A 65626-nucleotide genomic window follows, 5' to 3' on the forward strand; every position below is an offset into this window, starting at 1 on the left:
ATGCCAGCATAGTGTCTAGTGTTTGCTCTCTATGATATTTCATCAAATGTAGAGCGACATCTGGGAAGTTTTAGCACACTGTTTTATGCAGCTATGGTTTCGGACATAGTCATATTATTTTGACATACTAAATTGTAAGATCGTATTCGATTTCTGATGCAGCCCGTGTCTGCATGCTTTTTCGGCTGATGAGATATTTGCATCAACAAGCTGGTGTATAGGTTTACCTAAGAAAGTGGTCACTGAGTGTATAGTACCCTTAGCAAAGTAATGACACAATGCTTCTCAGTGTGTACAATTAGCAATATAGGAATACCCATCTTAGTAGGATGTTTCCAGTTCTTGTTTATTTGTATACATCCTTCAATTAATCATTCTTGATCCTGCCAACTACAGTCTTTATTATAAAATCATCTGCATACCTGCACAGGATAGTGCTAAAACATCAGTGTTAATTGCATGTGTATACAAAAGCCATATTTACCACTACGTGTCAGAATCCAGTTCAGTTTGACACCACTCAGACATGCAGTCTGAAATATTCATCGTTTTTTATGAAACTTCTGTCTGAATTATACCGTTTTTATTTGTTATTCTGCAGGTGTTGAGGGTAAAGATCAGAGCTCTGACTGTGTGAGGATTGTGCTCGTGGGGAAGACAGGAAGTGGGAAAAGTGCCACAGGAAACACCATACTGCAGAGGGAGGAGTTCCTGTCTGAGACCAGTACGACATCAGTGACTACCTGCTGTCAGAAAGGAGTAGGGGAAATAGCTGGCAGGCGTGTTGCTGTAGTTGACACACCGGGTCTCTTTGACACATCAGTATCTAATGAGGAGGTCCAGCAGGAAATAGCCAAATGCATCTCCTATTTGGCCCCAGGACCTCATGTATTTCTCCTGGTGCTACAGCTCGGGAGAATCACAAAGGAGGAGAAGGACACATTGCAGCTCATTAAGAGTACCTTTGGAAAAAAGGCTGAAATGTTCACCATTGTCATGTTCACAAGAGGAGATGATCTTAAAAATAAATCCATTGAAAGTTACCTTCAAAAAGGTGACCCTACAATCCAGAATCTGATTGAAGTCTGTGGAAAGAGGTTTCATGTCTTCAATAATAATGACATGCCCAACATCACCCAAGTGTCTGAGCTGTTGGATAAGATAGACACGATGGTGCAGAAGAACGGAGGAGGCTGCTACACCAATGAGATGTTCCAGGAGGCAGAAATGACCATAAAGAAAGAATGTGAGAGAATACTGAGAGAGAGAGAGGGAGAGATGCAGAGAGAGAAAGAGGAGCTGCAGGCAAAACATGAAGATGAGATGAAAGAGATGAAGAGAAGGATGGAGGAACAGAGACTTAAAGAAGAGGAAGAAAGAGCCCATCGGGAAAAAGAGCTGAAAGAAAAAGAAGAACATTTAAGGAAAGAGCGTGAGGAGTGGCAGAAAAAAGAGGAGGAGGAAAAAGAAAGAAGAGATGAGGAAGAGAAAAAGAGGAAGGAAATACAAGAATTGGAGTGGAAGAAAAAAATAGATCAGATAGAGGGAGAGAAAAGCAGAATGAAAGAGTGGAAAAGAAAGGAAGAGGAAGAGAAGAGGGTACGAATAGAGGAGGAGAAACAGCTGATGGAAACACAAAGAAGAGAAAAGGAAGAATTTCATAAAAAGCAGGCAGAACAACAGAAAAAGAGGGATAGAGAGGAGCAGGAGAGGAGAAACCGCGAGGAGAGAGAAAGAAGGGAGTGGGAACAGAGAATTAAAGAGGCAGAGAAAGAGAAGAAAGAGATACAGGAAGACATGAAGAAAAGGGCTAAGGAATGGGAACTGGAAAGGAAAAGGGAACAAAAAAGAAAATACAAGGAGGAAAAGAAAAGGAGTGAGAAAGAAGAGCAAGAGAGAAAAGAGTGGGATGAGAAACAAAAGAAAATGAGGGATGAGTTTAACAAAGAAAGGACAAGAGAAAGACAAAAGAGAGAAAAGCAACAGAGAGATATAGAGGAAATGATGCAGAAGGCTCTTGAAGAAAAGAAAAGGCAGTTGAAAAAACAAAAAGAGGAATGGGACAAGGAACGAAAAGAGGAGAGAGACCGACAAGATAAAGAGGAGGAGAGAAGAGAGGAGGAGAGAAAAAGGCTGGCAAAGCTGCAGGAGGAATTTGACAAAGAACGAGAAGAAGAGAGACAGAAGAGAAAGAAGGAAGATCAGGTCAGGAGAGAAAGAGAAGAGAAAGAACATGAAGAAAAGGAGAGAGATTTTGAAAGAAAAATTCTAGAAATGAAGAAGAAGTATGAAGAAGATACGAGAAAAGAAGCAGAAGAAATGAATGCCTTTACAGAGCAGTTCAGAAAATTAGGATTAACATTAAAGGTGAAGGATTTAGACATCCTAAGAAGCATGCGAGATGCACTAAAAGGTGAAAAGAATACAAATCTTGTGAGTTTCCTGGATGATATAATCGATGAGTTGGAGAAAAAGGAAAGTTTCTGTGTCATACTGTAATGCTGTATTTCCTGTGTTAGGCACCAGAACAGACCATTACTCAAGTGTAGATCAAGTAGCAGGATCTTGATGTGGAATGCTCCATTTGGACAGAAAGCTGAATATCAGGTCATTTTTTATTAATGCATATACTAAATTCAACAGTGATTGGCTAATGACTAACACATGAATAAGCGCACAAAGATCTCTGTCCAACGTTCTCTCGGGCTGTGTCTGAAGCAGCCTCCTAACTACTCCTTAAAATATGTACTGTCTGCTGAACTTACCTCCTACTGCCCTCCTGAATACAGACTCCCTAAAATATGTACTGTCTGCTAAACTTACTTATTGCCAGTCACTGCCAATCACAGTGAGGGTGACCAGATTACTGCATCTTCTGCCCCTGGACGCTGGGTGTAGATGGTAGTTTGTTAGCCAACTGATGTTTTATGTTTACAGCAGAGCACTCTGTGTCAGTGTTGTTTGAGATCAGTGTCAATTCCAGAAATGTCCAGTATGAAGGCCTGCTTCTGCCATGTAGTGAACAGCAGGCTGAGATATCTTTGGCTTTAAAGGTATTGCAGGATTTTCACATTGAAAATATTATAAAACAAACATGCCCAGTCATTATTATGATACACTGGCAACCTGTGTGTGTGGCTCACTTTCCCAATACCGTGCTTGTCTCCTTGTATTTGTTATTCTAAAAACTCCTTGGGCCTCTTCTGGGCATGGACATTTTCTTTTTTCTTTTCTGTTTTGTATTTGAAAAGCATGTGTAACCCACCCCTGGATGATGTTGGTGCTCTAGATATAAGCGAGGTTCGTAAGGAGTAAGGTATGAAGTAAGTACAATAACCACGACCACACATGATTTCAAGGGTACCACTTTTACTTCGCAACCTTGTATGTAAATTATGCAACATATACACATGTACAATATACAGAAAATAAACGGGCCAAAATAAAATGTTGTGAATTTTAAAGTGTCCACTGTCTAGAGTCGAAGGTGGAATCCGAATCTGACCCGTTGGGGTCAGATCTCGTCAAGTCAGTTCTGTCTAAGAGCTCTTTGAATCTGAGAATGTCTCAGGATGACATGCACGTATGTGTCACTGTGCCACTCAGTCTGACTGGCACAGTCCTACCACAAGGCCGATGGTCAAACTCCTGTTCTAGTAGGTTGATCCGCAATCCTGGGAATCCAAGTTGGGTGACTCGCCATCTATTGAGATCGGGATCGTCCCTGTGGTAGTTCTCGATGGAATCAAGACGTGGTCAAAAGACTTGACCGAGTCTCAGCAAGAGAAAAGATGAAACCGGAGTTTCCACTGCAGTGTCCTTGCGTTCTGTTTAGCTTCTCTTCGGCTTCTTTGGTGGCTATAATAACGTTAGTTTCCAATTCTCTCGTGAATATAAAGTGCAACAGAGCGAATATGGAAGCCGTTAAGGCTTCAGGAATTCAATGCGTTTGCAGCATTTATAAAAGACAGTTAACCTGCACGCCCGCCATTTTCTTCACTTGACTATTCAATACAACACTTTTTAAATAGTATTCACGTTTTTTCACCAACAAGCAACACTCTGGTTCAACCGGCTCAAACTGGTTCATGCATGTCTAGCTAGAAAACGTACTTCCTTCTTTTTTTTTTTCGTCGGGGTATTGCTGATATCGCCCCCCCTCAGGGCAAGGGTAAGAAAACGGGAGAAACTAAAAGGGCTGTTGAGGCAAAAATAAATTAGGTTCTTCCCAGACTGGGGTATGCTCCAGGGCCTCCTTCCTTCTTCCTTCCTGGGCCGCGTCAGGGCTGGGGGAAGCACAAAGAGATAGGGTAAGGCAAGGGTGCTTGATTATCCTCACGTGTCTGTTGGTAAAGGTGGGGCCTCCTTTTAGGTTCAATCCTCCAGGTCAGTACGGCAGAGGCTCTTTCCTCTCGCTGCTCTTCCTTCCTCAGAATAGGCGCCGACTGACTCCGTTTGCAGCCTCGACCGCGCCTTAAAAACCTTCCCTGCTCATTAGGGAAAAAGGCTGCAGCTGAGTCAGTACTTTTCCACGTGCTCCCTCATGTGCTCTATCCGGGGTCCTGGAATGCAGGTAGAGGAATCTCTCTCCATGGTGCTGATCTTCCCACCACCTCTCTAGGAAGATACACTCCTTCGCATACCATTCCCAAGGCGTGGCGGTTGCGTGGTTGCGTTGTGCGGGTCCTTCCGGGGGTTCTCCACCCACGTGGCGCAACATGCAGGAGCAGGGGTGCCACAGTATCGTTAGTTTGAGCATGTGAGTTTTCAATAAAAACTATTCAAAGTATAGAAATGTGTTATTTGTTATTTGTTATAATTTAAAAAATTATAACTGAACCCTCTCCACACACATACTTTTTTTCTGATATTTTTTGTATGGGTCCATTGCCTACACTCACACATTCACACAACACACACTCTTCCTGTCCAAAATGCAGTAATGAGTGTGACATCATCCCGAGGAAAAGGAAGGCGTCATGGAGAACAGGAGTTTGTCATGAGGTTAGCAGTTCCTGCCTTCCCGGTGTCTGTGTTTTGTTTTCCCTCCCTCTTGGGTTGTGTGTGTGTGTGTCTCCCTCTGTCTGTGCATATGTGAGCTGACACCAACTGGCTGCAGGCGTGGCTCATGCTGGCTTCAGGAGTCTCCGCCCCCATGCACACCAGGGTGATTCTGAAGATCCCTCCTTGCCAGATCGTCTGTGTACAAGCGGTGAACTCTCCTCAAGCCTCTCGGTTCTTCAAACCAGCTAAGAAACATTTTGCAGTAAATTCTACTCGGCTGTATCTGTTTTTTATCCCCCCAGCTCCTTTTTTTTTCCAGTCAGCCGTAGCCTTATTTTGTGTTTGGACTTTAACTAGTGTTTTTTTCTCGATAGCCTGCTAGTAGATTTCTGTTCTCCAGACTCCCCCTTCTCTTGTGCCCCTGAAGACTCCTGAGTTTTTACCCCTGGATTTTGTGTACCTCTGGGGCCGCTTTCATTAAAGACTGTTACCAACTTTTACTAGTTTACGAGTGTGTATTCAGAGTTGCCTTTTTTGGTCCGCCATTTTTGTTACCTCATAACAGAGTTGGTGAGGAAGAACCACTTGTCTGTGCTATGTGCTCATTATAAGTGATGCTTTTGGATGAGCCCAGCTGAGTAGCAGTTTTTATATCTCACAGCAGAGGAGGGGCACTTTATGGCTGCAGGACCTTGGATAGCAGAGTGTTGTCTAGTGTGTTGTGTAGTCTGGCATCCAGAAGAGGCAAGTATGAGATGACCCGTTCATCGCTTCCTTTGTTTCACCCCCCATGTTTAGTGCCCGCATATTTTTGGTTTTTATTTTGCTCTTTTTATTTTAATTTTATATTTTATCCCAGATTTTTCCAATTTTCCCAAACCCAAACTCAGCCTAACTTGTTCATCTCATTCATCTCATTCATCTTGGCGACATTGGCTCAGGCGGTAAGAGCAGTCATCTGGCAGTTGGAGGGTTGCTGGTTCGATCCCACCCCCGGGGTGTGTCGAAGTGTCCTAGGGCAAGACGCCTAACCCCTGAAGGCTCCTGACGAGCTGGTTGGTGCCTTGCATGGCAGCCAATCGCCGTTGGTGTGCGCTGTACGATGAGAAAGATAAATTGTACCACGCTTTGGATAAAGGCGCAATATGACATGCCAACCATTTACCATCTCCCAGAAGCAACCCCTCAGGTCAGAAGGAGAGGGCAGACGCGTGGCTGGCACCTATTCTCACCATTTTCCACACTGCAGACACACCGCCAATCATGTATTGCCCATCAGCACATACTAGGTCAGCATATTCTATTGGTTTGTGCTCAGGAATGGCCTCTTGAAATTGCCATAGGCAGTAATGGGGAGACCGGAAAACACACAGTCACAGGGCTCACACTTCTGCTTGGAATGAGCGAGAGTCACCCAGATGCCCTTTATGCTTGTCATGTGATGTTTCATGTTTAGTGATTGTCTTAGTTATTTTATTGTCATGTCACGTAATATGTTAGTCTAGCCTTGCCACGTTTTTAATGTTTTATTTCTTGTTACATTCATTGTCATGTCATGTTACGTTTCATGTTTAGTTCTTGTTACGGTGTATTTTCTAGTCTTGTCATAGATAGATGAAGATAGATAGATAGATAGATACTTTATTCATCCCGAGGGAAATTTTAGGCATCCAGTAGCTTATACATACACACATATACACACATATCTCACACACATAAAGATCAAAATCACTCACAGAAAAGTAAGAAGTAAAGAGCATGTGAAGTGATTACAAAGGCCTAGTAGGGACTGGCCCTGTGATATATTGACCATGATAAGGTGCTATGGTAGATTGTGTGCAATGGTGGTAGTGCAAAAGTACAAAGTAAACAGTAAACAGTGCAGGGATTTACTCAATGCAAGTTGTGCTTGTTGTTAAGTATGACTACGGGCATACAATGAGTGTGAACATAAAATAATTGCTTAACAAAGAATAATAATCTAATTTAAGCATAAAAGAGCTTCAGCTTTTCATGTGATGGTATATGGTTTTTCATGTCACAGTTTTGCAAACTTTCTATGTCACGATTTATGTTGTTTCATGTTATGTTGTTCCTTTCATTGTTTAGCATACTTTTTCATGTCTTTCTGCAAGCCTTGCATTCATGCTTTCTCTCTCCCTTTCTGCCACTCACGTTTCCATAATTGTTTTGTTTTCCCGTGTCTATTTACTAATCTACTAATGTTAGATCAGGATTGGGTAATACTAATATTCTAACCATGTGTTCATGTTTACCTTACGTTTCTTGTGCATGTCATTTACTAATTTACTAATGCTAGGGCAGGATTTATTACTAAATTTATTACTAACGATTACTTACTTGTCAATCCTCCACACCTGATTTCCATTCTCATGCTGCTCTCAAGCTAATTGTCTGCACCTGTGTACACCTGCATATAAGCTCAGTGTTCACATCATGGCCTTGTGAAGTTTCCTCCTGTTTTATCAGTGCACTTTTGAGTGGTTTTCCAAGCCACCTGTTACGAGCCAAGCCTGTTTACTGACCAAAGTTATTGACTTCTGTTTTTTTACCACTGCCTGCCTGTACCACAAACTTTTGCCTGCTGTCTTTGTGCTTTTGCCCCGTGGGGCGGACTTCGGTCTTGACTCTTGTGTCGAGGACCCGGCCCTAGGCCCCCCTGATGAGAGATTGACGGGGGATGGGTTAGTAAAGAATGCATTGTTAACCCCTCGTACACGCCATCGAGGTGGTAGCAAGAACGCCCGTAAGAGGAAAAATATGTGGTTCAAGATAAATGTACAACCGTATATGGACACTGAGGAGTCTGAAGTCGGAGGACTTAGATTTAGGGTTTTAGAGAGCAAGGCTAAAGGTCTGACTGAGGCCATGCGTAGAATGTGTTCTAGCACTTGCACCGTCTTCCACTCCGAGCCTGCCTATCGTCCGTCTGCACTACTGCCCCGCTGACAGCTTTTCATAAAGATGTATGCTAAGAGTGTATCAATATATATATATACACACAACCTGTAATCAATATATCACATGTACGGTGTTTTATTAAATTTAATTAACCTAGAACATTTAATTATAGCTGAGCTTATGAAAATCCAAGAAACCAGAGTGTACACTGTCAAAAAGAGAGCAAAGACTGCAGGCTAAAGAAATACATTTACTCACCTAGAAAAAAGTATTAATCAGATATTTAGTAGTATATTTTCAATTATTTCACTGATGTCTATCATATATTTTCTCTGATTTTACTACTGTTCAGTATGTCTGTATACTTTCTATGACTTATTACTGATAAATATTATGCTTAGAAGTGCATAAGTGACCCATGTGTAATCCAAAATTGAGTAAAATGATTAATATGAGGTGGAAAGCACCAAAAATAATCTACAGGTCGTAGAAAGTTCTGTAAACACTATGTAGTGAATAGCACCGTGTTTTACATGTTTCCCATGTTAATGATTCCAGTTTGTTCGAAAAAATAGCCTACAAAGCAAGATGTATGTAATAAGATCCTTTATTGTTTTGGAAATCAATAGGGCGATTCGCCACGATGGTTTCAGAACCGAGAAGTAAATACCTGTAACGTAGCCAAGTCATATGATGGTTTTTGAGAAAGCTATTGGTTGTGTTGCGATATGGACAGTGCATAAAATGAGAGTTTAGTCTGATATTCAAGGTTGAAAATCTGAGGATTTGAACCGGCTGTTGTGCACGTGTGCCACAATAAAGTCTAATTTTCTTAAGAGCTTGCTGCCGTGGGATCTTTGCCTTCTTGGAGTTATTTTACAACTGATTGGAGATTGGACCTTGAGAGCTACCGTTTCCTAACAACAACACCTTCTCCCTCGGTACTGTACTTTGGGGTTGACTGGATTTAACGTGTATGAACTTTGCTTGTTTTTTCGACCACGCTCATTGGACAATCCCTTATTAAAGCTCTGACGGGACTTAACTACACCTTTGTTTGTCTGAGTCATGCATTTTGGGTCCAACCCCCACGCACCCGTCTCAGTATGAATTCTATAGGTTGCGATTGGTTCGAAATCCATTCAAATAAACATCGCAATGTTGCGCAACCAATAAAATATTTCGCGATACAAGATTAATCTGACTTTTCAAAAAGTATGTAAATTGATTTTGGCAATAGAGACCCTCGAATCGTAGCCTAACGTTTTATTAAACCTTACCTTATCTTGATGACTGTTTGTCGTGACGACGCCAAGCTTATCAAGTAGTCACAATTCTAGTAATGCAAGACTAATTTTCAAACATTAGGTAGTTCATTTTGGCAACATAGAATGAGCAAGAGGAGACGGGTTTAAACAGGTAGCCTCGACAATGGGTAAGCGTAGACATAAGAACGTGCAAGAAAGAGACATCTGAAACTACAAACGATTAGTTAACTATATTATTTTTATAAATCAAGAAAGCATCATATGGTACTATAAGTCATGCATATCTGCGCTTGTGCGCACATATCGCTTTCTCACTCGAACATATGTCTCTGTTGAAAGTAGACCTCGCTGTGTCTTCCTACTTCTAATTCTCGGCATTTTCTGTAAATGTAATTACTATGAAAAAATGAAACTTGAAACCTATGCTATCATTTAGTCACGAGATGTGTTGAGAAAATTACATAAGTTTGTAAACTTAAACAAGTAAACACAATTCAACAGTTGACGATTTACCAGCCTTTTTTTTTTTTTTTTTTTTTTTTTGCTTAGCTCGCGCAAAAACGACGACCAAACCTGCGATTTTTTTAAGAAGCTCATGCACTGTAATATTCACATGTAACAACATCATTGCAGCTCCTGTCAGGAATCTGGCAGCTGGGCTGAATTTGTCGGGGAATTCATTGGGGCTCGGCGTGCACAGGTATCCATGCGTGTGTGACGTGCCAGCTACCGGGTTTGGGGGCGTGGCGCAGCGTGTTTGCCTGACTTTTTCTGTTTGTTTGAGTGGTTTTTGTAAAAACGTTTGTTTTTTCTCCTCCTCTTTCGGTTTGGGCAGCGGTCTTCCGAGGTTGCGGTGGCTGGCGTGGCTGCGAACGCGGACAGTAATACCGCTGCACGGAGAGACTTTTGGAGCGAGCTGCGCCGAGACAGAGCCGCGGAACGTTGCGGGATTTGGGGAAGGAGTGGCGCCGTTCAGGACCGGGCTGGTCCTAAGGACGCTGCTCTGTTTTTCTGGCACAACATTGCGAGGGGTGACGGCAGGCCCTGACGAGGGCGGTCTCCCGCTCTGCAGAACAGTAAGGCGATATCCAGCACCGGGGGCGGCGCCGACTCGCTTCCCAGCAGCTAGGCGCAGCCGGGGCTCCTATCACGGAACTGAACTTTTGCGCAGCGGCCAGCAGAACAGTCCGGGCCGCGGGCCAGTAGCCATAGACCGAAGGACAGTGGGAGGCGGCGGGCCTGGGAGGGGGGAATTGTTCTGTTATTTTGTTGGGTTTATTTTCTTTCTTTTTGTGTGGTGAGGCCCAGTCAGGAGGTGTGGGCTCACTACCTTTATTATTGCCTTGTTTGTGTGTGTAGGTGGGAGTGCATGTAAGACCCCGCCTGTGAGTTCAGTGATTCCCCCAGTGAGAGGGAAGAGGGTCCCCCCCTCTTGGGCGTGTGCACGTGTGAGGGGTAGCCCTTAGTGGCTTCGTGTGTTGTGCCGTGTGTGTGCTCCTGCCTGTGTGGGGGCTCTGTGGGGGAAGGGGGGGTGCCTAGTAGGTGGGACTTGGGGGAAGTAGGTAGGGCGGGGTTGGTGCGAGGTTGTGGCGTGCTCTGTTGCCTCTTACCTGCTTTGTCCTGAGCTCCTTGTGGTGGGTGGGTTCTGCACAGAAAATAATAGGACCGTGGAGGGGCGGGAGTTAGCTGGTGCTTTTCCCGCTGCTGACACTCCCATCGTTTTCGAAAAAATGTGCACGTTCCTTACGTTAATTACTATATTTTTACAAATTATTAGAAGTTTAATGCAACGACCGTATTATACATTCACTGGCTATTTTAAATGATTACAAGACAATGAGTTGCATACATAACATGCATGAAGACATTTAAAAAATATATTTTTCAGCCCTCCCTGTCGAACTTCCGCTATTCGCCTGGGGAGCGCATTGTCGAGCAAGTTCTCGAGCAAGTTGTAGCACGTCATGTTCAGTCGAGGATGCAGTGTATTACCATACGTTGGGAATTAAAGTAGGCTTATGTCCTAAATTAAATTCATATTTTAAAAATGTATTTCCAGCAAACTGATATGCTGATGGTATTGTTATTTCCAGAGAGATATAGCTTGATTGTGTGGGTCTTGGCCTGTGCTTGTTTTTTTTGGGTGGCGCAGCTTTAAATATTTTACTTTCATTTTTAATTTTCACAGCACCATTTTGAGTATCAACTGTTGACAACGCGTTCTTCTTCTGAAATGGCGAGTTCGACTGATCCCTGTGAGTAGTTACACAACTGCTGACTGTTGATTTTTTACCTGTAGAATGTAATGCAAACAATTTAAATCCTGAAAATTCGTTAACATTTACAAACAAGATTATTTGCTTTCAGAATATCTAGAAAATAGGCCTACTCTCTTTTTTATAAACCAGTCAAAGTTTAAAATGTGACTTTGGGCTTGTTTAACATTTTAAATGGACTTGTTTTTGTTTTTTCTTCGACCGTTTTAGTGGTTTATTCATTGTGTGATGCTGTGGTTAAACATTCAGAAGAGCAATGGAGGAGATGGTATTTTATTTGTAAATTAGTTACAAGTGAGGAGACAGTTAGGGAAAACATTTTGAATTCATAATTGGCTTGTATTTTAATTGTATTTCATTTAGACAGTAAATATTGTATTTCATAACAGTAGTTAATGTAATGAGGCTAAGAACATTTCCAACTGGAGTTTCATGAATAAATAGTTATTTTTCTTAGAATTGTAAGAAGTTGCATTCTCAGAAGATCAAATCAATGCATTTGACCACTGGCTTCATATCTAAATATTCCAAAGCATCAACCTGATGGTTCTCTACCTGCAGCTCTTTTAATGCATGCTTTTAATGACACAACAAGGAGCTGTTGGAGCTTGCCTGATAGTTTTGCAGAAAACCAGGGATATGCAAAAGAACAGGCAGGTTTTTTCTGCTTCCTGTTTTCTCAAAATTATGCTGGCTTGAAAAGTAAAGATTATATATCTGGAAAAAGTAGCTAACTTCGTACATGAACAATTTAAAGCAAGGAATTCATAATGTAAAATGTAATGTATAGCAATTACTAGGTCTATATTGTTACTGATTATTTATGAATGATAACTACTTTCATACATATAATCCATTGCATAGACCGTATTATACATGTGGTGAAAATTATATTTTAAATGATTAAAAGTCAAGAGGAGTTACATACACAGCATGCATAAAGAAAAAAAGGATTCATATTTCTCAGCGCTTCCTGACGCAAGAGAGAGCATTGTCGAGCGAGTTGTCCGCGTCAGGTTTACTTCAGGCGAATGTTGTACGTGTGTTACGGACAAAATAAGATAGTCAGAAATGCAATCTACAATTACCTTGCGTTGGGAATGAAAGTATTTCTGAAGTGAAACTAATATTTAAGAAATTAAACAGACAGTATTTCCCGAGAGAAATAGCTTGATTGAGTGTGTTCTTGCGATCTTTCGAGTGGCGCAGCTTGAAATAGTTTACTTTCACTATTAATTTCCACGCCATTTTGAGCATCAACTGGTGAGAACGCGTTCTTCTGAAATGGCAAGTTCGACTGATCGCTGCGAGTACCTGTAGAATTTAATGCAAACAATGTAAAAAAAAATAAAAATAAAAATAAAAAAAATGTTCACAAACAAACAAAAGATTATTTGCTTCCGGAATATTCATAAGCTCGGCCTATTCTATTTTTTAGAAACCGGTCAGGGTTTAAAATGTGATTTCGGGCTTATTTAACATTTTAATTTGACTTGTATTACACTATGTTTCTGAGACCGTTTTAGCTGTTTATTCATTGTGTGATGCTGTGGTTTACTATTCAGAAGAGGAATGAGAGGGTATTTTATTCTTAAATCAGTTACAAATGAAGAGGCAGTTTGGGGGTAAATGTTGAATTCATAATTAACTGAAATGAAAGAGAATGTGGTTATTATTATTGCTATTATTTTAATAATAATAATAATAATAATAATAATAATAATAATAATAAATAATAATAATTAATAATAATAATAGTACTCATCATCAGTTAAAAATTACATTGAGTGAAGGTGCATATTCTGAGGTAGGTAGGTATTCTGATAATGTATGAACAGTAAGGCGATATCCAGCACCGGGGGCGGCGCCGACTCGCTTCCCAGCAGCTAGGCGCAGCCGGGGCTCCTATCACGGAACTGAACTTTTGCGCAGCGGCCAGCAGAACAGTCCGGGCCGCGGGCCAGTAGCCATAGACCGAAGGACAGTGGGAGGCGGCGGGCCTGGGAGGGGGGAATTGTTCTGTTATTTTGTTGGGTTTATTTTCTTTCTTTTTGTGTGGTGAGGCCCAGTCAGGAGGTGTGGGCTCACTACCTTTATTATTGCCTTGTTTGTGTGTGTAGGTGGGAGTGCATGTAAGACCCCGCCTGTGAGTTCAGTGATTCCCCCAGTGAGAGGGAAGAGGGTCCCCCCCTCTTGGGCGTGTGCACGTGTGAGGGGTAGCCCTTAGTGGCTTCGTGTGTTGTGCCGTGTGTGTGCTCCTGCCTGTGTGGGGGCTCTGTGGGGGAAGGGGGGGTGCCTAGTAGGTGGGACTTGGGGGAAGTAGGTAGGGCGGGGTTGGTGCGAGGTTGTGGCGTGCTCTGTTGCCTCTTACCTGCTTTGTCCTGAGCTCCTTGTGGTGGGTGGGTTCTGCACAGAAAATAATAGGACCGTGGAGGGGCGGGAGTTAGCTGGTGCTTTTCCCGCTGCTGACACTCCCATCGTTTTCGAAAAAATGTGCACGTTCCTTACGTTAATTACTATATTTTTACAAATTATTAGAAGTTTAATGCAACGACCGTATTATACATTCACTGGCTATTTTAAATGATTACAAGACAATGAGTTGCATACATAACATGCATGAAGACATTTAAAAAATATATTTTTCAGCCCTCCCTGTCGAACTTCCGCTATTCGCCTGGGGAGCGCATTGTCGAGCAAGTTCTCGAGCAAGTTGTAGCACGTCATGTTCAGTCGAGGATGCAGTGTATTACCATACGTTGGGAATTAAAGTAGGCTTATGTCCTAAATTAAATTCATATTTTAAAAATGTATTTCCAGCAAACTGATATGCTGATGGTATTGTTATTTCCAGAGAGATATAGCTTGATTGTGTGGGTCTTGGCCTGTGCTTGTTTTTTTTGGGTGGCGCAGCTTTAAATATTTTACTTTCATTTTTAATTTTCACAGCACCATTTTGAGTATCAACTGTTGACAACGCGTTCTTCTTCTGAAATGGCGAGTTCGACTGATCCCTGTGAGTAGTTACACAACTGCTGACTGTTGATTTTTTACCTGTAGAATGTAATGCAAACAATTTAAATCCTGAAAATTCGTTAACATTTACAAACAAGATTATTTGCTTTCAGAATATCTAGAAAATAGGCCTACTCTCTTTTTTATAAACCAGTCAAAGTTTAAAATGTGACTTTGGGCTTGTTTAACATTTTAAATGGACTTGTTTTTGTTTTTTCTTCGACCGTTTTAGTGGTTTATTCATTGTGTGATGCTGTGGTTAAACATTCAGAAGAGCAATGGAGGAGATGGTATTTTATTTGTAAATTAGTTACAAGTGAGGAGACAGTTAGGGAAAACATTTTGAATTCATAATTGGCTTGTATTTTAATTGTATTTCATTTAGACAGTAAATATTGTATTTCATAACAGTAGTTAATGTAATGAGGCTAAGAACATTTCCAACTGGAGTTTCATGAATAAATAGTTATTTTTCTTAGAATTGTAAGAAGTTGCATTCTCAGAAGATCAAATCAATGCATTTGACCACTGGCTTCATATCTAAATATTCCAAAGCATCAACCTGATGGTTCTCTACCTGCAGCTCTTTTAATGCATGCTTTTAATGACACAACAAGGAGCTGTTGGAGCTTGCCTGATAGTTTTGCAGAAAACCAGGGATATGCAAAAGAACAGGCAGGTTTTTTCTGCTTCCTGTTTTCTCAAAATTATGCTGGCTTGAAAAGTAAAGATTATATATCTGGAAAAAGTAGCTAACTTCGTACATGAACAATTTAAAGCAAGGAATTCATAATGTAAAATGTAATGTATAGCAATTACTAGGTCTATATTGTTACTGATTATTTATGAATGATAACTACTTTCATACATATAATCCATTGCATAGACCGTATTATACATGTGGTGAAAATTATATTTTAAATGATTAAAAGTCAAGAGGAGTTACATACACAGCATGCATAAAGAAAAAAAGGATTCATATTTCTCAGCGCTTCCTGACGCAAGAGAGAGCATTGTCGAGCGAGTTGTCCGCGTCAGGTTTACTTCAGGCGAATGTTGTACGTGTGTTACGGACAAAATAAGATAGTCAGAAATGCAATCTACAATTACCTTGCGTTGGGAATGAAAGTATTTCTGAAGTGAAACTAATATTTAAGAAATTAAACAGACAGTATTTCCCGAGAGAAATAGCTTGATTGAGTGTGTTCTTGCGATCTTTCGAGTGGCGCAGCTTGAAATAGTTTACTTTCACTATTAATTTCCACGCCATTTTGAGCATCAACTGGTGAGAACGCGTTCTTCTGAAATGGCAAGTTCGACTGATCGCTGCGAGTACCTGTAGAATTTAATGCAAACAATGTAAAAAAAAATAAAAATAAAAATAAAAAAAATGTTCACAAACAAACAAAAGATTATTTGCTTCCGGAATATTCATAAGCTCGGCCTATTCTATTTTTTAGAAACCGGTCAGGGTTTAAAATGTGATTTCGGGCTTATTTAACATTTTAATTTGACTTGTATTACACTATGTTTCTGAGACCGTTTTAGCTGTTTATTCATTGTGTGATGCTGTGGTTTACTATTCAGAAGAGGAATGAGAGGGTATTTTATTCTTAAATCAGTTACAAATGAAGAGGCAGTTTGGGGGTAAATGTTGAATTCATAATTAACTGAAATGAAAGAGAATGTGGTTATTATTATTGCTATTATTTTAATAATAATAATTATAATAATAATAATAATAATAAATAATAATAATTAATAATAATAATAGTACTCATCATCAGTTAAAAATTACATTGAGTGAAGGTGCATATTCTGAGGTAGGTAGGTATTCTGATAATGTATTATAAAAGTGCAACATTATTCCAGTAATCAAATATAGGGGATCATTTATTTTGAAGAAGTTTATTTTGTATTTGCAGATTATATTATATGTTTGTGACATTTTTCTTTTATTGTTGTGTGTTAAATGATGTCTCACTGTGTTAGTGACAGGGGATGTAAAGACCGAGCAGGGTCCATGTGGAAGACACAGCCCTGACTGGGAGCGTCCAAACAGTAAGTTAATATCACTGATCTGTTCTGTGCTGTGGTGTAAAATAGCCTGCACGTGTGGAGATTATAAGAGTAAAATAGATTTTAATAATTCTTATATTCATCTTTCAAATAGTTCAAGGAATATTCTAATAATTATAGATGGCTAATATCAGATTCAAAAGAAGAGATAGAGAACAATTTACACACCACAATTTATGTTAAATCAACTGAAGTGAAGTTGCTGTCACAATGCAATGCAATTCACCTTTCATTCATATGTCATTATTAATTCAGGACATATGATATATCATTATCAATCTGCCTGTATAAATCACAGTTTTTATAGGTAACCTCACACGCGTGCCCGAATGTGTATTTTAAAATCACTTCATAGACTTTTTAAATTGAAATTTATTTTACAGACTGCTGATGATTCCCCTACTCAAAGACTTGTTTTTTTTGTCATACATTTATCATTATGAAAGAGATATGTATATCAGTCAGCTGATGCCTGATTAATTGAAGTTATGCCCAGTTAAAAAAAAAATTTATACAAAGTACAATATGACTAAGTTTGTAGTATTAAAATACAAGGCCTTCACGCTGTCTTACAGAAATAAATGTCTCCTACTTTGCAGTGTCTGATCTGAGGATTGTGCTGCTGGGGGAGTCTGGAGAAGAGAAGAGTAAAGTGGGGAATATCATCCTGAGGAGAGAGGCTTTTGAAACTGAGCCCTCCTTCTTTTCAGTAAAGCAGCAATGTGAGAGAGTTAGAGGACTGGTGGATGGGAGACATGTGACTGTGATCAACACTCCAGACTTACTGCATCCCCAGATCTCTCAGTATGACATAGACAGGCAGATGGAACTGTGTGTCTCTCTGTCAGAACCTGGGCCCCATGTGCTTCTGCTGGTCCTGCAGCCTGGAAGATTTACAGAGAAGGACGGAGACAGAATGAGGAAGATTCTGAATGCTTTGGGTGATCAGGCCTTTAAGTATACAATGGTACTAGTCTCTCATGAAGGCTACAAACCAGATGTTTTCACTGGTGAACAGAAGGATCCCATTGAGTTATTTATTGAAGAATGCAGAGGAAAGTATCACAGGTTCAGCAACACAGACAAGACTGACCACATCCAGATTATTGAATTTATGGAAAACATTAACAAGGTAGTGAAGGAGAATGAAGGAAAATATCTCACCTGTGAGATGTACAAGTATGTAGAATCAGGTCATTCATCAACACCTGAGGTGTCTCTGGCAGGAAGTGAGCAAGGTATGGAGAGCGAGAATAAACCACAGGCCTTGTCTGGAGGAGACCAGAAAACGCAGGAAGAAAAATTGGACATCTCCAGTGAGTATATGTAATTAAACATTCAGAGTTTCAATAAACATTTTGTTTAATTAAATATTAGGTTGGCAGCACGGATGGTGCAGTGGGTAGCACTGCCGCCTCACAGCAAGGAGGTCCTGGGTTCGAATCCCCGTCGGCCGGGGCCTCTCTGTGTGGAGTTTGCATGTTCTCCCTGTGTCTGTGTGCGTTTCCTCCGGGTACTCCGGTTTCCTCCCACAGTCCAAAGACATGCAGATTAGGCTGATTGGAGAGTCTAAATTGCCCATAGGTATGAGTGTGTGAGTGAATGGTGTGTGTGCCCTGCGATGGACTGGCGACCTGTCCAGGGTGTATTCCTGCCTTTCGCCCAATGTATGCTGGGATAGGCTCCAGCCCCCCTGCGACCCTGTTCAGGATAAGCGGGTTAGGATAATGAATGAGTGAATGAAATATTAGGTCTAATTGGGGTATTAAACATTTCAGGATGTATAATACCCATGAATCATGTGTTGTTTGATTGGTTAGCTGCTGTAGCTAGTTCATTTTTTCCATTAAGTTCCAGCCTGGCTGTATGTGGTGTGTTTCATATTCTGTGTTTCTTGTCATATAACCTGTGTGGAGTTACAAGTCCAGTGCCCTACAGTGCTGCCTGCCTCACCAGAGCAGGATGTGTTTACGTCAGGCAGGGTTCCTCAGGGGAACACTGCAGTAGTTCCTCTCCCCTCAGCTCCTGGTTATCAGTGAGAGATGCATCTCTCCTCCTGTTACAGTCATTAGTGGTCTGTAGTACATTGGACCTGTGGACTTGCTGTGGCTGCAGTGGGTCAGAAACTAAATCTGAGGATTCCAGAGTGAGGGGGAAAAATACAACATGAATAAATCAATATTGTATTTTTTTTTTCTTTATGACAGAAAGATGCCAGAGGAAGAGAAGAATGAATATGGACAATCCCCCAGACCGTGAGTAAAGTGGAATTTAGGAAAGGATGGTTACTGAACCACATGTAGTCTGACATTATATCAAGTGGCATGGTTTGGACTTTCGGCAATAATATCCTTGCACATCATTGCAGAGTGAAAATGAACTTAATCTCAACTAGCATGCATTCTGGATTAATACTCTTACAGTAAACCCTGTTGTCTAACTTTGCAGTGTCTCGTCTGAGGATTGTGCTGCTGGGGAAGTCTGGAGAAGAGAAGAGTGAAGTGGGAAATGCCATCCTGAGGGAGGAGGTGCTTTCAGTAAAAGATCAATGTGAGAGAGCACAAGGTCTGGTGAATGGGAGGCCTGTGGCTCTGATCAACACTCCAGATTTACTGGACCCTCAGCTCCCTGACAGGAAATTATTCCATCAGATAGAGAGATGTGTCACCCTGTCTGCCCCAGGTCCTCATGCACTTCTGCTGGTGCTGCAGAATAGAAATTTTACAGAAGTTGATAGAAAAAGACTAGAGAGAGTCCTGGGCTTTATCAGTGATGAGGCCTTTAAGTACTCAGTAGTACTGACCACAGTAAAGGAGAGTAAAAGTTGGTTTAACATTGGTAAGGATTCTGTTGACAAAGTTGTTGATAAGTGCAGTAGAAGGTGTCACATATTGAACACAGAACAGATTGACAGCACCCAGGCTGCTGAACTAATGGAGAAAATAGAGCAGATGGTGAAGGAGAATAGAGGAGGTTTCCTCAGCTGTGAGATATTCCAGGAGCCAGAATCAGCTGCACTTGGAGGGATGGAGGGCTCACTGATGGGGACTCAACAGAAGATGGAAAAGCAGAAGCCACAGGAAGTGGAAGGTAAAAACAAAAAACAGTCAAAGAAAAAGCCCAGAGGAAATGAGTTTGTGAAACTAATGGTGACAATTGATATGATAAATAAGTTAACCCTTAATGCTTCTAAACACTGCATAAATAAAGAACTTAATCCTGAAAGATTAAGGCACATGACGTAGAATTGAAAAGAAAACACTGTAGATATATCACCGGTTATAGGAAAACCTGACAACTCACATTGATGACAAATTCATTTCATATTTCTTATTAGTCAACTTTTGTTGCAGTTTACTATTGGGATTTACTGCTAAAAATGGATAGAAACTCAATTGAGGTATAATAGATGTTGTGAAGATGAACGGAAAAGCACACTGACTCCCAGTATGGCCAAAATGACAGTAATACAGTGAGACACGACTGTAAGATAACAGACTCTTCCTCTTTATTCCAGTGGCTGGGGGTGAGCCACTGAACTTGGTGTTGTTTGGGAGGACAGGAGCTGGGAGGACTTCTGCAGTAAACATCATCCTGGGACAGAGGGAGTCCAGTGCAGATCCCAGCCCCTCTTCAGTGTGTGAGAGGAGAGAGGGAGAAGTGTGTGGTCACCTGGTTACTGTGTTGGAAATGGCAGCAGATGTTACCTATGAGACTCGACAATGTGCCTCTCTCTGTGGCTCTGGAGTTCATGCCTTTCTCCTCGTCATACCAGCTGGTCCTCTCACTGATGAAGACAAGGCAGGAATAACAAGGATTCAGGAGTTATTTGGCTCAAGAGTCACTGATTACATGCTGGTCCTTTTCATGCATGAAAGTCCAACTGCTACACCTGTTCTTGACTTTCTACAGCAGAATAAGGATACCCAGGAGCTTCTTCAGATGTGTGGCAACAGGTTCTTTGTTTTCAACAATGAGGACATTGTGAATAACCCAATTGTTCCAAAGCTTATAGAGGAGATGAATAAAGCAACAGAAAGCTGCTTTTCCCTGGATATGTACTGGGAGGCACAGCTGGAGAGGCAGGCTCGAGAGCTGGAGGCCAGGCACAAGACTGAGCTGGAGGAGAAGGACCAGAAGATCAGACTATTAGAAGAATGCATTAAAGGCACATCACTGGGTAGGTTTGGAGGGGTTCATCATTTCATGAAATGGTAATACACTCAGTGACCACTTTATTAGGTATTCATGAGGCCTGACTTTTTAACATATTGCTCTTCTGCAGCTGTAGCCCATCCATTTCAAGGTTTCTGTGTTGTGTGTTCAGAGAAGCAGCATATCACTGTTGTATCGCATGGTTATTTGAGTTACTGTGGCCTTCCTGTCAGCTTGGCAGGGCCAGTCTGATCATTCTCCTCTGACGTCTCTCATTATGAAGGTCTTTCCACCTACAAAAGTGCTGCCCACTGGATGTTCTTTCTTTTTCCCTCCATTGTCTATAAACTCTTGAAGCTGAGGTGTGAGTCTGGCACCAACAATCTTTCCATGGTCAAAGTCACTTGCTGTAGATCACATTTCTTCCCCATTCTAATGTTTGGTCTGAACAAGAGCTGAAGCTCTAGACTAGTGTAACTTAAACTTGGTCCTGGGACCCCCTGTGTATGCTGGTTTTCATTCCAACCACAACAGCAATCCCAGATCTTTAACAAGGTGTCAATTTTTCTAAATTAGGTACTTGTCCTGTTTTGAGGCATTATTTATCCTCTGTGCTTACTGTGCTATATTGCAAAGAATTACATAAAATTAGGTAACATATATCTTTTAATTGATCAAATAAGGCTTCATGTTAATCACTAGGCTCCTAATTAGGTTGCTGTGTTTAGGTTCTGTCATAATTTTTCCTGTCAACCTATTGACACAATGCAGGTTTGATATTGCTATGCAGGTCTATGATATTTAACCAAATGTAGTGTGACATCCAGGAAGCTTTAGCACACTGTTTTATGCAGCTATGGTTTCGGACATACTCATATTATTTTGACATACTAAATTGTAAGATCATGTTCAATTTCAGATGCAGCCCATGTCTGCATGCTTTTTCGGCTAATTAAATATTTGCATTAACGAACTGGTGTATAGGTGTCCCTAGGAAAGTGGTCACTGAGTGTATAGTACTTTTAGAAAAGTAATGACACAATGCTTGTCAGTATGTAAAATTAGCAATATAGGAAGACCCATCTTAGTAGGATGTTTCCACCTGCATTTTGTCTGTCAAAGGTTGTCCTGCCTACATTCAGGATTGACTTCATGTTTATTTGTATACATCCTTCAATGTATCATTCTTGAGCCTACCAACTACAGCCTGTATTATGAAATAATCTGCATAACCTCCACAGGATAGTGCAAAAACATCAGTGTTAATTGCATGTGTATACAATGTATACAAAAGCCATATTTCTCACTATGTGTCAGAATCCAGTTCAGTTTGACATCACTCAGACATGCAGTCTGAAATATTCATAGTTTTTTAGGAAATTTATGTCTGAATTATACTGGGGTTTTTTTATTCTGCAGGTGTTGAGGATAAAGATCAGAGCTCTGACTGTGTGAGGATTGTGCTCGTGGGGAAGACAGGAAGTGGAAAAAGTGCCACAGGAAACACCATACTGCAGAGGGTGGCGTTCCTGTCTCAGTCCAGTATGACATCAGTGACGACCTGCTGTAAGAAAGAAGTAGGGGAAGTTGCTGGCAGGCGTGTTTCTGTAGTTGACACACCGGGTCTCTTTGACACATCAGTGTCTCAAGAGGTGGTCCAGCAGGAAATAGCCAAATGCATCTCCTATTTGGCCCCAGGACCTCATGTGTTTCTCCTGGTGGTACAGATTGGGAGAATCACAAAGGAGGAGAAGGACACATTGCAGCTCATTCAGAGTACCTTTGGAAAAAAGGCTGAAATGTTCACCATAATCATGTTCACAAGAGGGGATGAGCTTAAAAATGAATCCATTGAAAGTTACCTTCAAAGAGGTGACCCTACAATCCAAAATCTGATTCAAGACTGTGGAAATAGGTTTCAGGTCTTCGATAATAATGACATGACCAACATCACCCAAGTCTCTGAGCTGCTGGATAAGATATACATGATGGTGCAGAAGAACGGAGGGGGCTGCTACACCAATGAGATGTTCCAGGAGGCAGAAATGACCATAAGGAAAGAATGTGAGAGAATACTGAGAGAGAGAGAGGGAGAGATGCAGAGAGAGAGAGAGATACTGCAGGCAAAACATGATGAGGAGATGAAAGAGATGAAGAGAAGGATGGAAGAGCAGAGACTTAAAGAAGAGGAAGAAAGAGCCCATCGGGAAAAAGAGCTGAAAGATAAAGAAGAAAACTTAAGGAAAGAGCGTGAGGAGTGGCAGAAAAAAGAGGAGGAGGAAAAAGAAAGAAGAGATGAGGAAGAGAAAAAGAGGAAGGAAATACAAGAATTAGAGTGGATGAAAAAAATGGATGAGATAGAGGGAGAGAAAAGCAGAATGAATGAGGAGTGGAAAAGAAAGGAAGAGGAAGAGAAGAAGAAGGTAGAAAGAGAGGAGAAACTGCGGCAAGAGCTGATGGAAAAACAAAGGAGAGAAAGGGAAGAATTTGAGAAAAAGCAGGCAGAAGAAAAGAAAAAGAGGGATAGAGAGGAACAGGAGAGGAGAAACAATGAGGAGAGAGAAAGGAAGGAGTGGGAACAGCAAATTAAAGAGGCAGAGAAAGAGAAGAAAGAGATACGAGAAGACATGAAGAAAAGAGCTGTGGAATGGGAACAGGAAAGGGAAAAGGAACAAAGAAGACAGAAGGAGATGGAGATGGAACGGAAGCAAAAAGAAGAGCAAGAAAGAAAAGAGTGGGATGAGAAACAAAAGAAAATGAGGGATGAGTTTGAAAATGAAAGAGAACAAGAAAGACAAAAGAGAGAAAAAGAAAGGAGAGATCAAGAGGAAATAATGGAGAGGAATCTTGAAGAAAAGAAAACACAATTGAAAGTTCAACAAGAGGAATGGGACAAGGAACGAAAAGAGGCGAGAGAGAGACGATATAAAGAGGATGAGCAGAGAAGAGAGGAGGAGAGAGAAAGGCTGGCAAAGCTGCAGGAGGAATTTGAGAAGGAGCGAGAAGAAGAAAGACAGAAGAGAAAGAAGGAGGATCAGGCAAGGAAAGAAAGAGAAGAAAAAGAACGTAAAGAAATGGAGGAAGACTACAAAACAGAAATGAGAGAAATGAAGAGGAAATATGAAGAAGAGTCTAGAAAACAAGCAGAGGAATTTAATGATTTCCAGGAGAAGTACAAACAAGAGTTTCTGGCCTTACGTGAAAAACATGCACAAGAGGTAATGAAATTAGAACTATATCATGACCGGCTTGCTCTCAAAACAGATCTGTATAAATACAATGGGGAATCCCTGAAAGAGAAATGCGGCCAGTTGCAGAAGGAACAACAACAAAAAGAGGACCAGTTTCTCAAAAGTGAGAAATCCCTGAAAGAGGAAATCGAAGAGTTACAGAAGAAACATCAGGCAGAAATTGAAGCACTAGAAGAGGAACACAAAAGTAGATGTGTAATAATGTGAATGTTGCAACAGGCACTCTTTCCTGTGATTGGCACTCATTGTGAGACCGAGAGAATTCAGTTAGTGACCAGGCAATAAGGTATATCCGTAAAGACATTCTGTTTCTGCAGAACAAGTCCTGGGCCTACACCCAGTCTGAACCAAGGGGTGGGAGCAGTTCCTCCTCCTTATAATCAAAAGGTATCGATGCATGATTGTTTTTCCTAACAGTGTGTATAATTCTAAATCTTAGATGCTTCATTCATAACCATAAAGTAAATTCAAACAAGGTAAATGATTGGCTATGTCTAACACATATCATGAATACAGAATAAGCACAACCACCTCTTACCTTATCCCACATTCTCAAGGTCAGCGTAAATGCATTCTTAACCCTTCAGGAACCAGCATTTTGTCTTTCTCAAACATGTTTTGGAGTATTCTAGGGAACAGGGCATCAGACACGGTTCCTCCATGGTGTGACAATATCTGTCACACAAAGCGGCTCCTTGTTGCCCTTGAAGCTCTGAGCCTGGAGAGCCAGATGCCCCAGTGGCAGTACATACTTTAGTCATAATAAAGATATTCTCCACCCTTCATCACTGCTAAAATGGAGATCAAGATCATTCTGCTAATTAGCAAATCCAGGTGATTGGAACAAAATACTGTAGAAGACATTTATGAACCTAGCTTTTCCACTTCTTTCTATATGAGGAGTGTACATATTCATATTTTAATAGATTTGTATTGTTTGTGTAATGTCTTTCTGTTGCTGCAATGTGTAACTCATACATTTTTTTATATTATTTTGGAGTCATGTCATATCCTCTGAAATAGAGAGTGGTGGGGGGGGATTGGGGGGGGATTGGGGGGGGGGGGCTGTCTGTTCAGTAACTAGGGTTCTGGTTTTCCCAGGATTGTTCTGTCTGCCGTGGAACATTGCTATTCTTTCCCAGGACACTAATTGTCCCTGTTTTTGTACTTCTAAATGTCAGAGTTCCAAATAAAACCAGTGTAAAACCCTACGCGAACCCAATTACAGAATTTAGCGAGGGCCGAAGGGGGTTTTGCGTGCTTGTCATTCTGGTGTTGCTGGGAGAGTATTAGTAGGACTAATTATTATCCTCCGTCCAAGAACAGAGCACAATTACGTTTAAGACTATACTGGGTCCATTGCCACGGGTCGGATATGGATTGACCTGCCTCATATCCCGCTTACGGCTGGCCTGAAACGGATCAGTACAATTCTTAATATTCTCAGTTTTCAAACGGGGCCATATTGTAAGCTTAGTGGTTACTATAGTTTTACTCGTTTATCTGACTCCATTTAAGATATAATTTAGAAATTTGGGTTTGAAACATACGCAACCTCGGGAGTGATTAAACTCGACTCGTACCTGCCCCACCATTACTCAATATATGCTCCCGGGATTAGCATTATTGCTGAAATCTCAGTTCGGTGGAGAACTCAGAGGCTGAGGGTCTAGCCAACACAATGCATGCAAAACACTGCCATGATAGTTGCGAGCCCAGGTCGGCGTAGCATTAAATGGGCTCCTTAGAGCTAATTTGACAGGAACCAGCGTCGTAACCCCCATGGGTTCCCTTCGCACCAAATTACAAGAGCCATGCACCACCAATCCTTTTATGGGCCGAACTTGACGGCCTCACAGCTTAGAACTACAACGAATGTACCAAGCCGCTGATCAGTCGGTCTTTAGCCACCATTTCCCCCTGAGTATTCAGTTGTAATTTAGGCTGAAAAAGGTACAAGATGAATTCGAGTCATGGAGATCACGCAAGTTACAAACAAAATAGTTTATTCACAGACAGGTAGGTTATTAGCTTTAGAATTCCAATAGTCAATTACAGATACACAAATTAAGAATAGAGATAAAGTAAATCATCATACCTAGCCTGCGTTGGCTACACACAAACAAAGAGTATAGAATATGCTGTGTGGGAAGTCGAATACGATCTTCCGCTGCTACACATACATACATACATATCCAAGACGTGCTGTGCGGGAAGCCGGTTACGGTCTTCCCAGATTGGTCTGTCTCCCTTGCTTTTATGCCAAAACATACGTTTGAAACCAGGCGGCAGTGCCATAAATCAACCTGGAGGGGTGGTCAAATCTGGAATTTAGACCCCCACCCTTGGGGGTTGTTAAGTAGGGAAAATGAGATGATTACCAAGAGAGGACATGCAGGTTTTCCCTTGAGTTACTGAAACTATGGTTTATTAAACTCCATTTGGTATGAAATGTATCTCATCCGATTCCTTGATTTTACCGGATCACATCCATACCAAACAGATTACCCTTATGTTTCATTATCTTGCAGTTATCATGAAACTTCCCTCCTGATTATCCATTTTACATGCAATTCCTGTTACTATTACACAAGACTTAATGCAATAATACAAGGATCACATGGACAATGTTTTCAAGGTTTTACCGGGTCTATTTACTATCTCAATAGCAGTTTTGAATATTTAATCTAGGAGAGCAGTCACCGGTGTAATGACAGCAGTGCCCAAATGAGGGCACTGTGGCATTGTCTGGAGTCTTCCCCCTTGGAAGTGACCAGGTATGGGGTCACAGGGAGGTCACCAATGTTCTGGAGGATTCTTTTCCCATGACCCAACTGCCCTTGGACCACTCATACATCTTTCCCTTATCTTTGCCCGAAACTCCCCAAAAGGTAGTCTAAACATTAGTGTATTGTCCTTGACATGTACCAGAAACCCCAGCTTTCAGGCTCCTCACAAATGGCAGCCCTTCCTGACCTTAACCACTACACTACAGGCCACCCCATCATATCTATGAATGATGTAGTTGTCTTCATGATAACTGCATTATGCTGTAAATATGTATTTGTGCCTCTCATGGTAATATACCTTTTGGATAAACCTGATTTGGGTGAATGAAAAGGAAAGGAGACAAAATCCCAGATTGCTTGGTTTTTTCTCCTTATCTCCTTATCTCCTTAAATCTAGGCCTTAGTTCTTGACTCTAAAAACGGTCACCCATCTGTAATTTACCACCAAACCCCACCAGGCAGTGGTCAGGGGGCTAAAACACATGGCTTCTACAGAGACAGCTTTTGCCCAGTTTCCCCTCTGCTCCTGGATGGTTATGATATCAAAGGTAGACTGTTACAAAAACTAGACCATTACACCAGTCGCACTGAACCAATCAGAATAACATCAAACATTGCTATATTCTGACCTGGGATTATCATGAAACATCTTTATGCCATCTCCAGTATTCCTGTGCTCTAACCCTGAAGGAATGTGAGAGAAGGGGGGCTCCCCCACTGGCATGTGTGCCATAAGGTGGCGGCTAACAATGTATGCTCCGGGAGGGGGAAGTCAGCAAGCTGACCAGCGCATGAGACCAAGTGTTAATTATTACTGGCTTACACCAGATTCTTGTACTGCTTTTCTGTTTTTTCCTCTTTACGTTTTGACATCCAATCCTGTGTCTGTAAACAGGTAAAAATGAGTAAAACACAGCGGCGATTGGCCATATGCCTATACTTATTTTTAATTGGTAGCAGAAATATGAAAGTTTACCTGATCACCTTGCAACTGCTGCACGGGCTGTCAGTCTCGCGCGGGCATTCCCTTCAGCAGCCCATTATTTAAAAATATTTATTTAATGTAGAAAGGGACAGCAGCAGACCGAGTGACTGCGCATAGGTGCCTTAATACCCTCAGAAGATTTTCATTTTTCATATATCTTTTCATTTTTATTTGAGCCTCCTTTTTGTGAATAAATGCACCCTTGAGTGTTTAAAACTGCAGCGGTCTTGTGTCTCACTCTAAATTACATGCACATCTCAGTGATCCCCCCTCTGGTTGCCACAAAGTGCATCTACCTCAGGACAAATAGAGGTAAGAGAGGCAATATGGAGTCCTACAACTGTTAACATAGTATATTTGCAGATATGGTTTAACGCCCGGCGTCGCACGTAAAATGTCCCGGTTTTTCACAAATCAAATGTGGCAACCCTATCAGTAACATAAACTCACCATGTTCCGAACAGAACGCATTTAACGTCCATTCAATGGTAGTTTTTCTCCTGAGGGATTTGATTTATGATTATGGTTGTTTACACTAAAACACTTTGATGTGAGTTGGACCAATATTTATAGAGAACTAACTGCACAGCGTCCCTGTGTTCCCCTGTGTGGACCTCAGACAACATCTCAGTAAAACATCCATCAGGTAAGGAAAACGTCCTTCAACTATGAAAAATGTCTGTCTGTCTTAGGAAAACGTCTTCCCCATGTCATAGTGGAGCACCATTACCATGTCACTGTATGCTGAAATGGATCGCGTATGTGACTCATACCAAGTTTTTTATGAAAACATTAGAAATGAAACTTTACACGCACACAAAAAAAAAAGCTAATTGGGAAGTGTTTTTGTATTTATTCGTCATTAAAGTTGCACTGTTTGGAACATAGTGAGCTAACTTGGTGTTCGGAACACGGTGAGTTTACGTTACCTACAAGAGTACAAAACAAAAATGAGAGAAATGAAGAGGAAATATGAAGAAGTGGCTAGAAAACAAGCAGAAGAATTTAATGACTTCCAGGAGAAGTACAAACAAGAGTTTCTGGCCTTACGTGAAAAACATGAAAATGAGCTAATGAAATTAGAACTATATCATGACTGGTTTGCTCTCAAAACAGATCTGTATAAATACAATGGGGAATCCCTAAAAGTGAAATGCGGCCAGTTGCAGATGGAACAACAGCAAAAAGAGGACCAGTTTCTCAAAACTGAGAAATCTCTGAAAAAGCTAATTCTGAAGTTTCTCCTGTAACTCTTCAAAGAAATTAAAGCGCGAAAAGAGAAATACAAACATGAATGTGTCATACATTAAATGCTGCAACATGTATGCTGTCCTGTGATAGGCAACATACCACTGTGAGACAGAGATAATTCTCCCCTCATAGCCACAAGGCAATAAGGTATATCCATAAAGACATTTTATTTCTGCAGAACAAGTCCAGCGCCTACATACAGTCTGAACCGAGGGGTTGGAGCAGTCCCTCCTCCTTTTAATCAAAAGGTATCAATGCATTATCTGCACTTCGTTGTACGTCACACACTGGATACTAATGGCATTTGGCAGATGCTCTTATCCTGAGCGACATACAACAAAGTGCATACCCTTAGCTAGGGATAAGTGCGCTGAAAGACCCTAGAGGGAAGTACAATTTCAACTGCTACCTGCACAACTAAGATAAGGACCAAGGCCTATTTGTTTTTTTATTTATTTTATTTTTTTACAAACCGCAACACGCAAATGTATGAATATACCCCTTAACTAGCCAAACACTGCTTACCTAGTCAAACTAAAACATCCTGATACACAGAAAGTAAATAACCGAAAGACAACAAATGCTAAATGCTTCATTCATATCCATGAAGTAAATTATTTTCCAATATTGTCTAGCTCTAAAACAGGAAACAGCATCTTGTCTTTATCTGTCACGTTTTTGGAGTATTCATGGGCAGATTCTCTAAATATATATTCTCATACTTGTCTCCTGCTCGAGACTCACTACAAAGGGTGACTGCATTTGTTGTTCTAGCACCTACCCTTTGGAACAACCTCTCTTCAACTATTTTGCATTTTCAAGTACTTTTGAAAACCAATTCATTTAAATGACCAATTTTATTATATTTTTTTGCCAACTGCCCATCACGTACTAAAAAGCACTAAATGGTATGTATTATGCTTAGAAGACAGTACATACTTTGAGGAGACCGAAGTTAGGAGTCTGATTCAGACACAGCCCATGTCGCAATGCCTGCCTGTAGTGCCCCCTAGTGGCCAGGAGTTCAGGTCAGCAGAATGCATATCCTCCCCTTTAGACTGCATGGGGACTCATTTCCAGTTCCCACCCCAGGCACTCTATATAATTACTTTAGGATTGCTATAGCATGCTTTGTGGTTTTGTATAGATATTAGCTGTATGAATCTGTGATATGAATTATGGTTCTAGATTAGCACACGTTGAAAGTCTTGTTTTACTTTAAGTCAATGGGAAAGTGGAAGGTCACCTACCCCAACACCTCAAAAGGGGGTGTGTCACTCGGACATGAGACCCGATGAAATTTTTTCCTGAATTAAGCAGAGAATTGTGTTCACTCATCTCAAATTAGAATGTAATATTAAAGGCATTAAAGGCAAAGTAAAATGCATCCATTTGACTGAAGTTTTTTCAAATTATGTCTACAATCTTTTAAGTTTCATCTTGCACCTACACTTTCTGTACCTTTGGGTAAAAGCACCTGCTAAATTAATGATTGATAACAATAAGTGGTGCGATAGTAAGATTTCTGCTTCTTCTAGCAGCTTAATACCTAATCTTATTCTTTTCATCATACATGTTCATTTGTTCAGGCACAGATAAAATAGCACTTTTCTCCACAAAATAAATAATAATAATCAGAAAATGCTTCAGTTTTGTGATGAAAATAAAAGAAATGTTAAAACAAGATAAAGTTGGGTGCTAGCTATATGTACTGGGATTGATTATTCTGTTAGTTATTTAATTATACATGCGCATACTCTCATACAGGGTCACATATCCACTCACTCGCATGCATGTTCTCCCAGCACACATGCATACATATAGTGAATGTTTGTAAACAAAGGTCGCTAAGATACTTTGGGGTGGCCCTCAGCCGCGGAAGAAATGAATGTTAACATTACTTCAAAATAGACTGAAGTTTAGATTTGTAATAAAACCAATAACATTGGTTTCACCATGTCGAAATTATAGCACTGTGTATCCCATTCCGAAATTGAAGGACTGAGGTCTGTTGGTTTACCCATATTGACTGTATTCTCCAGTTCCACTCCACCGCAGTAGGTGGCAGTAGGCACCGTCATTTGTTAAGAACGGACGTGCTTGGTATCTAGGATACGAAGTAGCTAAGTTTTTCTGTTTGCTATGTTAGCAACTGCTGAAGCTTTATAAATACATTTATGTTAGCGGATTTGGTTTGTAGGGCGGCACGGATGGCGCAGTGGGTAGCACTGCCGCCTCACAGCAAGGAGGTCCTGGGTTCGAATCCCCGTCGGCCGGGGCCTCTCTGTGCGGAGTTTGCATGTTCTCCTCGTGTCTGCGTGGGTTTCCTCCGGGTACTCCGGTTTCCTCCCACAGTCCAAAGACATGCACATTAGGCTGATTGGAGAGTCTAAATTGCCCGTAGGTATGAGTGTATGAGTGTATGAGTGTGTGAGTGAATGGTGTGAGTGAATGGTGTGTGTGCCCTGCGATGGACTGGCGACCTGTCCAGGGTGTATTCCTGCCTTTCGCCCAATGTATGCTGGGATAGGCTCCAGCCCCCCTGCGACCCTGATCAGGATAAGCGGGTTCAGATAATGGATGGATGGATGGATGGATTTGGTTTGTTCAGATGCAGTGGCAGATGCGGAATAAAACGGAAATGCATTGCAGCTTCTAGGAGAGGTATGCTCATTTTTCGCCAAGCTAACTTCGCGTCTGCTAACCAACCATCTTGCAATCCAAGGTCGTTCTCAACTATTAGTTCGTTTGCTTAGTCCGAATCAGAACGTGATTTTTTTTGGTGCGATTCGTTTGCACACTGCAGAAATATAAGCGGGCCGGGAAAAGAGGTAGCTACTGTTCATTAATTAATTTACCGGTGGGGAATGTACATAAGCCTGTGGAAATGTACAGCCAAAGAAATGAAGCTGCTCAGTACGAACGACTTAAGGTTCAGGTTTGTCAACAATGTGTTGAGTCATATGTTCCACGACGTGCTGCCACTTTTATTAATTTTTTATTTTTTATTTTATTTTATTTTTTACTTTAACACGGCAGTGTTCTATTGTGCGCATGAATCCCTTCACCCCCAGTTTTTCATGGAATAGAACAATTAAAAACGTGTCGGCATTTTTACTTTATCAAGCATTTGTTATTGTTATCTTCGGCCCATATATCTAGAAGACATCAGACATCGGGCACTCCAGTTCAGTGTGTGTGTGTGTGTGTGTGTGTGTGTGTGTCCGTCCGTCCGTCCGTCCGTCCGTCCGTCCGTCCGTCCGTCCGTCTGGCTGTCTGTGTTTGTGTCTGTGTGCGTGTGTTACTCAGCAGGCCCTGGCAGAGGCAGTGTGCAGATGAAGGGGGTGCAGAAGGTGGATGTGGGGACACTGCTGCAGGTCACCCAGGCTCTGAAGGCAGTGCTGGGTCCCTGCTTCGGGCCCTCCGGGGGGCAGGTCCTCTTCACCCGTGACACCGGAGACGTCCTGATCACCAGGGATGGCCAACATATCCTGAGCTCCCTCCGGCTCGACCATCCCATCGCCAGGTAACCGGGCCCTGGAGCCTGAGTCCTCCCTGTTACTGTCACTGCTACACTGTTACGCCGGCCGACAGTTTAATTTTGCCCTGCTACAAAAAAAATATCACTGGCGTTGCTTTGGCGAAGCACGTCCTCTCACAGATCAGCCAGTGCCCTCCTCCCTACCGTTGCGTGAGGAGTATGGGCCTTTGGCTCGTCTCCTTTGACAACTCCAATGTTGCACTGGAGTGTGATTCCAAATCCTTTAAATAAATCAGTACAACACCAAACACATTTCTGTGTGCTGATAATGGTGTATGGATAGAGGTCTGTGTGCTGATAATGGTGTATGGATAGAGGTCTGTGTGCTGATAATGGTGTATGGATAGAGGTCTGTGTGCTGATAATGGTGTATAGATCGAGGTCTGTGTGCTGATAATGGTGTATAGATAGAGGTCTGTGTGCTGATAATGGTGTATGGATAGAGGTCTGTGTGCTGATAATGGTGTATGGATAGAGGTCTGTTTGTGACAGAGTCCTGGTGGAGTGTGTATCAGCACCCTGTGACATCACAGGTGATGAGGCCAAGTCCTTCCTTCTCCTGCTGGGGGCGCTGCTGCAGGGTATCCATGGCGACTGTCTCCGGGGCGTCCAGGTCGGCCGCACGGCGCGTGCTCTGCTCTCCTTCCAGACGCTGGTCCTGGATGATGTGATCGGGCGGAGCCTTGTCTCGCACGCCCCGCCCCTTCTCCTCCACAGCCCCGCCCACCTGCGGGCGCTGACTGACACCTACTTCCGGGGGGAGGACGGCGAGCTGCCACTGGACGGTGTTGAGCCGGACGGCTTGCGAGTTCCACCAGCGCTGGCGCTGTGGGCCGGACGGGGCGGGCCTGGCCCTGCTCTCCCGCCACCTGCCGGCTCTCCTCACGGCCGTGCCGGGCCTGCCCGTCACCCGGTCCCGCGTCCTCCAGGGCCTGCTCATCCACCGGGATTTTGCGGTGCTCTGCCCCGCCGCAATCACCTCACATGCAGGGCCCCGTCCAATCACCTCACTCGCAGGGCCCCGTCCAATCACCTCACTCCCAGGGCCCCGTCCAATCACCTCACTCGCAGGGCCCCGTCCAATCACCTCACTCCCAGGGTCCCAGCATCAGCGACAATGCCCACCTGAGCACTGACGGCACAGAGACTGGAGGGCCATCAGATAGGGGTGAGGGGCCACAGGCCCTCATTCGGGACCCAAGCAGGGGTGAGGGGCCTCTGTGTGCAGGTCAAAGCCAAAATCCTTTGATCACAGAGCCGAAAGCAGAACCCGAACTTCAAACTGTGGACTGGGTGCAAAATGGCAAGGCACCAGGGGAGCAGCCAGGTGTCAATTTTGGGAATGGGAAGGAAGAAGCATGGGGGAGCTGTGCCCTGGAAGCGGGCGCTGCCTCCTCGGGTGTTCTCATAGCGGCAGGCAGCGTGCTGCCGGCAGGGGGGGCGTTTGAGTTCCTGCTTCACCACCACCTCTTGCAGCAGGCCTCCCAGTGTCCCTGCCCCGACCTACGTGCCGCTTGCAGGCTGGTGGCGGGGGCCGTACTGAGCCTGCCCAGGCGGTTGTACCCGGGCCGCCGCTTCCTGGAGGCCCAGGTGCACTTCCTGGGGCCCTCAGGGGCCGTACCCCCCGGCCAGGCAGCTCGGGGGCTGGAGTCCCTAGCTTGTAAATACCAGCTCCTCCTCTCCGTACTTCACACACTCACAAGCCTGCTGTCCATCGACCTTATCCTGCACGCCCACGTGAGCAGCCAGGAGGAACCTAGTGAGGAAGAGGACGAGGGCAAAGAAGGGCATGGGGATTGAACTGGAACTTCATTGGGTGTGAATTTGAATGGCTGATTTATTTAAGATGGGCGGCACGGATCGTGCAGTGGGTAGCACTGCTGCCTCACAGCAAGGAGGTCCTGGGTTCGAATCCCCGTCGGCCGTGGCCTCTCTGTGCGGAGTTTGTATGTTCTCCCCGTGTTCGTGTGGGTTTCCTCTGGGTACTCTGGTTTCCTCCCACAGTCCAAAGACATGCAGGTTAGGAGAGAGAGTCTGATTGAAGAGTCTAAATTGCCCGTGTGTGTGAGTGAATGGTGTGTCTGCCCTGCGATGGACTGGCAACCTGTCCAGGGTGTGTTCCTGTGGGTGCAGGAGAAGGGGAGCATCACGCCAGAGGTTCAAGAAGTCTTTGGGTGAAGCAGCTTCAAGATACTCAATGGTGCTGCTCATGCATGAAGACAATGAGGAATATCTCTGTTTTGGTCATTCAGCTAGACCTGGTGATGGTGGTCTGCAGGACTTTATTCAAGACTGTGGGGACAGGTATCACTTCCATAGCCAGAGAAGCCATACACAAGTAACTGAGCTTCTGGAGAAGATCCAGGAGATTGTGGATGAAAATGAAGGTTACTTCACTGTTAAATAGCCAGATTTTGCGTGGAAAGCAAAAAAGAAAGAAGTGGCTTCCAGAGAAGGACTGTGGGGTAAGATGAATAATATCTAAAGGAAATCATGATAAAATAAGAAAAAAAGAACAATTAGCTGCGTTGTATTACTTTAAATATATGTTTCTTGCTTTAGACCAGTGGTTCTCAATCTTTTTCAATCAGCCTCCCCCCTTTAGTAATAGGACGTTTTAAAATCTCCAGCTCTCCCCAGCTACACACACATCCTGCACCAGGGATCAGTAACTCAGTCCTAGAGTGCCATGACCTGCTGGTTTTCCATCCTCCCTTTACCTAGGAGTCAGGTGTGAAGATCCCAGTCAACAGCATTAATTAAATGGTGCTAAATACAAAATATGTTTCCCCAAAAACAGGTTCCACAATTATTGGCAGCCTAGGTTTAATACTTTGTGCAAACACCCAAAGATGGCAAAGATGACAGCCATGACAGCCATGAGCCTTTCCTATAATTAGTTTAGATGCGTGGCAGATGGGGAGCGGCGGATCCATTGGTCCACCATTTATACGTCACACTTTAGGAAAAAATACTTCCATAAGGGATGTGCTCATGTTTCCTCACAAGAAAGGAAAGTTCAGGAGTTCTTAACTTCTACTTCTAGATCCAAGAAGGATTATTTACCAGGTTGAAATGTTCTTAAAGATGGTGGACCTCAATCGATTTCCAGGTCAGGAGCAAGTAAAAGATAAAATAAGCAATTGGAGTGAGCCCCAAAATTCCCACTCAGCATGACCACATTTACAGCCGTTCAAATTTTCATAATTGGAAGTTGGAAAATGCATATTTCCGAGATGCCATGATTCACCATTAGTCTTGTTAGGGAGGACCTTGTGGAAATCAAGAACATTGGGCACTGCTTTGTATGTCACATGCCTATAGTCATGTTTCTTTGTATTTTGTATGTATTTTTAAGTATTGTAAAGTATGACTTACACTTAAATAGTTTTTTCCTGTTTTCTCACAAATTTGGAAAGGCCAGTCATATATTGCTGCAGCTTTTCATATATATTGTGATGTCCAGCCACTGCTTATTTTCACACTGCAGTCCACAAACTGAGCTTGCACAGGTATGAGTGTGAGAGACACTTGCAGACTGTGGGTGTTTCATTGATCAGCAGGGGTCACTAATGAATGTTCTGATGTGATCATCGTATCATATCGTAAACAAATGAATCCCTCTCAGAAAAAGGTTTTTACTTTAATCAAAGCATAATAAAGTAAATAACTTGAACACAACATATTGCCTTTTTTGGACTTGATGATTAGACTGTAATTAAAAGATATTGCATTTTGGTCATTTCATCTCACCCATTATCCAATATATCGCCCCCCCCCCCCAAAAAAAGTAAAATAAAAAATAATACAAAAATATAGTGTGGCGCCCCGTGGGGAGAGAGAGGCAGAAAGAGCAAGAGTAGTTCATCAAACTGGTATTTAATGAGTTTCTGGTGTGCCTTCAGGGCACTTTTACAACGTCCCAAAAATAAAACTTTCTTTCTCAGCAAAACGGGAAAAAAAAACACCGGCCACAAAATTAGGTCTCCCGGTCCGTCGGTGGTTCTGGGTGGTTCGTACCGGCCGCGCCTTTCGGTAGGGCCTCCGAAGACCCGCGGTTCCACCGTGGTGTCGTCACTTGCTTCCAAATGGCTGTTTCATTACATTACATTACATTATTGGCATTTGGCAGACGCTCTTATCCAGAGCGACGTACAACAAAGTGCATACCCATAACCAGGGATAAGTTCGCTGAAAGACCCTAAAGGTAAGTACAATTTCAACTGCTACCTGTACAACAAAGATAAGGACAAGGGTTTTTTTTTTTTTTTTTTTTTTTGAACAAACAAACAAACAAACAGAGCAAAAGTCACCAAAGTTAACTATCCAAACACTGCTTCCCTAGCCAACTAAAAATACCGATACACAAAGCAAGTCACAGAGACAACAATTAAGGTTCACAGGGAGGTAGGGAGGGATGGGGAGAGGTGCTGCTTGAAGAGGTGCGTCTTCAGCTTGCGCTTGAAGGTGGGGAGAGATTCTATAGTTCTGACCTCAACGGGGAGTTCGTTCCACCACCGTGGAGCCAGAACAGACAGTAGTCGTGAGCGTGAGGTGGAGGTTCTGAGAGGGGGAGGTTCCAAGCGGCCTGTGGAGGCTGAACGAAGAGGTCTGGCAGGGGTGTAGGGTCTGATGATTTTTTGCAGATAAGCTGGGGAAGACCCTTTAACTGCTTGGAAGGCTAGCACCAATGATTTGAATTTGATGCGAGCCATGACAGGCAGCCAGTGGAGGGAAGTAAGCAGGGGGGTGACGTGTGAGTATTTGGGAAGGTTGAAGACCAGACGAGCTGCTGCATTCTGGATGAGTTGGAGGGGTCTGATGGCGGACGCTGGGAGGCCAGCCAAGAGGGAATTGCAGTAGTCCAGGCGGGACAGAACCATCGCTTGGACCAGGAGCTGGGTCGAGTAGGGGGTGAGAAAGGGGCGGATTCTCCGTATGTTGTATAGGAAGAACCTGCAAGACCGGGTCACCGCCGCAATGTTCTCGGAAAGGGACAGTCTGCTGTCCATCACCACGCCGAGGTTCCTTGCACTGGGTGACGGCATGAGTGTGGTATCCCCGAGAGAAATGGAGAGATCCAGATGGGGAGAGGTATTAGCAGGGATGAATATCATTTCAGTTTTACCTGGGTTGAGCTTTAGATGGTGGTTGTCCATCCAGCTCTGGATGTCCCTCAGGCAAGCAGAGATACGGGCTGAAACCTGCGTATCAGACGGCGGGAACGAGACGAAGAGTTGGGTATCGTCCGCATAGCAGTGGTAGGATAGCCCATGTGCAGTGATCACAGGGCCAAGGGAGCGAGTGTAGAGAGAAAAAAGAAGTGGGCCAAGGACTGAGCCCTGGGGAACTCCTGTGGCGAGGGGCCGAGGTGTCGATACCGAACCAGCCCAGGCAACCTGGAAGGAGCGACCAGAGAGGTAGGACTGAATCCAGTCCAGGGCTGTGCCACAGATGCCCGTTGCTGACAGGGCAGACAGGAGGATGGAGTGATCCACAGTGTCGAAGGCAGCAGAGAGATCTAGAAGAATGAGGATAGAGGAGAGGGAGGCTGCTCGTGCGGCATGAAGTGACTCACTGACGGAGAGGAGCGCAGTCTCTGTCGAGTGGCCCGATCTGAAGCCAGACTGATGGGGGTCTAGCAGGTTGTTGTTAGAAAAGAAGGAAGAAAGTTGAGTAGAAGCGGCTCGTTCTATAGTTTTAGAAAGGAAAGGAAGAAGAGATACCGGGCGGTAGTTCTGGATGATGGAGGGATCCAGGGTAGGCTTTTTTAGCAGCGGAGTGATGTGGGCCCTCTTGGAGGATGCCGGAAAACAGCCGGAAGACAGGGAGGAGTTGACAAGGGAGGTGACAAATGGGAGAATGTCAGGTGTGATAGTTTGGAGAAGAGAAGAGGGGATAGGGTCAAGGGCACAGGTTGTAGGGCGGTGGCAGAGCAGGAGTTGAGAAACATCAGAGTCCGTAAGGGGGGAGAAAGTGGAAAAGGAAGGGATGGGCCTAGAGGGGGGAAGGGCACAGTGAGGGGGGCGGTGGTTGTAAAGGATCTGCGGATGACTGTGACCTTCTCATCGAAGAAATCAGCAAAGTCATCAGCAGCGAAGGAGGACTGAGGAGGAGGAGGCGGTGCGTTGAGGAGAGAAGAGAAAATGGAGAAAAGTTTCCGGGGGTTAGAAGCAGAGTTCTGAATTTGCGTTTGATAGTATTTTGCTTTGGCGGCAGTCACATCGGAAGAGAATGCCGCCAGGAGAGACTGGTAAGTCATGAGGTCGGAAGCGTCTCTGGATTTCCCCCACTTCCTCTCCGCTGCGCGGAGGCTGGCCCTGGAGGTACGGAGGGTGTCAGATATCCAAGGACTGGGAGGGGATGTGCGAGGTGGTTTTGAAACAGGGGGACAGAGAGAGTCAAAGGCGGAGGAGAGAGATGAAAGGAGGGTGGCAGATGCAGAGTCAGCGGGGAGTTTGGAGAAGGATTCGAGAGGGGGGGGTGAGGCGGTGACGGTGCTGGCAAAGGAAGAGGGCGAGAGGGAGCGGAGGTTACGGCGGGCTGAGGAAGTGTGGGTGGGAGGAGGGGGAGGAGGATGGGGAGGAAGAGGGAGGGAGAATGAGATGAAGTGGTGATCAGATGTATGCAGAGGGGTAACCGTGAAATCGGAGCATGAGCAGTTCCTTACAAAGACAAGGTCTAGGACATTGCCCGCCTTGTGGGTTGGAGGAGAGTGTTGCAGGGAGAGGCCGAAGGAGTGGATTAGCGGTAGGAAGGCAGCAGACTGGGAGGCTTCTAGGTGGATGTTGAAGTCTCCAAGGAGAATCAGTGGGGTGCCATCCTCAGGGAAGGAGCTGAGAAGGGTGTCTAGCTCATCAAGGAAGTTTCCCAGGGGCCCTGGAGGACGGTAGATAACTGCAATGAAAAGGTTAGTAGGGTAGGATACTGCAACAGAATGGAATTCAAAAGTGGATATGGACAGGTCAGAGAGGGGGAGAACAGAAAATTTCCACGAGGGGGAAATTAAAAGACCAGTACCACCGCCACGGCCGGAAGGCCGGGGAGTGTGCGAGAAGGAGAAGGAGGATGAGAGGGCAGCGGGAGTGGCGGTGTTGTCAGGTGTGATCCAGGTCTCAGTTAGGGCAAGGAATTGTAGGGACTGGAGGGAGGCATACGCAGGGATGAAGTCAGCCTTCCGAGTGGCAGACTGGCAGTTCCATAGTCCCCCTGTGACAGCAAAGTCCTCACAGGGGGTCAGCGGGGGATAGCTGAGGTTTGAGGGGTTCCGACGCCGTGGAGGCCCATGTCGCAGGGGGGGTCTTCGAGGGAGAGAGCAGACTGGGATGGGGTGAAACATAACATAACAAACGGGGACGGAGCGACGCTAGCGTCGCTCTGACACGCCTATTTAAATGGCCTACAATTGCTCACAAGCAATCCCACTCACTGGGCTTCGCCTCCGTCTCCCTCCGTACTCAGCCCCGCTCTGTGGTTGCGCTTCGTCTTTTGTAAGGCTCCTCTCTCTCTCGGAGTCGGTACGGCTGCGCCTGTCCAATGAGAAGGGTTAATCGTTTCTTCCTCACATTCCCCACGCGTCTTTCCCCGTGTCGCTGGCCATGGTTCTGACTCTCCTCGCCGGCTCTCTCTCCGGTGCGGCTCTGTTAGATACGACCTGGGGAAATACACGTGGTTAATAATTTTTCCTAGCACTTGGCGCCGGCGCACGGGCCGTTCCACTCCAGTGGTGTACCGATTCCCGATCGGGCCACCACAATAGTATTGTCTAATATTTTTGTTTTCAATTTACAAATAGGTACCTTGAGAAGAGAACGAACACGTCCCATACGTAAGTATGATGCACACATACTGTATATTGTAACTATAGGCCTACCTTACAAATAAAAACATATATTTTGATGAACATTTGCACTAAATGTAAGATCTAAATGTAAGATATTCAATAGCATTTTAAATTGTTTTCTTGTAAAGGTAACTTCAAAAGAAATGAAGCTTTAAAGAAAACATGGGGACTGGGGAATAATGCCTTTGTGCTGATCAATGAAACCTGAGGATGTACTGAAATGCATTCTAGGGAAGTGACTCTCTAACAAATTAGTGATACGTAAGGGATAATACCCTATGAACGAGTCGGTTAATAATTGCCCGACAGGGTGGTGCTCATGTGGGGAAGTTTAGCACCATGAAGGGCACTTATTTCCTCATAACAGACTCGTTCATAGGGTATTATCCCACTTATACCACAGCTTGCTAGTTATTTTTGTTTTGAAACAAATGTATTCATTGAAACACAATGGGAAGGGGAGAGAAAGTAGTCCCTGTTGCTGAGAAAAAAATCTTCACGCAGCCTAAAATTGCCTGCTGCAACTAAAAGCCAACTACATCATCACCAAAGAAAAGTTCACAAGCTCACCATCACCGAAAGGAAATAAAAGGCTATTAAGTAATGTTAGCTCACAAAATAATAGTTAGCAATTTATATTTGACGCTGTATTCCAGACTTCCATGCAACTGAACGGAGCCCTTCCCATTCAAAAATTCCCAGTTCAAATTTGAACTGAAGCATAGAAAGACCTCAGTATTTTGTTGGGTTGTACACTTTCTAAGCATGAGTTGGGATTTGTACATTTACGGAAACTTTGATTCTTGTGTATGCTCATTACGGATGCAGAAAAAATAGCGACTGAGATAAAGAAAATATGTTTCACTCAATTATTTGGACTCCATATAAAATTTGGAGACCAGCTAATAATATCACGTCTGAGCACGTTGGCAGCTTCCTGCTGCCTTTGAGTTTATTGCATCCCTTTTCCTCATGCTTGCTCTCATTGGCTGTTTGTTGGCATAGTTTATTTCCACCTTGTTTAAAAGCTACCTTTGGGCTGAGTTCAAAGTGGACCCAGGAGTACTGAGGCCCTCTGGCAATTAAGAATGGCTCAGACCAGCGTTGATCAAACGTAAGGGATACGTCTATATTCCCCCTATCCGTATGTGGAAATTATTCTTGGCACGGCTGTGTGTCTGTTTCCAAGTTTGACATCCATCTTATGTTTACTTTGGTTGAGCGAGGTGTTTCTTTTTTGTCAGAGTTATGTATGTTATTGTACATGTAGCACTAAGTCTTAATTCACCACTGTCGGAGGTAACATCCTTATCGGGGAGTTTTGCGCACCTCCGATATTTTGGGGATCTGTTGTACATCCTCGTGGCGGATTGCATTGTTAGGTTACGTCTGCATAAGCCTCATGCCCAAGTAGCTTATGCTTTTCCTTTCCGTCTTAGTGCAGGTCTGTTTTATGTATTACACTAAGGTTATCTACATTTGTTTTGGAGTTGTCGCCCCTCCCGGCGGGGAGCTTTGCAAACCTCCAATAGCCCAGGCCTCTACGCAGGAGACCCTTGGTGCAGCTTGTGTTTTTAGCTTGCTTTCTCGTAGGTCTCTTGCACGGTTAGTTGAGCCTAGGTGAGCGTCTGGTGAATATCTGTGGTTGCTGACTTTCGTAAGTGTCAAGTGGTGCACATGGTCGTTGGACTATCGTCCCTCTCAAAGGAGAGTTTGTGAACGCACAAGAAGCTCTGGGTTCCGTGACTGAGACCCCCGTCGATGTTTGTGTACACTTCCTACCTTTGTATTATTCCTGCTGTGTCAGTTGAATTAGATTGTTAATGTGTTTCATGGATTTCAGTCTCTTTTTTAAAGTAATCCTGCTTCGTCACTTGAATTAGATTGTTAATGTTTTTTCGTGTATTCTAGTGTTCGGGTCACTATTCCTGCTTCATCAGTGGAATTACAGACGGGATGTCTTGTGTGTCTTTCGTTATCACTTCTGTTCCTGGTCCTATTGGGAGCCTGCGTAGTTGTCTCCCTGGCGCTATGGGCATATCAACTTCCTACTCACCTCGTCTTACGACACTGTAATCGGTAGGATGTGAGGTTGAGTTTCCCTGTCATTTGCTATTTCCTTACTCAAGTTTGATTAAACTTCTCAACCGTTTTGATAGGTTGTTTTATTGGTTGCCGGGGAGTTATTTATTCCCTTTCTCGTTTTTCCCTTCCGTCTCTGGGGTGTATCCCTTGTCTCTTGGGATGCCCCCAGAAAATATTAGTGGTTATCTCACGTCTTGTGGGAAACATTTAGAACCCAACTTGGTCGCGTTTGGTTCTCCAACCCCGCTCCCTTACACAAAGGACCTTTTCTTCACACCAGTCAGTGAAGCACTCCACTCTTAAACCATTGATTGCTTGCCTTGCCCACAGATTAAGCTATGATAGCTTACACTTCTTTCAGAATAACAGATCTAACATTTACTGTTATCAGATGAAATCGTGTGAATGTGCAGAGTGATTCTACACCGTATGGTGAAGAGGTGTGTTGCACCATATGTGTTACTTACTATGCCATGGATTATAAAATGGCTGCATTGACCAATCAGGATCCAGGAATGGAGCTATCAGTTTTATAAGGCACAAGATAACCCTATTTCTCTTTATTCCAGTGGCTAGGGATAACGAACTGAACTGCCAAGTGTGAAACACAGCTCTCTACATCCACTGTATGTCACCTGTTTGCCTCTCTCTCTGGCTCTGGTGTTCATGCGTTCCTCCTGGTCACACCAGCCGGTCCCCTCACTGATGAAGACAAGGCAGAAATAAATAGGATACATAAGTTATTTGGCACAAGAGTGAATGATCATCCTTTTTACCCATGAAAGTTGTACTGCTAAACCTATTCTTGACTTTCTGCAGGTGATTGAAGATACTCAGACGCTTCTAAAGATGTGTGGCAACAGGTTCTGTGTTTTCAACAACCAGGCCATTGTGAATAACTCAATAGTTCCAGAGCTTCTGAAGGCTATAGAGGAGATGAATAAAGCAACAGAAAGCTGCTTTTCCCTGGATATGTACTGGGAGTCACAGCTGGAGAGGAAGGTTCAAGAGCTGGAGGCCAGGCACAAGACTGAGCTGGAGGAGAAGGACCAAAAGATCAGACTATTAGAAGAACACATTCAGGGCACATCAATGGGTAAGTTTGGAGGGGTTCTTTATTTGTTTATAATTTATCTTGTGAAAACAATTACATGACATTGCATTTCAGAGTATTACTGAATATATACAGTGGACTCTAGAATTACTGACACCCTTGATAAGTATGCATAAAAAATATTATAAACACAAAAATAATACCACTATTGAGAATCACTGATATCCTGGAGTTTGATATCCATAGGTTTTTGATGGGATTTAATTCTGGAGACTGAGATGGCCATTGCAAAACATGTATGTTGTCCAGCAGAAAATCAAATTTTCAGTCAAAATGTCCTGGTACTTTGTTGAATTAATTGACCCATTGATCTTAAATAGTGCCCCTGGACCACTGGCAACAAAACATCTCCAAAACAACAATGACCCACATATTTGACAGATGAGGTGCTTATCCTTGTATCTATTACTCTTTTGCTGCGAAACATGTTGATTGTGTTTGTTTATGGGCAAAACATTCCTTTTTGGTCTCATTTGACCAAAGCACTCTCTTCCAGTCATAATTACAGTGAGGTTTGCCAAACTCCCGATGCTTGATTTTTTCTTTATTCTCAGTAAGGGCTGTCTTTGTGCCAACCATCAAAAAAAGAGTTTGTTGGTATGGAGGTGCCATTTTATCGTTCTCCAATGGTTGGCATTTATATAGCGCCTTTATCCAAAGCGCTGTACAATTGATGCTTCTCATTCACCCATTCATACACACACTCACACACCGACGGAGATTGGCTGCCATGCAAGGCGCCGACCAGCTCGTCAGGAGCATTTTGGGGGTTAGGTGTCTTGGCTCTGGGACACTTCGACACAGCCCGGGCGGGGGATCGAACCGGCAACCCTCCGACTGCCAGACGGCTGCTCTTACTGCCTGAGCCATGTCACCCCATTTGCTCCATCCTAGCAAACTGTTTCGAAGGGTGTCACAAAGAGCACAATAAACAAAACCAAGCGTCTTGAGTTTTCCCAACCTCATTGTAATTATGACTGGAAGAGAGTGCTATTGTCTGATGAGAACGTTGGATGTTTGGCCATATACACCATCGACATTGGGCAGCAAAATGGAATGCATTCAGTGAGAAGAATATCATAGTTACTGTGAAATATGGTTTTGGGTCATTGATGTTTTGGAGATGTTTTGCTGCCAGTGGTCCAGGGGCACTATTTAAGATCAATGGCACAATGAATTTCACAAAGTATCAAGAAAATCATGGCAGAAAATCTGGTTGCCTCTGCTTGGAAGCTGAGTCTTGGTCATGGGTAGATATTCCAGCAGGACAATGACAAAAAAACAGGATTCATTCAAATGACATAATTTAACAGTTTTTAACCCTTTTCTTAGTTATTTTTTAAATTATAGTGGCCAGATTTCCATACTAAGATATTGAAACCCCACTGATTTCACCAGTTACTTCATAATTGAATGAAATTATTCTAAAGAGAACTAAAAATCAGATCCAAAGCAAAAACAAATGTGTCCCACATTATACAATTGAGGCAATGGTATGAGTTATTTTTCCTCAGAGGTAATCCTGTCTGTTCCACTTCTTTCTAAATCCACCAAGGGGCAAATGCAGTTGACTTAAAAGGGAATAGAATGGCATTCTGATTGGTTTATTGTATATTATGCCCAAGAAACATTCATTCATTAAGCCACTAAGTTCAGCCCATTTGAACCTTGTGCCCTATTTTGCATTTGAACTACCCACCCTCAGACTAGAAAAAGTGCAGCTGACCATATACATACTAAATAGACTTGTGTGCTAACTATGAAAATATGCCCCACAGTCAGAAACATTGAATATATATATATATATATATATTGTGGTGGCCCGATCAAGGATCAGTACACCACTGAAGAGGGGCGGGCTGTGCGACGGCGCCAGGAGCTGGGGAAAGTAATTCGCGGGGAATATTTCCCGTGGACGTATTTGAGGGACCGGCACCTTGGAGAGAGCCGCGCCGGAAAAGGAATCAGCACCAAGGTTAGCACCACCGAAACGCGTGCGGAATGCACGCCACTAACCTCTCGCAATTAACCAGGCACAGCTGCACCGAGTTGGAGGGGAGAGCAACACCCTACAAAAGGGAGAACTCGGGAGCAGAGCGGGGCTCAGGGGCGAACGAGAGGAGACCCGCGGAGCCAGTGCAACCGAGCGAACGCCACGTGAGCACATCAATCCGGCTAGAAGCCAACTAACCTGTGCATTTGATGCCTAGGCGGGGGAAGCGGACTCCCGAGGCCGGGACACCCCGGAGAGATCACGGCCCCACAGCGGAGACGAGCGAGTGAACCCCGCCGCCTGAAGTCCGCCCTAATTTACCGGTTACCGTTTTTTGAAATTCCCTAATTTTTTGAGCACGGACTTATTTTCTAGTTTCCTTTTTTACCGTTTTTTGTGATCACATTCCCGTGTATGAGAAGGGAATGTTTTTCGTTTGTCCTGGACACTAAAGAAGTGCCCTGAAGGCACCAGCACTGGAAAAAAAAAAGAGAAAAGAAAAAGAAAAAAATTATAATAAATTAATTTTTTTCCACCAATTTTACTCTCTCTCTCTCTCTCTACCAGCGGGGTACCACAATATATATACATATCTAGATATTTATGATTCTGTTAGTTACACTGATTCTCCATTTTGCAGGTGTTGATGGTAAACATCAGAGCTCTGACTGTGTGAGGATTGTGCTCGTGGGGAAGACAGGAAGTAGGAAAAGTGCCACAGGAAACACCATACTGCAGAGGGAGGAGTTCCGGTCTCGGTCCAGTATGACATCAGTGACTACCTGCTATAAAAAAGGAGTAGGGAAAGTTGCTGACAGGCGTGTTGCTGTAGTTGACCCACCGGGTCTCTTTGACACATCATTTACTCATGAGGTGGTCCAGGAGGAAATAGCCAAATGCATCTCCTATTTGGCCCCAGGACCTCATGTGTTTCTGCTGGTGCTACAGATTGGGAGAAACACAAAGGAGGAGAAGGACACATTGCAGCTCATGAAGAGTACCTTTGGTAAAATGGCTGAAAGGTTTACCATAGTCATGTTCACAAGAGGGGATGATCTTAAAAATGAATGCATTGAAAGTTACCTTCAAAGAGGCGACCCTACAATCCAAAATCTTATTCATGCCTGTGGAGACAGGTTTCATGTCTTCGATAATAATGACATGACAAACATCGCCCAAGTCTCTGAGTTGCTGGATAAGATGGACATGATGGTGCAGAAGAACGGAGGAGGGTGCTACACCAATGAGATGTTCCAGGAGGCAGAAATGACCATAAAGAAAGAATGTGAGAGAATACTGAGAGAGAGAGAGGGAGAGATGCAGAGAGAGCGAGAGAAGCTGTTGGCAAAACTGTCAGGGTTGGAGGTAGTACTGGTTGTGGCCATTATTACTTTCACCTGGTGGTCATTAGTGCGTACTTGATGTCTACCTCCTGAAGGTATTTAAAGCCCTCATTTCCCCTCAGTCTTCGCTTCGGTGTCACTGTTCGCTCTGCCACCTAAAGCCGGTATTTAGCACATGGTAGACTCAGCAGCTAACGAGTCAGGTATTGTGCTGGTTCGCTTTGTGTTCAAAAAGGGTAAGGAGGGGGTCTGCGTGCTAGTGTGTGTACACTGCTACCGCCTTCCTTTTGGTTCTTTTGTTCTTTGTTTCTTTTTATATTCGGCTTGTGTGAGTCCGTGGGTGAGGGACGTTGTCCCCGGTATTTTCTATTTTGATTTGTGTGTTATTTCAGAGCTGCGACTCCTGAATCTTTATTTTTGTTTGCCCAGTCTTTTATACTGGGTTGTACTTTTATTTTGGGTTTTCCCCGGTCCGGGAGAGGAGTGCTAGCCTTTACGCACTCATTTTTGGTTCGTGATTTTCGCCCTGGTTTTGTAGGGTAGTTTTATTTTCAGAGCCGTTATTTGGGGCTCTTCCTTTTATTTGTGCGGAGTTGTCTCCGAGTTTCAAAGCTGTCTCCTCTACCCCCCGGGGTCTTAGTGGCAGGCACGTTTGTGTGTCCACTTATAAGGGATTACCCCTTAGTCGCACCTGGCTCTCCGCACCTCCTCAACCTCACAAAAACATGAAGAGGAGATGAAAGAGATGAAGAGAAGGATGGAAGAGCCCATCGGGAAAAAGAGCTGAAAGAAAAAGAAGAACATTTAAGGAAAGAGCTACAAGACTGGAAGAAAAGAGAGCAGGAGGAAAAAGGAAGAAAAGATGAGGAAGAGAAAAGGTACAGAAGACAAGAGTTGGAGTGGAAGAGGAAAATGGAAGAGATAAAGGGAGAGAAAATGAGACTCATAGAGGAATGGAAAAGAAAGGAAGAGGAAGAGAAGAAGAGGGTACAAAGAGAAGAATCTGCAGCAAGAGCTGATGGAAAAACAAAGTAGAGAAAAAAAAGAATTTGAGGAAAAGCAAGCGGAAGAAAAGAGAGGGATGAGATGAGCAGGAGAGGAGAAACTGAAGAGAGAGAAAGAAGGGAGTGGGAACAGAAAATTAAAGAGGCAGAGAAAGAGAAGAAAGAGATACAGGAAGACATGAAGAAAAGAGCTGAGGAATGGGAACTGGAAAGGGAAAAGGAACAAAGAAGAAAAAGGGAGCTAGAGATGGAACGGAAGCAAAAAGAAGAGCAAGAAAGAAAAGAGTGGGATGAGAAACAAAAGGAAATGAGGGATGAGTTTGAAAAAGAAAGAGAACAAGAAAGACAAAAGAGATAAAAAGAAAGGAGAGATCAAGGGGAAATAATGGAGAGGAATCTTGAAGAAAAGAAAAGGCAGCTGAAAAAACAACAAGAGGAATGGGACAAGGAACGAAAAGAGGAGAGAGAGAGACGATATAAAGAGGATGAGCAGAGAAGAGGAGGGGAGAGAAAGGCTGGCAAAGATGGAGGAATTTGAAAAAGAATGAGAAGAAGAAAGACAAGAGAAAGAAGGAAGATCAGGCCAGGCCAGAAAGAGAAGAGCGAGAATGTGAAGAAAAGGAGAAAGATTTTGAAATTTTGAAAGAAAAAATCAAGAAATGAAGAAGATGCGAGAAAAGAAGCAGAAGAAATGAATATGTTTGCAGAGCAGTTCAGAAAATTGAGCAAAATATTTAAGGCGGAAGATTTAAACATCATAATAAGCATGCGAGATGCGCTAAAAGGTGAAAAAAATAAAACGCTTGTGAAATTCCTGGATGATAAAATCAATGAGTTGCAGAAGGCAAAAGAAAAAAAATTGTGGCATTGTAGCACACAGTAATGCTCATTTTAAATTAATGTTGTAAAGCAGGTGCTTGAAAGGTAATGTACATTAATCTCTGTATGATGTAAATATTTATATATCAGTTTCACTGCGTGTATTCGGGAGCACACTTTGGAAGTAAATCATACTTTTTAGTTGGTCTCAGAAAAGAGTAAGCGGTGGAGCCATCTTTGGGTCCAATCACAGTCCAATCATTTAGAGAGGACCAATCATTACTGCCAGTCACTGCCAATCACAACATTACTGCCAATCACAGCGAGGGTGACCAGATTACCGCTACTATTTCCACTGAAAGGGCGACATGGCTCAGGCAGTAAGAGCAGTCGTCTGGCAGTCGGAGGGTTGGCGGTTCGATCCCTCACCTGGGCTGTGTCGAAGTGTCCCCGAGCAAGACACCTAACCCCTAAATGCTCCTGACAAGCTGGTCGGGGCCTTGCATGGCAGCCAATCGCAGTCGGTGTGTGAGTGTGTGTATGAATGGGTGAATGAAAAGCATTAATTGTACACCGCTTTGGATAAAGGCGCTCTATAAATGCCATCCATTTACCATTTGATAGTTTGTTGGCCAACTGATGTTTCATGTTTACAGCAGAGCACTGTGTCAGTTTTGTTTGAGATCAGTGTCTAATTCCAGAAATGTCCAGTATGAAGTCCTGCTTCTGCCATGTAGCCATGCTGTTCACTGTGTTTAATGTTAAGATTCATAAAAAAGCAAACAAAACACAGCTTCATTGCTTGGTCCTTTGATAATGTTATAATTGTATATACTGTATGTGTCATGGATGATGTGAATTGTCGCCTCGGAAATTTGCTGACATTGAAATATCTTTGGCTTTAAAGGCATACTATGCAGGATGTTTACCTTGAAAATATTATAATATTATATAAATATTATACTGGCGACCTATCCAGGGTGTATTCCTGCCTTTCGCCCAATGTATGCTGGGATAGGCTCCAGCCCCCCTGCCACTTGTATTTGTTACTCTAAAAAATTCTCAGGCCTCTTCTGGGCATGGACATTTTTATTTCTGTATTGTAACTAAGAAGCATGTCCAATACACTGAACTATGATAGTATGCCTTTAAGTATAGTTGGTTTGAGCATGTGGATTTTGTTTTTTTTGTTTTTTTAGATATTTTTTCGGCCTTTTTCAGCTTTATTGGACAGTATATAGTATAGAGAGACAGGAAGAATGGGAGCGAGAGAGGGAAAGACATGCGACAAATGTCAGACGGTCGGATTCGAACCGCCGACGTCGCGGCTCACAATGAGCAGGCGGTCAGTGCTCTACAGACACCCAGAGCATGTGGATTTTCAATTAAAAGATTAAATATGTCATGGAGAACAGGAGTTGGTGAGGGAGAACCACTTGTTAGGGGTTTTAGATGGCACGTTACTGCCATCTATTGGAATCTAGGTAGTGCTGCATTTGCCTGCTGCATATCACTTAAAGTGCGCTGTAGCCTGGGTGTGCTTGGTGCGGTTGTTCACGGACTGGACGTAATTTAACATTCGAAACACCACTTGTCTTGTAGTGGTGGGAGTTTTGAAAAGCAGGCGTATGTGGTCATTATTGTGATGCTTTTGGATGAGCCCAGGCGAGTAGCAGTTTTTCTATCTCACAGCAGAGGAGGGGCACTTTATGGGTGCAGGAGCTTGGATAGTGTTGATGGTCGTCTGGCATCCAGAAGAGGCACATACCTGCGTTTCAGATGAGTGACCCGTTCATCTCTTCCTTTGTTTCAAACCCCTTGTTTAGTGCCCACATACTTTTGGTTTTTATTTTGTTCTTTTTATTTAAATTTAAAATTTTATCCTCGATTTTTCCAATCCCAAACTCAGCCGAACTTGTTCATCTCGTTCATCTTGGCGACATTGGCTCAGGCTAAGAGCAGTCATCTGGAAGTTGGAGGGTTGCTGGTTCGATCCCGCCCCCGGGGTGTGTCGAAGTGTCCTAGGGCAAGACACATTACATTATTACATTATTACATTATTGGCATTTGGCAGACGCTCTTATCCAGAGCGACGTACAGTTGATGAGACTAAGCAGGAGACAATCCTCCCCTGGAGCAATGCAGGGTTAAGGGCCTTGCTCAAGGGCCCAACGGCTGTGCGGATCTTATTATGGCTATACCGGGATTAGAACCACCGACCTTGCAGGTCCCAGTCCTTTACCTTAACCACTACGCTACAGGCCACCCTACCCCACCTAACCCCCGAATGCTCCTGACGAGCTGGTTGGTGCCTTGCATGGCAGCCAATCGCCGTTGGTGTGCGCTGTACAATGAGAAAGATAAATTGTACAGCGCTTTGGATAAAGGCGCTATATGACATGCCAACCATTTACCATCTCCCAGAAGCAACCCCTCAGGTCAGAAGGGGAGGGCAGACATGTGGCTGGCACCTATTCTCGCTATTTACCACACTGCAGACACACCGCCAATCATGTATTTCCCGTCAGCACATACTAGGTCAGCATATCCTCTTGGTTTGTGCTCAGGAATGGCCTCTTGAAATTGCCATAGCCAGTAATGGGGGGACCGGAACACCCAGTCACAGGGCTCACACTTTTTGGAATGTGCAAGAGTCACCCAGATGCCCTTTATGCTTGTCATGTCATGTTTCATGTTTAGTCATTGTCTTAGTTATTTTATTGTCATGTCACGTATTATGTTAGTCTAGCCTTGCTGTTTTATTTCTTGTTACATTCATTGCCATGTCACGTTTCATGTTTAGTTCTTGTTATAGTGTATTTTCTAGTCTTGTCGTGTCACATTATATAGTTTATTCATGTCACATTTTGGAAACTTATGTCACGATTTATGTTGTTCCATTCATTGTTTAGCATACACTTTTTCGTGTCTTTCTGCAAATCGTGTCTTTCTGCAAACCTTGCATTCATGCTTTCTCTCCCTTACGCTTCCCTAATTGTTTTGTTTTCCCTCATAATATTAGATCAGGATTGGGTAATACTAACATTCTAACCATGTGTTCATGCTTACCTTTCTTGTATTTCTTTTTTTTCCTCCCAATTTGGTAGCCAATTCACAATTCTTACGTTTCTGATTCAATTAGAGCTAGTATTAAATACACCGCCCACACCCCGTCCCTCAGCGACACGCCTTCTTCAAGCCGTCTCGCCACATGCTGGTAACCGTGATTCCGAGGTGCCCAAGGTGCCCAAGGTGCCCAAGGTGCAGTGATCTGCTAACCCTGCCAAGTCCCTCCCCCTGGAGCAGCGGGCCAATTATGCTGCTCCACGTGAGCCGGCCGAACTTGGCTTTTGGCTGGGCCGAGAATCGAACCCCAGTCCCCGGTGTGCAACTGCAGCGAACTGCAGTTGCACACCCGCAAGTCTGCTGCATCTTAGCCTGTAGCCTGTAGCGCCACCGCGGCCCTGTATTTACTAATTTTCTAACGCTAGGGCAGGATAGGTTTATTACTAACGATTACTAATTATCTTGTTAACTTGTCAATCCTCCACGCCTGATTTCCATTCACATGCTGCTCTCAAGCTAATTGTCTGCACCTGTCTACATCTGCATATAAGCTCAGTGTTCACATCATGTCTTTGTGAAATTGTTGCCTCCTGTTTATCAGTGCACTTTTGAGTGGTTTTCCAAGCCACCTGTTACGAGCCAAGCCTGTTTACTGACCAAAGTTATTGACTTCTGTTTTACTGACCACTGCCTGCCTGAACCACAAACTTTTGCCTGTTGTCTTTGTGCTTTTGCCCTGTGGACTTCGGTCTTGACTCTTGCACCGTCTTCGAATCTGAGCCTGCCTAACATCCGTCTGCACTACTGCCCCTCTGACTGCTTTCCTGGTTACTGGATTTATTGCATGGTGTAGCGATTTCGAGACTGCCTTCTCCCTCGGTACTGTACTTTCGTTTTGGCTGGATTTAATGTGTATGAACCTTCTTTTTCGACCACGCTCATTGGACAATCCCTAATTAAAGCTCTGACGGGACAAAATAATTTTCCGACGGTAGCTCCACCAAACCTTCTTCGATGACGCCGAAGTTTTTTATGAAGCTCGTGCACTGTTATATGAACAAGTAACAACGTTACATTCTAAAAAAAAAAAAAAAGGAAAAAAAAGCACGTTATTTACGTTAATTATTATATTGTTACAGATAAAAAAATATTATTAGTAGTCTATTGCAAAGACCTATCATATACATTGACTGGCTTAAAATAAATGATTAAAAGACAATGAGAGTTACATATGTAGCATGCATGAAGAAGTTTCATATTTTTATATTTCTCAGCGCTTCCTGTCGCAACTTCCGCTTTTCTTCTGGGGAGCGCATTGTCGAGCAAGTTGTGGCGCGTCATGTGCAGTCAGGGATGCAATCTACAATTACCATACGTTGGGAATTAAAGTAGGCCTAAATGTCCTAAATTAAATTTATATTTAATAAATATATTTACAGTAAACTGATATGCTGACGGTATTGTTCTTTCCCGAGCGACATCGCTTGATTGTGTGGGTCTTAGCCTGCGCTTGTTTTTTCGTGTGGCGCAGCTTTAAATATTTTACTTTCATTTTTAATATTCACAGCACCATTTTGAGTATCAACTGTTGACAACGCGTTCTTCTTCTGAAATGGCGAGTTAGACTGATCCCTGTGAGTAGTTACACAACTGCTGACTGTTGTTTTTTTCCCTGTAGAATGTAATGCAAACAATTTAAATCCTGAAAATTCGTAAACATTTACAAACAAGATTATTTGCTTTCAGAATATCTGTAAAATAGACCTGTCAAAACCAGTCAATGTTTAAAATGTGACTTCGGGCTTGTTTACCGTTTTAAATGAACTTTAGTTTTTTCTTAGACCGTTTTAGTGGTTTATTCATTGTGCGATGCTGTAGTTAAACATTCAGAAGAGGAATGGAGGAGAGGGTATTTTATTAGTAAATTAGTTACAAGTGAGGAGACAGGGAAACAATTTTTTAATTCATAATGAACTTGTATTTTAATTGTATTTATTTTATTTTATTTAGACAGTAAATATTGTATTTCAAAACAGTAGTTAATGTAATGAGGCTAAGAACATATTTCCAAATGGAGTTTCATGAATAAATATTTATTTTTCATAAGACGTTGCATTCTCAAATGCAGTGGTCAAATCCATGCATTTGACCACTGGCCTCATATCTAAATTTTCCAAAGCAACAACCTGATGGTTCTCTACCTGCAGCTCTTTTAATGCATGCCTTTAATGACGCAACAAGGAGCTGTTGGAGCTTGCCTGATAGTGTTGCACAAAACCAGGGATATGCAAAAGAACAGCCAGATTTTTTCTGCTGCCTGTTTTCTCAAAATGATGCTGGTTTGAAAAGTAAAGATTATACATCTGGAAAAAGTTGGTAACTTCGTACATGAACAATTTAAAAAGTAGCAAGGAATTCGCAATGTAAAATGTAATATATAGCAATTACTAGGTCTATGTTGTTACAGATACGAAATGACGACTACTTTCATAAATGTAATCCATTGCTTACACCATATTATACATTCTGGTAAAAATTATATTTAAAATGATTAATAGTCAAGGGGAGTTACATACACAGCATGTAACAAGAAAAAAGCATTCATATTTGTCAGCGCTTCCTGACGCAAGAGAGAGCATTGTCAAGCGAGTTGTCCGCGTCAGGTTTACTTGAGACGAATGTTGTTCATGTGTTACGGACAAAATAGGCTAGTCAGAAATGCAGTCTACAATTACCTTGCGTTGGGAATGAAAGTATTTCTGAAATTAAACTAATATTTCAGAAATTCATTTCCAGTTAACTGATCATGCGGACAGTATTTTTATTTCCCGAGAGAAATAGCTTGATTGTGTGGGTCTTATGCTGAACACCTATTCTTGCGGTTTTTTGTGTGGCGCAGCTTGAAATAGTTTACTTTCATTTTTAATTTCCACGCCATTTTGAGCATCGGCCTTCTTCTGAAAAGTTCGACTGATGCCCGTAAGTAGCTGCACAACTGTCGACTTTGTTGTTTGTGACCTGTAGAATTTAATGCCAACAATGTAAAAAAAAAAAAAAAGTTCACAATCGAACAAAAGATTATTTGCTTCCGGAATATTTATAAGCTAGGCCTATTCTTTATTTTATTTTATTTTTTTAAACCGGTCAGAGTTTAAAATGTGATTTCGGGCTCATTTAACATTTTATGACTTGTATTACCATATTTTTCTTAGACCGTTTTAGCTGTTTATTCAGAAGATTAATGAGAGGGTATTTTATTTGTAAATCCGTTACAAGTGAAGAGGCACTTTGGGGAAAAATGTTGAATTCATAATTAACCAAAAGGAAAGAGAATGTGGTTATTATTATTGCTATTATTTTCATAATAATAATAATAATAATAATAATACTCATCATCATCATCATCATTTAAAAGTGGCCTTGAGTGAAGGTGCATATTCTGAGGTAGGCCTACTTGTTTGTAGTGACCAAAGACCATAATGTATTATAGAAGTGTAACATCGCTCCAATAATCAAATATAAGGGATCTTTTATTTTGAAGTAGAGATTGTATTTGCAGATTATATGATATGTGTGTGACATTTCTGTTTTATTTGTGGATTAATAATGTCTCATGTTAGTGACAGGGGATGTAAAGACTGAGCAGGGTCCATGTGGAAGACACAGCCCTGAACGGCAGCGTCCAAACAGTAAGTTAATACCACTGATCTGTTCTGTGCTGTGGTGTAAAATACACTCATGGGTGTCAAATAGATTTTAAGAATTCTTATATTTAGTTTTCAAATTGTTCAAGGAATATTCTAATAATTATATACATTATTAATGAAGTAATCTGCCTGTATAAATCACAATTTAATAGGTAAACTCACATGTGTGCCTGAATGTGTATTTTAAAATCACCTTGTCCTAGAACAACCAAAACCACTCGCAGAAATCCAGCAAGCAAAAGTTATTTCAGAGCCTTTATTATTATAAAGGTGAGTCAGAACAGTGTGGGTCAAAAGCCAGCAAACAAATAAAGCAGGGATCAGGCAGTTTGAGGACAAGTGTCCAAGCAATGGGTCAATACAGCAGCAAACCAGAACAGTAAGAAGAATCCAAAACGGGGTCGTGGTCGCAGGTGAAGGGTCGATAACCGATGGGCAAAACAGACAAAAACAGAATCCAAAAACAAAAGTCGATAAGCCAAAAGTCGATAAGAAAATCAAAATGCGGAAGTCGGGGTAAAACAGTTCGTAACAGAAATCAATCAAATAACGCTGGAGAGTATGATAAAGGCACATAACAATCTGGTGATGAGACATACAAAACAAGGGGTTTTTATAATACAGGTAACAAGAGGAAATGCCAATCAGGTGTGGGAAACAATCAGGAAGTGAAAACACAGGTGAAATGAATAGCAATGAATGAACGAACTGACAAGGTGACTACAGTGTGCACAGAGGGTACTAAGACATGGAAACGCGACGTACTTAAACAAAAGACTACACAGTGAAACACGAAACCTGACACAAACCTCAAAGAGCACTTGTTTTGGGACCGGAAGTGATTTCCCTTGCTTTTTTCCCCTCATACATTTAATTTTGAAAAATATATATTATCAGGTGATGTCTGAGCTTTGCCCTGTTAAATGACATTTTTTTTTTTTTTTTATGAAAGGGAAAAATGTATGTAAAGTACAGTATGACTAAGTGATGATACAAGACCTTCACGTTGTCTTGTATAAAAAAATGTCTCCTACTTTGCAGTGTCTGATCTGAGGATTGTGCTGCTGGGGAGGTCTGGAGAAGAAAAGAGTAAAGTGGGAAATGCCATCCTGAGGGAAGAGGTGCTTTCAGTGAAAGATCAGTGTGAGAGAGCACAAGGTCTGGTGAATGGGAGGCCTGTGGCTCTGATCAACACTCCAGATTTACTGGACCCTCAGCTCCCTGTCAGGAAATTATTCCATCAGACAGAGAGATGTGTGACCCTGGCTGCCCCAGGTCCTCATGCACTTCTGCTGGTGCTGCAGAAGGGGGGGTTTACAGAAGGTGAAATAAAAAGACTAGAGACAGTCCTGGCCTTTTTCAGTGATGAGGCCTTTAGGCACTCAGTAGTACTGACCACACAGGGGAGTAAAAGATGGGTAAGGCCTCATTGGTATAAGGATCCTGTTGACAAAGTTGTTGATAAGTGCAGTAGAAGGTGTCACACATTGAACACAGAACAGATTGACTGCACCCAGGCTGCTGAACTGATGAAGAAAATAGAGCAGATGGTGAAGGAGAATGGAGGAGGTTTCATCAGCTGTGAGATATTCCAGGAGCCAGAATCAGCTGCACTTGGAGGGATGGAGGGCTCACTGATGGGGACTCAACAGAAGATGGAGAGGAAGCAGAAGCCACAGGAAATGGAAGGTAAAAAAAGAACCAGTCAAAGAAAAGCCATGAGGAAATGAGTTTGTGCAACTAATAGTGAAAATTGATATGATAGATAACTTAACCCTTAATGCTTCTAAACACTGCATAAATAAAGAACTTAATCCTGAAAGAAAACCTGGCCTTTTACTGGTGAGAGAAAATGTAGGCGCATCACATAGAATTTAAAAGAAAACACTGTAGATATATATAAAACTGACAACTCACATTAATTGCATATTTCTTATTCGGCAACTTTTGGAGCAGTTTACTATTGGGATTTACTGCCAAAAATGGATGGAAAATCAACTGAGGAATAATAGATGTTCTGAAGATGTACTGAAAAGCATACTGGGGAACTGACTCTCAGTATGCCCAAAATGACAATAATACAGTGAGACATGACTGTAAGATAACTCTTCCTCTTTATTCCAGTGGCTGGGGGTGACCCACTGAACTTGGTGTTGTTTGGGAGGAGAGGAGCTGGGAAGACTTCTGCAGTTAACACCATCCTGGGACAGAGGGAGTCCAGTGTTGATTCCAGCCCCTCTTCAGTGTGTGAGAGGAGAGAGGGAGAAGTGTGTGGTCACCTGGTTACTGTGGTGGAAATGGCAGTAAATGTTACCTATGAGACTCGACAATGTGCCTCTCTCTGTGCCTCTGGAGTTCATGCCTTCATCCTGGTCACACCAGCTGCTCCATTCACCGATGAAGACAAGGAAGAAATAACAAGGATTCAGGAGTTATTTGGCTCAAGAGTCACTGATTACATGCTGGTCCTTTTCATCCATGAAAGTCCAACTGCTAAACCTGTTCTTGACTTTCTACAGCACAATGAAGATATCCAGAAGCTTCTAAAGATGTGTGGCAACAGGTTCTTTGTTTTCAACAATGAGGACATTGTGAATAACCCAATAGTTCCAGAGCTTCTGAAGGCTATAGAGGAGATGAATAAAGCAACAGAAAGCTGCTTTTCCCTGGATATGTACTGGGAGGCACAGCTGGAGAGGCAGGCTCGAGAGCTGGAGGCCAGGCACAAGACTGAGCTGGAGGAGATGGACCAGAATATAAGAGAATTAGAAGAACGCATTGATGGCACATTACTGGGTAGGTTTGGAGGGGTTCATCACTTCATGAAATGGTAATACACTCAGTGACCACTTTATTGGGTATTCATGAGGCCTGACGTATTTTTTTAACATTGCGCATCTACAGCAGTAGGCCATCTATTTCAAGGTTTGCGTGTTGTGTGTTCAGAGAAGCTGCATATCACTGTTTTATCGCATGGTTATTTGGGTTTCTGTGGCCTTACTGTCAGCTTGGCAGGGCCAGTCTGATCATTCTCCTCTGACCTCTCTCATCATGAAGGTGTTTCTACCTACAAAACTGCTGCCCACTGGATGTTCTTTCTTTTTCCCTCAATGTTCTGTAAACTCTAGAGACTGAGGTATGATTCTGGCACCAACAATCATTCCACGGTCAAAGTCACTTGCTGTAGATCACATTTATTCCCTGTTCTAATGTTTGGTCTGAACAAGAGCTGAGCCTCTAGACCATGCCTGCATCTGAAATCACACACTATATACAGTACTGTGCAAAAGATTTAGGCAGGTGTGAAAAAATGCTGTAAAGTAAGAATGCTTTCAAAAACAGAAATGTTAATAGTTTATTTTTTATCAATTAACAAAATGCAAGGTGAGTGAACCGAAGAAAAATCTAAATCAAATCGATATTTGGTGTGAGCACCCTTTGCTTTCTTCTAGGTACACTTGCACAAAGTCAGGGTTTTTTATGCCTATAATCAGGTGTGTGATTAACCAATTATACCAAACAGGACCTTATGATCATCAATTTATTATGTAGGTTGAAACACAATCATTAACTGAAACAAAAAACAGCTGTGTATGAGGGTTAAAACTGGGTGAGGAACAGCCAAACTCTGCTTCCAAGGTGAGGTTGCTGAAGACAGTTTAATGTCAGAAGTCATAGAAATTTAAGAAGGCAGACAGGGTGCTGATGTGCTGTCCAAGCTCTGTTGAAAAAGCACAAAGAAACATGCAATGTTGAGGACCGTAGACGCAGTGGTCAGCCAAGGAAACTTGCAGCAGGTGAAAGACATCATGCTTACTTCCCTTTGCATTTACATTTACATTTTACATTTTAGTCATTTGGCAGACGCTTTTAATCCAAAGCGAAATCCAAAGTGCATAGGTTCTACCATAAGTCAGAGCATCACATCCAGAAACTAGCAAAAAACACAGGAAATGCTGTTCTAAACATAGTTATCAGAAGTTTTTTTTTTTTTTTTTTTTTTTGGGGGGGGGGGGGGGGGGGGTTAGATAAGGATAGGGATATCAGAAAGGAGGGGCAGGGGAAATCAGGAGGAAGGACTAAGGTAGAGTTTGAAAAGGTGGGTTTTGAGTCTGCGTCGAAATAGGGGGAGGGATTCTGCTGTTCTGACAGTGGTAGGCAGGTCATTCCACCACTGAGGAACCAGAACGGAAAACAGGCGTGAACGTGCAGCTCGACCGCCAGGTGCACGTAGAGAGGGAACCGTAAGGCGATCAGAGCTGGCAGACCGGAGTGGTCTAGCTTCAGTGCTTGGGTCATGTGTACTGATACTCATGCCAGCATAGTGCCTAGTGTTTGCGCACTATGAAATTTCACCAAATGTAGAGCGACATCCGGGAAGCTTTAGCACATTGTTTTATGCAGCCATGGTTTCAGACATATTCATACTATTTTGACATAGTAAATGGTAAGATCGTATTTGATTTCAATTGCAGCCCATGTCTGCATGCTTTTTAGGCTGATGAGATATTTGCATTAATGTGCTTGTGTATAGGTTTAAAGTGGTCACTGAGTGTATAGTACCCTTAGCAAAGTAATGACACAATGCTTGTCAGTGTGTAAAATTAGCAATATAGGAATGCTCATCTTATTAGGAGGTTTACACCTGCATTTTGTCTGTCAAAGGTTGTCCTGCCTACATTCAGGATTGAGTTCATGTTTATTTGTGTATCATTCAAACAGACATTCTTGATCCTGCCAACTACAGCCTATATTATGAAATCATCTGCTTAACCTCCAGATGATTCATTAAATTTCTGTCTGAATTATACTGATTTTTTTCATTCTGCAGGTGTTGAGGATAAAGTGACTGACTGTGTGAGGATTGTGCTCGTGGGGAAGACAGGAAGCGGGAAAAGTGCCACAGGAAACACCATACTGCAGAGGAAGGAGTTCCCGTCTCAGTGCAGTATGAAATCAGTGACTACTTGCTGTCAGAAAGGAGTAGGGGAAGTAGCTGGCAGGCGTGTTGCTGTAGTTGACACACCGGGTCTCTTTGACACATCAATGTCTAATGAGGAGGTCCAGCAGGAAATAGCCAATTGCATCTCCTATTTGGCCCCAGGACCTCATGTGTTTCTCCTGGTGCTACAGATTGGGAGAATCACAAAGGAGGAGAAGGACACATTGCAGCTCGTTCAGAGTACCTTTGGTAAAATGGCTGAAAGGTTTACCATAATCATGTTCACAAAAGGGGATGATCTTCAAAACGAATCCATTGAAAGTTACATTCAAAGCGGTGATGCTACAATCCAGAATCTGCTTCGTGACTGTGGAAATAGGTATCATGTTTTCAATAATAACGACAAGAGCAAACTTACCCAAGTCTCTGAGCTTCTGAATAAGATAGACAAGATGGTGCAGAGCAACGAAGAGGAATGCTACACCAATGAGATGTTCCAAGAGGCAGAAATGACCATAAAGAAAGAATGTGAAAGAATACTGAGAGAGAGAGAGGGAGAGATGCAGAGAGAGAAAGAGGAGCTGCAGGCAAAACATGAAGAGGAGATGAAAGAGATGAAGAGAAGGATGGAAGAGCAGAGACTTAAAGAAGAGAAAGAAAGAGCTCATCGGGAAAAAGAGTTGAAAGAAAAAGAAGAACATTTAAGGAAAGAGCGTAAGGAGTGGCAGAAAAAAGAGGAGGAAGAAAAAGAAAGAAGAGATGAGGAAGAGAAAAAGAGGAAGGAAAGCCAAGAATTAGAGTGGAAGAAAAAAATAGATCAGATAGAGGGAGAGAAAAGCAGAATGAATGAGGAGTGGAAAAGAAAGGAAGAGGAAGAGAAGAAGAAGGTAAAAAGAGAGGAAATAGAGAGACAAAAGCTGATAGAAAAGCAAAAAAGAGAAAAGGAAGAATTTGAGGAAAAGCAGGCAGAAGAAAAGAAAAAGAGGGATAGTGAGGAGCAGGAGAGGAGAAACCATGAGGAGAGAGAAAGAAGGGCGTGGGAACAGAAAATTAAAGAGGCAGAGAAAGAGAAGAAAGAGATACAGGAAGACATGAAGAAAAGTGCTGAGGAATGGGAACAGGAAAGGAAAAAGGAACAAATAAGAAAAAGGGAGCTAGAGATGGAACGGAAGCAAAAAGAAGAGCAAGAAAGAAAAGAGTGGGATGAGAAACAAAGGAAAATGAGGGATGAGTTTGAAAGAGAAAGAGAACAAGAAAGACAAAAGAGAGAAAAAGAAAGGAGAGATCAAGAGGAAATAATGGAGATGAATCTTGAAGAAAAGAAAAGGCAGCTGAAAAAACAACAAGAGGAATGGGACAAGGAACGAAGACAGGAGAGTGAGAGACGATATAAAGAGGAGGAGCAGAGAAGAGAGGAGGAGAGAAAAAGGCTGGCAAAGCTGCAGGAGGAATTTGACAAAGAACGAGAAGAAGAGAGACAGAAGAGAAAGAAGGAGGATCAGGTGAGGAAAGAAAGAGAGGAAAAAGAACGTAAAGAAATGGAGGAAGACTACAAAACAAAAATGAGAGAAATGAAGAGTAAATATGAAGAAGATGCTAGAAAACAAGCAGAGGAATTTAATGACTTCAAGGAGCAGTATAATCAAGAGTTTTTGGCCTTATGTGAAAGACATGAACAAGAGCTAATGAAACTACAACAAGATCATGAGCAGCTAACTCTCGAAATTGATCTGCATAAACTCAATGAGGAATCCCTGAAAGCGAAATGTGGCCAGTTGCAGGAGGAACAACAACAAAAAGAGGACCAGCTTCTCAACGCTAAGAAATCCCTGAAAGAAAAATGTGGCCAGTTGCAGGAGATACAAAAACAAAAAGAGGACCAGCTTCTCAACACTAAGAAATCCCGGAAAGAAAAATGTGGCCAGTTGCAGGAGATACAAAAACAAAAAGAGGACCAGCTTCTCAACGCTGAGAAATCCGTGAAAGAAAAATGTGGCCAGTTGCAGGAGATACAAAAACAAAAAGAGGACCAGCTTCTCAACGCTGAGAAATCCGTGAAAGAGAAATGTGGCCAGTTGCAGGAGACAAAAAAACAAAAAGAGAACCAGTTTCTCAACACTGATAAATCCCTGAAAAAGAAAATCGAAGAGTTACAGAAGAAACAACAGAAAGAAACTGAAGCGCTAAAAAATAAAAGAAAGAATAGATGTGTAATAATGTGAATGTTGCAACAGGCACTCTTTCCTGTGATTGGCACTCATTGTGAGACAGAGAGAATTAAATTAGTGACCAGGCAATAAGGTATATCCGTAAAGACATTCTGTTTCTGCAGAACAAGTCCAGGGCCTACACACAGTTTGACTGTTAAATGCTTCATTCACAACCATACAGTAAATTCAAACAAGGTAAATTATTGGCTATGTCTAACGCATATCATGAGTACTGAATAAGCACAACCACCTCTTACCTTATCCCACATTCTCAAGGTCAGCGTAAACGCATTCTAAATCAGGAACTAGCATTTTGTCTTTCTCAAACGTGTTTTGGAGTATTCTAGGAAACAGGGCATCAGACATGGTTCCTCCATGGTGTGACAATATCTGTCACACAAAGCGGCTCCTCGTTACCCTTGAAGCTCTGAGCCTGGAGAGCCAGATGCCCCAGTGGCAGTACATACTTTAGTCATAATAAAGTCATAATAAAGATATTCTCCACCCTTCACCACTGCTAAAATGGAGATCAAGATTTTCATTCTGCTAATTAGCAAATCCAGGTGATTGGAACAAAATACTGTGGAAGACATTTCTGAACCTAGTATTTCCACCTCTTTCTGTATGTGAGGAGTGTATTCATATTTTAATAGATTTGTATTGTTTGTGTAATGTCTTTCTGTTGCTGCAATGTGTAACTCATACATTTCTAAATATTATTTTCGAGTCTTGATGTCTTATCAGCAGGGCTCCTCTGAAATCATCTTTCAAGTATTACCAGGTATCCTGCATATCTTACTCTGTACAATGAAGTCATTTGGCAGCCAATGTTAGCCAATGCGACAAACAAAAGTTTATTTTGGATAGGTGGATATGGTCAAATCTGAAGGGTTATTTCCATTGCCCATTCCCTACTCATTTCCCTTATCCTTTTCCCCATTACATCGGACTTAGACCAGGTCCTAACAGTCTACCTGACTGACTGTAGCCTGTGACAATGTTTATGGGAAAGAAGGTGCCCTTGTTATCAACTAAAAACAATGTCTAAAAGTGAAATATGGCCAGTTGCAGAAGGAACAACATGAAAAAGAGGACCAGTTTGTCAAAACTGAGAAATCTCTGAAAAAGCTCATTGAAGAGTTACAGGAGAAACATCAGAAAGAAATTAAAGTGCTAAAAAATAAAAGAAAGAATAGATGTGTATAATGTGAATGTTGCAACAGGCACTCTTTCCTGTGATTGGCACTCATTGTGAGACAGAGAGAATTCAATTAGTGACGAGGCAATAAGGTATATCCGTAAAGACATTCTGTTTCTGCAGAACAAGTCCAGGGCCTACACACAGTTTGACTGTTAAATGCTTAATTCACAACCATACAGTAAATTCAAACAAGGTAAATTATTGGCTATGTCTAACGCATATCATGAGTACTGAATAAGCACAACCACCTCTTACCTTATCCCACATTCTCAAGGTCAGCGTAAACGCATTCTAAATCAGGAACTAGCATTTTGTCTTTCTCAAACGTGTTTTGGAGTATTCTAGGAAACAGGGCATCAGACATGGTTCCTCCATGGTGTGACAATATCTGTCACACAAAGCGGCTCCTCGTTACCCTTGAAGCTCTGAGCCTGGAGAGCCAGATGCCCCAGTGGCAGTACATACTTTAGTCATAATAAAGTCATAATAAAGATATTCTCCACCCTTCACCACTGCTAAAATGGAGATCAAGATTTTCATTCTGCTAATTAGCAAATCCAGGTGATTGGAACAAAATACTGTGGAAGACATTTCTGAACCTAGTATTTCCACCTCTTTCTGTATGTGAGGAGTGTATTCATATTTTAATAGATTTGTATTGTTTGTGTAATGTCTTTCTGTTGCTGCAATGTGTAACTCATACATTTCTAAATATTATTTTCGAGTCTTGATGTCTTATCAGCAGGGCTCCTCTGAAATCATCTTTCAAGTATTACCAGGTATCCTGCATATCTTACTCTGTACAATGAAGTCATTTGGCAGCCAATGTTAGCCAATGCGACAAACAAAAGTTTATTTTGGATAGGTGGATATGGTCAAATCTGAAGGGTTATTTCCATTGCCCATTCCCTACTCATTTCCCTTATCCTTTTCCCCATTACATCGGACTTAGACCAGGTCCTAACAGTCTACCTGACTGACTGTAGCCTGTGACAATGTTTATGGGAAAGAAGGTGCCCTTGTTATCAACTAAAAACAATGTCTAAAAGTGAAATATGGCCAGTTGCAGAAGGAACAACATGAAAAAGAGGACCAGTTTGTCAAAACTGAGAAATCTCTGAAAAAGCTCATTGAAGAGTTACAGGAGAAACATCAGAAAGAAATTAAAGTGCTAAAAAATAAAAGAAAGAATAGATGTGTATAATGTGAATGTTGCAACAGGCACTCTTTCCTGTGATTGGCACTCATTGTGAGACAGAGAGAATTCAATTAGTGACGAGGCAATAAGGTATATCCGTAAAGACATTCTGTTTCTGCAGAACAAGTCCAGGGCCTACACACAGTTTGACTGTTAAATGCTTAATTCACAACCATACAGTAAATTCAAACAAGGTAAATTATTGGCTATGTCTAACGCATATCATGAGTACTGAATAAGCACAACCACCTCTTACCTTATCCCACATTCTCAAGGTCAGCGTAAACGCATTCTAAATCAGGAACTAGCATTTTGTCTTTCTCAAACGTGTTTTGGAGTATTCTAGGAAACAGGGCATCAGACATGGTTCCTCCATGGTGTGACAATATCTGTCACACAAAGCGGCTCCTCGTTACCCTTGAAGCTCTGAGCCTGGAGAGCCAGATGCCCCAGTGGCAGTACATACTTTAGTCATAATAAAGTCATAATAAAGATATTCTCCACCCTTCACCACTGCTAAAATGGAGATCAAGATTTTCATTCTGCTAATTAGCAAATCCAGGTG

General features: G+C 42.6%; 3 protein-coding genes across 3 annotated transcripts in view; all 3 read left to right on the forward strand.

Annotated features, from left to right (window-relative positions):
• The window catches only part of LOC133114019 (GTPase IMAP family member 4-like), an 18050-nt gene extending 12611 nt beyond the window's left edge, over window positions 1–5439 (forward strand). Inside the window, exons 5-7 of the mRNA XM_061223221.1 lie at window positions 602–1517; window positions 1698–1876; window positions 5432–5439. Coding sequence (XP_061079205.1) covers window positions 602–1517; window positions 1698–1876; window positions 5432–5439 — 1103 coding nt within the window. The remainder of the gene's footprint in view (window positions 1–601; window positions 1518–1697; window positions 1877–5431) is intronic.
• A 12365-nt stretch (window positions 5440–17804) lies between these two features.
• Window positions 17805–32525, forward strand: LOC133114020 (GTPase IMAP family member 4-like). The gene is made up of 8 exons (XM_061223222.1): window positions 17805–17880; window positions 19013–19129; window positions 19466–19654; window positions 20580–20744; window positions 22139–22802; window positions 23100–23142; window positions 24288–24324; window positions 32305–32525. Exons 1-8 carry the CDS (start codon window positions 17805–17807, stop codon window positions 32523–32525), a joined length of 1512 nt encoding a protein of 503 aa, XP_061079206.1.
• A 10788-nt stretch (window positions 32526–43313) lies between these two features.
• On the forward strand, window positions 43314–47701 carry LOC133114023 (GTPase IMAP family member 9-like). The gene is made up of 3 exons (XM_061223223.1): window positions 43314–43560; window positions 46212–46936; window positions 47600–47701. The coding sequence occupies exons 1-3, from the start codon at window positions 43314–43316 to the stop codon at window positions 47699–47701; spliced, it is 1074 nt and encodes a 357-aa protein (XP_061079207.1).
• Window positions 47702–65626: the final 17925 nt, after the last annotated feature.

Source organism: Conger conger, chromosome 16 (genome assembly GCF_963514075.1).
Source record: "Conger conger chromosome 16, fConCon1.1, whole genome shotgun sequence".
Classification (NCBI taxonomy): domain Eukaryota; kingdom Metazoa; phylum Chordata; class Actinopteri; order Anguilliformes; family Congridae; genus Conger; species Conger conger.

What these genes read in the sequence shown, in the direction of transcription:
- LOC133114020 (XM_061223222.1), top strand. Translation starts at nt 17,805, where the DNA reads ATGGAGAGCGAGAATAAACCACAGGCCTTGTCTGGAGGAGACCAGAAA. An exon ending in AGAAAAATTGGACATCTCCA is followed by an intron (nt 17,881 to 19,012) that starts GTGAGTATATGT and finishes CTAACTTTGCAG; the next exon opens with TGTCTCGTCTGAGGATTGTG. An exon ending in AAGAGGAAGAGAAGAAGAAG is followed by an intron (nt 23,143 to 24,287) that starts GTAGAAAGAGAG and finishes CTGTTTCTGCAG; the next exon opens with AACAAGTCCTGGGCCTACAC.
- LOC133114023 (XM_061223223.1), top strand. Translation starts at nt 43,314, where the DNA reads ATGTGTGGCAACAGGTTCTGTGTTTTCAACAACCAGGCCATTGTGAAT. An exon ending in CATTCAGGGCACATCAATGG is followed by an intron (nt 43,561 to 46,211) that starts GTAAGTTTGGAG and finishes TCCATTTTGCAG; the next exon opens with GTGTTGATGGTAAACATCAG. An exon ending in CAAAACTGTCAGGGTTGGAG is followed by an intron (nt 46,937 to 47,599) that starts GTAGTACTGGTT and finishes ATTACCCCTTAG; the next exon opens with TCGCACCTGGCTCTCCGCAC.